Genomic DNA, 55149 nt, shown 5'->3' with positions numbered 1-55149 from the left:
AAAAAATTATTTCAATTTCAACATTTTTCCAAATATTTGAATTCTAGAGGAATGTAGAATAAATTTTTACTTTGAAGTTCGAAGACAAAATTAATTAATTAAAGTTAATCAAAGTTTAAGAAAAAACAATTACAGCATTTCAATAGTGATTTTAAATTATCATGCAATTGGTGACTAACTTTCCGAATGCATCCGTTTTTGAGATGTTTCAAAAATAGGTTTGGAAAATTTGAGATTTTTATGGCAATTCACCTTTTTTGTAGGTCATTTCATTTGTTGTTCTCTAACGACATTCCGTAACAGTAAAAAGATTGTCATTTGTCATGAAAACGCTCCTTTCTAAAAATAGGTGATTGTTTCTTGTTTACTTTCTGTTTCTCCAAAACTGCTTCATAGCTCTTTTAACCACAGCTAAACATGATTGTTTCTTTTTTAGACTGCTTTAGAAGCGTTTCAAAAGCAATTTTAGGACTAGCTTAGGATCAGAATGCTTGCGCTTCTCTGATGATAAGCAGCGATTTTGGGCTTGATTTATGTGTTAACTGCTTGCAGCGTCGCTCGGTAATAGGGTGTTTCAATTTGAAAAAATACCCGCTTTTCCTTATACTAAACGATGACCTTTCAGAAGGCATCACGTAATTTCTATTGGGTCTTTACGATTTTTCTTTGATTTTCAAGAAAGAAATAGATTTTTTTAAATTTTCATTCGCTGGCAAGTAGTGCATAACTCCAAAATGAGTAAGACTTGACGCATTTTCCTAAAAAGTAGGATAACTCTAAAACAAAATAATGTCTTAAAAACTGAGTGATCATTACTTATTTTGAGGGTACAGATTAACCACGGTTAACTCAGTTCTGTGTTGAATAATGACTGATTTTTGAATTTTAAATTACTACTTCATCAAATTTATAATTTTGGAAAAAGTTTCGAGGATGGAATTAAGCATAGCTTGGTTTGTTGCATATCATGTATTGATTGATATTGTAAGATTGTTTGATATGTCAACAACAGATTGTGTTGATGTATTCAGTTCCAATCTTAAAATTTATAAAGCACACCAAATCAAATACAACTGGAGCGTCGTTGTATGTGACGTTACTCGAAATTAAATTATTCGGGGAAAACCCAAACAGAAAGAAAAAGTTGCTTAGAATCATAAAGGACCTTCACTAATTTTTTGACAATCACGAATACTGTTCCAAACCGAGTCGAAGTTGCTTAGCTCAAGAGTTACTACTTACGAGCGTGTGCACAAAATGACATTTCTGCTCCTGACCTGTGGGAAATATAACCACGAACAAACAGACAAAATTGCAAAATTCTAAAAAAATGTGGTTCTGATTAGTCTGTGCGATACCTACTTGACATATTCTGCAAAAGAAAAACCATCAGCGTTTCTAGTATCTATACTCTTATCTGCTTTTTTTTCTGGCAGCGCAGCGCGCGACGACTGTCAACTGAGTTCAAAGGGAAAAAGCACATCAGCGCCACTTTCGCTGCGGTGGGAATATTCCGCGTAAATGAAACTCATTTGAATTGACTGTTACGTTAACGTTAAAAAATAAAAAAAAATTATGAATTGAAAAAAAGTCAATGAAATAGGTATTAAAAGAAATACCTAATTCATTGACTTTTTTTTAATTCATAACACATCCTATCGAATAAAAATATAATATTTATACCTTTAAAATACCCTATTGTCAAGGTTCTGGCCCCAGAAGCGTTTTTAACTGACTTCGACATCAACCTGAGGCTGTTTTCAGAGTTAATTTGGAGCTAATACAAGGAGTCTAGTCTTGCCATGCTTAAGTTATTACTGCTTTAATTTTCAAAAGCTGAAAAACTAAAGCGCTTTTTGTATGTGTTTCCAGTAGTTATAGACTTGTAGTAATGGTTTCCTATTTCTTTTAATCTTTAGAAACGTTTTTCAGGAAATAGAATAATTTTCTGACTTCCAAAAACTGCCGCGGTTTGGAATCATTACCAGTGGTGGGCACCATTCCGCTAATTCGCTAATTCGCTAATTAGCGACGCTGAAATTCAGTTAGCGATTTAGCGATTTCGCTAATTTTTGAGCTGGTTAGCGAAACTGTCAGCGTCGCTAAAATTTTGGCCTTCGAAACGCTAATCGCTAATTCGCTAAATTTTGTAGAGAAGCGACAATAGAAATATTTAGAAAAACTGTGAATTGCTGATGGCGTACGTAAATTGCTTCGAAAGATGAACATACTGGAATGGAGTTTCAGTTATCGTACAAACCACAGGAGCATTTTGAAGAACAAGCACAAGGTCTAGATTGAATTTTCGGCACACTAAGAACTTTGGTAAATTGCAATGCGCTTGAAATTATGACAACTTTGGTTCTACTTTTTCGATTCAGATAATAATTGAATTTTTATGAAAACTTTTTTTAAGAGTATCTATTTTCAATGCAAGCTAAATAACTTTTGTTATTCTTGTTCAAACAAAATCAAATAAGAATACCGTATCGTAAACCTCTTACTGTAAATAGCTTTAAAAAGTAATTGTTTTCGTTTGTTTAACCAAAACAGATCAAAAATAGTCCAAATCTTACAAAACACGAGCAATAAATATAGCGATATGACTATTTACATATTAAAAAGTTAGCGACTAGCGACAGTTCCGCTAATGTGGGTTTAGCGTTTAGCGTTTAGCGATTATCGAGCTAAATTTTCCGGTTAGCGACTTAGCGATTAGCGTCGCTAAATTTTCGGTTAGCGGTGCCCACCACTGATCATTTCTAATCTTTACGGGTTCTTGAAAGCGTTTTTCGTCAGTTTTGAACTTGATATGAATTCATTTCCGTTGTTGGCCTTTCCATGTTTTTAGAAATATTTTTGAGCTGATTGAAACTTATAGCGAATTTCTTTATTCCACCAGCTCACCTTGTTTTGACATGGAAGCGTACTTACTCCTGTCAAAACCCTTCTTTATTCGCTCGATTTTGACCTAGTTTTGACCTGCCGTGCTGCCCGAAGCGCACTGTAAAATTTGTCAGCTTCAACCCACCACCGCACGTGCTAAGTTCGTAAACAATTATCTGGCATCTCATTCTTACTTACGTCTTAAATAACGATGACGTTTTATTATTCCTCGGCAGTTTTGCCCGCACACAGTGGAATAAAGATATTCGCTATAAGGATCTTTCTTTCGTTCTTCAGAAGCATTTTGCAACTTCTCTAAGAATAATTTGAGATAATTTAAGGTTTCAACCTCTAAGAATGTTTCACAAGAATTGTGAGTTCGCAAGCGTTTCTGATATTGATTGAGAAAAACTTTTGTAATTAATTTTTGTGGTTGGCAGGATCATCTTGAATCTCCGTTTGTCAATATATCTCTGTTTCAAAGACGTTTTTCGAAATCCTGCAATTTGTTTGATATCTAAATTTAGCAGAAAAGGTATATTTATTTTAAGCATAGTTGATTATCGTTATCATTTAAGTGATTCTTGGCATAATTTAATATCAGATGACCAACTGTGAAGTTGAAAAAATATTTTATTTTCGACTATACATAATGGAAGGGAAATTTTACTAATAATTGATTTATTTTTCATCTTTTGTAAAGAATGCGGTTGCGTAATTTTACTTTAGGTGTTTTCAGGTTAAAGAAACCTTCGAGATGCTTTAGGTTTGATTTTTCGTGAACTTTGATGTACCAATGTGCGAAGTTTTTAAAAGCGGTTTGTCAATTTTCGTATTTTTTATCTTACAATTCAATTGTCAATCTATCCTCTAGACGTTTTCTACCTTTTACAGGCGATTTTTAATTATTTCTAGTTCGTTTCACGACCATCATTCTCTTTTTGCCAATTTTGCTTTGTCGATTTTATGCCAATTTTAGAATATTTGCAGATTTGAGAGTTTTGTTTTGGTGATTTTAGATTTGGTTTCTGGCATTTCATAGCTATCCGAAGTATTTTCTAACATATTTCTGACTGATTTAAGTCAAGTTTTTGTATCAACATTAAACTATATGTATTATTTTCAATAAATTTTCCAATACAAACTATTTCTCTAGGTCCAGCTATCTACAAATAGACAAACATTCAGAATAATGCGTGAAATTTGAACATCCGTAGGATTAAAAATCGAGTAGTAAAAGTTTCCCTTACAAGAAGCGAATACAAGCGGGTAAGAGCTTTTCCCTTTCGATCAGTTTAAAACTTTCGTGAGGTTTGTGTCTTGACTATATCAAGAAGCCGAACGGTTTTCGAGCTAACTCAGTAAAAGCGTTTAAAAAATATTTCCCACGTGTTTTGTTGTTCAATAACAATATTATATTAGTTTACAGTAATTTTCTGGTGGTGATCTGGCATGACAGTTTCTACAACGTCTCATACTTAAAGTACTGCTTCGGATCTTGCACCGGATCGGTGCAGTTGGCCTGCGGGATGGGGAACATGTAGTTAAGATCGATGTCATACCGCGGTAGCTTTTCGCGCAGAAAGTTAATCACGTTGGTCGTGAGGGTTGGCTCGCGGGATAGCATCAGCGCCGACAGGTACTTCTGGGTTTTAGTCTTTTCGGCGCAGTGCATAATCAGTCCCCAGGAGCGGTAATCGGTGTCGATCACGTAGGTGTTGTACACTTCCTCATCTGATTGATTAACGAGTGTCTAAATAAACAGGGTGAAAAGGAATTAAAATTACTTACAAGTCCATTCGGCATGAATCCAATGGGCCGGAGCGGAATAGTTCGGAATAACCCAGGTGATGTTGCCTCGCTGGAAGTTCCGCAGCGGATCGTCGGAAAAATAGTAGGTAAAGTTCATGGTGACGAGTCCATCCGAGGTGGCAAACAAACTTTGCATGCAGGAGTACTCGGGCAGTGTTTCCGACGAGGCGAAGTACTGAATAACGTACCAGTAACCCATCATGGCCGGTAGGTCAAAGTTTCGCATCGCACGTACCTGAAAAGTTGCCGGGTTGCAGCTGAAAGTGGATGCTGTGTATAAGACGACGATACTTACCCTGGGACATTTTTCACTTCGGTTACGTCTTCGGTTACCCTGCGATTGGACACTGCACTGATGCACCAGTATAAGTAGGATCAGCAGATAGTGGCGACATCTGATCCTCATTATGGCTGAAGGAAAAGCAAATAAAGCAGGGTGAACACAAAACGACCGTGAAGAACATGCGCTTCAGAAGGGAAATTGCCCTTCCCGCAAACCGTCGTTGTTGTTTAGTATTATTTATAATGTGATGTGTCAAAACTTTCACCGTCAAGGATGATACACGGAGGGAGCGAGAGAGAGGAATCGTGGTTGAGTAGCAAAGCAGGAATTGAGGGATTTTACGCAAATTCGTACATGGAGTTGGCCACTACAAACTTTACACCTTCAGGATAGGAGGCAACCTGTTTACGATGCCATTTTCGCCGTCTGCAAGCAATTAACTTAATCGATTTCTCGTCAAGACTTGCTTGCGAAACATCAAAAACGGTGCCCAAATAAATGCAGAATACACTGATCTGAAAGCGGCGATCGATCGAGTAGAACACAGAAAAAATGTGTGCAGAACGAGGATTCAATTTTCTACACCCAGACGATCTTGGAGCGGTACACGATGTCGATGATTGCTTTTGAAATTTTACTTCAAAATGTTAGCTAAACATTGATGGTTATCTGATCTTGAAGAAATAGGAAAAAAATAAAAGAAAGGTTTTTTAGAGCCAGAAAGGATTGTTTGATATTGAAGATAGCTTTTTCGTACTTCCTAGAGGAACAAAAACTAAAAAGTTGAAAATCTAAAAAAAAATGTTTAATTTTTTTCACATTACGTGACGCGAGGCAAACAACAGTTATTGTTCTTACAATGTAAAAAATGCATTCAAACAATGCATTAAAAAACTTGTGTGTTTCAATTTGAAACTTTTCTTCAGTGTTATTTTTTCGCGAGCGCCAATTGATATCTATAATGTCGTTTTCGTTTTTGCGGGGTAGCTACCCCGCGGACTACACTTTGTCCTATCACTGTTTTTTTTTACATTTTCCGGACTATCCCGGACTACCCTTTTTCTGTCCCGGACAGTCCGCGCAAGAAACAGAGTGCAGTTTTGAAGACACCAACACATTCACACGTATGTGGTAGGGTTTGCAATATTCCCGAGAATAGATTTCCCGGGAAACGGGAATGAAAAATCTCATTTCCCGGGAATTCCCGGGAACCGGGAAAGGAAAAAAATCCTTAGCAAAAATGAGATTTCAAATAAAGTTTATTTATAAAAAGTTTCAAACAATCGTTTACAATTTAATTATCAATTGAAGAACAAAATTTATTCAAGTTCACTCCAGAAATTCATGAACAATCGTCTATCAATCGCCTCAGTTCCGCTGACAATTTTTCGTTGGGCCCAAATAATGTAGTTCCCTTCTGTAGAACTTTGCTTAAGATCGCTGAATCACCGCTGGTGTCTGATTTCTAAAATACTTCCAAATCACCGATTCCAGCTCTTCTTACATTTCATTAGAAACTGAAGAGTCCAGTACTTTTAGTTTGTTAAAGATAAAGCTGAGTGTTTGGCAGCCAGATATTAGAGCATTTGGATGCCTTCGTAATTAATGTGAAATCGCGGCCACGACCTAAGTTACACTGACTGAGTTTTATTAATTTATTTATTTCTGGTCGCATTGATTTACGGGTTTCAATTTTTTGAAGTAGAATACTTCTCTCAGGAAGTTCGGCTACATAGGGATGTGAAATGAGAATCTAAAACCGAAAAAAGTAAAAAAAATGTCCAATTTCAAATGCTTATAAATTGGTTAGTATTCGATGGATTTCCTCCGTCCTTGTAGCAATAGATTGGAAAATCTTCTAAGATTCTTCCTAAAAGAAAATAATTGTAATTTTATTATTCAAACTATTGTACTATTGAAAATAATCAAGCCTTGTCAAAACGAAAAATTCGACCTCTGATTGGTCGTTATATGATTGCTTCCCAAGCACGGTCGACTGAATCATATACCTTGCAATTGAAAATATGATATTTGGCCTAAATAAGAGCCTGTTCAGCCGAAGCTGCTCATAATAGTTCTAGAAAGCGACAACAGCAGTCATCCCTTAGCAGCAGCAGTAGCAGTGCAGTGGATACCAGCGATAGCGGATAGCGGCCACAGTTGTGGTGTAGCAATAGATAGCGCACTAGTTGCAGCGGAACTCAGCATCAATAGCAGCTGGGCCCAGAGCTGCCAATGTTCCAGTTTAAACTGGATTCCTCCAGTTTTTTTCAAGTGATCCAGTCAAGCAGTTTATTCCCAAAATCGTCCAGTTTTTCCAGGTATTTGCCAGTTTTATTCAGTTTTTCATTCACTCAAGCTCCGATTGGTTTTCGGAAATATTTTTAAAACGTAAATTTTGTAGATTGATATATTATTATGACAATTCTTAACAGAATTTTCAATATACTATCTTCTCGCACGAAACACGGTCGATTAAAAGACTGCATGACATGGTTGAGATAAACTTAAACAAATAGATTTTAATAGACCATAAAAAAAAATCTATTTATTTTATGTTGCGTAGTAGTTAAGAAAATGTTGGAGGAATTAGATACCAAAAGATGGCGAAGTCAGAAATAATTGAAATTTAAACTTCACTGATGTAACGGAAGGAAATGTTGAAATGTTAATACTTTTGTTAAAGATAAAAGTAAATGAAAAAGCTCTATTTCCTTAATTTAGATAGATTGATTGCGTAATTTTAAATTTTGCCGCTGTTAGAGGAAATTTTTTAGTCCGTAATTTTAACAAAATGTAAGCCCAAAACAGAACAGTTCTGATTAAAATGAGTAATTTTTTGCGAGGAGTTATCTCTTTAGATGCTGTACCCAAAACTGACACTGGATTCAATCCCCGTAACAGAATAGCTCCCTCACAATCATTTTTTTCCTTTTTTTAAATTTATTCGGGATCCAGTTTTCCCCAGTTTTTTCTTCAGCCTTTTTCCAGTTAAATCGAAAATTTTATCGGCAACTCTGGCTGGGCCAGCTGATGCAGGGACAGCGGATACCAATGGCAGCGTATAGCGGCCACAACTGTGGCATGGCTACGAATAGCGTAGCAGTTGCAGCGGGTATATCTGACCATGAAGCATTTATGCAATAATTAAATGAAAATTGCAATTGCAGCAATCGGCCTTTTTCAAGGCTACTAAATGTATTTGGAAGAGCATAATGAATGGTTATCAATAAACTGCAACTGAGGTTTGATGCTGCTGCAAATGCATAGCAGTGTGATGTTGATACTGTGCTTAACAAGCGGTATATACGAAAAAAATCCGATTTCAAAATGACTGACACGCAAGCAGCCGGGTTACCTTTCTTGTAAAAGTATTCTACTTCAACCTTGCGGTCGTGGCTTTGCACACAACCCTCCTGTGATTTTTTTATCAATTTACAGGTTTCAAAATTTTTTGTCCATAAACAAAAAAAAATCAAGCAGCTATCCGCTTAGCAGTAAACTCACTAGTAAAAAAGACATGAGACGAAGAAAATATTTCTTAATTTATCGTTCACTGAATGAGACAGCATATATTTTTGACAAATAAATTAGGCAAATAAATTGATATTACACGGCAAGCAAATATTGATCGTCGTTTCAAGCAAATATTTGCTTCGTATGAAGCTGCTCTACACTTCTACGACGTAAGTTTCGTGTTTTGATACGATATTTAGTTTTATTACAATATTGTATGGAAAATTTTCCGAGAAGCTCGGGAATCCCGGAATCCCGGGAATCAATATTCCTATTCCCGGGATCCGGGAATCCCGGGCAAAGGCAATTCCCGGGGAATCGTTCCCGGGATTACAAACCCTAGTATGTGTCAAAATCAAAAAAAAAATGTGTCAAAATCGGTTTGCTTTGATTATCGTTCTTTGCGTGTCAAACATCAGGTTGAATTTTATTCATTTTATTTTGTTATTTTGTCATTTTTCAGTAAATTGGCAAATTTTTCGTACTGTAGCACAAATGCGATAAAATACAATGGCGATAATGACCAAAACAAAAGTATTACGCACACCATTGCAACTGCTCGGAAAGTGTTTTTTTTTCAGCTGCAAAGCGTAGTCCGAGACGGGATAGTCCTGCCGTAAAAACGAATTCGATATAAGAGTTCACCTTGGATTATCTTGAAATACACAGAGGGATGCCAGGTCATTTTTTCGAATGCCGGCAAACCGAAAACTGGCGACCAAAAAAAAAGGTCACCACCTCTGCAAAATGCGGGTCATAATCACATATTTACTAATGACTTCACATAGTTTCCGATGTCTTCCATTTGTCTTCACAAACAAGGATGTCTTCACCGCAGGGTCTTCACAGGGTAAATGTCTTTGATTTGAAGACATGTCTTCCAATCTGGCATCGCTGAATCCGGCTCTGTATGTAACTAACCTGTATAAGTGCAATGTAAAACTTATTTTTAAGAATGGGTAACGGGCTGGTTGGGAGTTGACTGGATTCATACAACGCTTACAAAAAGAGAAATCACTTCTGAGTTGGGAGGTTCATCTATCACGATAAGGGCAACGAAAGGATGTCCGCAAGGAGGAGTTCTTTCGCCACTTATGTGGTCTTTAGTGGTGGACGATCTTCTCAAAAGCTTAGAAGCAAAAGGTTTCGAAGTTGTGGGCTTTGCAGATGACATAGTCATCTTGGTAAGAGGAAAGTTTGACAACATAGTTTCGGAAAGAATGCAGGAGGCTCTGAAGTATACCCAGTCTTGTTGTATAAAGGAGGGTCTCAGCATTAATCCGTCAAAAGCTGTAATCGTACCTCTCACTAGAAAGAGGAAATTCAATCTTAAAACTCTCAAGCTGGAAGAAGTAGAAATTCCATTCAGTGAACAGGTTAAATACTTAGGAGTTATCCTTGATGCCAAGCTAAACTGGAATGCACATCTTGACTATGCAATCAACGGCGGTCAGTGCATTATGGTTGTGCTCCAAAACCGTTAGAAGAAAGTGGGGCTTGAGACCAAAAATGGTCCCTGGAATTATTATTTCAGTGGCAATGAGACACTGGCCAACAGTGTTTCAAGCAGAGATTTTTGGAATCCTTGAAGTGCGTAGGTTTGTCTGACTAGAAAATACAAACATGCAAATATTTGTATTTTCTCTGACAGTCAAGTAGCGCTGAAAGCACTTGATGCTTATAAATGTACATCCAAGATTGTCTGGGAATGTATTCTCACATTGCGACAGCTGTGTCAAACAAACTCAGTAAATTTGTATTGTGTTCCAGGACATTGCGACATTGGTGGGAATGAAAGGGCAGACGAACTTGCAAAACAAGGATCTAACTCACAGTTTATCACAGTTTATCAAACTGTGCAGTGAAAATGGAGCTTAAACACTGGGAGAATCAAAAAGTGATAACCAATAATTGGTTATCACTTTTTGATTCTCCCAACCAATTATTGGTTGGATGTCAAAAAGTGTTCCCAATCTAAAAGATTTATAACACCAAACGAAAACCATTCAAAAAAGCTCCTAGAGCTCAACAGAAGAGCTCTTTGTACATATATCGGCCTAGTAACGGGGCACTGTCCGAGTAGATAAAGAGTAGTAGTAGATAAAGAACATTGGATGGGTTCAGGATGATATCTGTCGCTTTGGTAATACGGAACGCGAGACATCGGAACATTTGCTTTGCAGTTGTGGTGCATTATTTAAACGCAGATCAAGGCTTCTTGGCAGTGGCTTCTTACAGCCCAAAGAGATGTGGTCTTTGAATCCTGGAAAGGTGAGTGGCTTCATAAACCATATTTTACCTGACTGGGAGCGTGTCGGTGCAGGTACCTGACCACGCACAACAATAGTGGTCATTGTATTTTGCAAAGGGACACGTATTGCAATTGACTGGGATATATTACAAAAGTTCACATCAATGGACAACGTAATTCTAATTCCCTAACAAAAAAAGGCTTGTGTGCATTATTTCGATTACGGAAATATCCATATTGGGTGCAATTCGACAATTTTGGACCTATTTTCCAGAGAGCAGAAGTCGCCATCTTGGATTTCACAATAGCATGCGGAGTTAATTTTTGGCCTCTGGTTATTATTCTAGTTCTGGAAATAGCCATATTGAGTGTCATTCGGCAGATTTGGTCTGTTTTCCAGAAACCGTAAGTCGCCATTCCGAATTTCAAAATAACGTCTCGCATTCCATTTTCGAAAGTATTGGAATTATTGGCAAATACTTGAGGCTATTTTTCTGAAACCAGAATCGCCATCTTGGAATTCTAAATCGCTCCAGCAAATGATTTCTGACTTTTGGGCATCATCCTGATTCTAAAAGATTGGAAGGTATTTGACCACCAGTAATCGGGAATTGCCATCCAGAATTAAAAATAGCGGCTGGAGTTGATTGCCGCTCCCTAAAAATCATCACGATTCCGTAGATAATCATTTATGGCTGTTTCCAGAGTTGTTGTTGGAGGTAAATTGAGCATAAAAAGTCATGATTTTTGAATTTTTTTTCTATAGTTTTTACAGTGTCATTATAGCCAGAGGGGTAATATCCACCAAAAATAATTTTTTCGACATTTTTGACGTGCATTATGGTGGTTTCTTCACTATACTAAGATACCTTCTGGGAAAACTGGATTGAACATGTAACGTTTTTGGTTGGCGGAATGGAAGATTTTAGATGCTAATAGCGCTCTAACAACTGTTCCGATTTCAATAGTTAATATACCGTTGGAAAGCTAAAACACACAAGACTAGTATAACATGATAATTTCAGTTACAATTTTCTTATTACTCCGTGAAAATTGCAGGAAAGTTTGAAGGTCGAATATCCACATACATTTTTCATACGATTGGTATATTTCCCTAACGCAGACTTCAAAAACATAGACGAAATGATTTCACGCATTCAGTCATTGGCTAGCAATGCCAGCCAATTGGCATCGCATTCATCACCCAACGTAAACAACGAAGAAAGAAAGCAGAGATGCTTCCACGTGATTGGTTCTTCCCAGAGTTGCCAATAAAATTTTCGATTTAACTGGAATAAGGCTGAAGAAAAAACTGGATCCCAAATAAATTTAGAGAAAAGGAAAAAAAGATTGTGAAGGAGCTTTTCTGTTACGGGGATTGAACCCAGTCAGTATTAGTTTTGGATCTTAAGAGATAACTCTTCGCAAAAAATTACTCATTTTAATCAGAACTGTCTTGTTTTGTTACATTTTGTTGAAATTATGGACTGAAAAATTTCCTCTAACAGCAACAAAATTTGAAATTACGCAATCAATCTATCTCAAAATTAAGATATAGAGCTTTTCCATTTACTTTTATATTTAAGAAAAGTATTAACGCAACATTTCCTTCCGTTACATCAGTGAAGTTTAAATTTCAATTATTTCTGACTTCGCTATATTTTGGTATTTAAGTCCTCTAACATTTTTTTCACTGCTACGCAACAGAAAATAAATAGAAGATTTTTTTTATGGTCTGGTAAAATCTATTTGTTTGGTTTTATCTCAACCATGTCATGCCGGCTTTTATTTGACCGTGTTCCGTGCGAGAAGATGGTATACTAAAAATGCTGTTACAGGTTGTCGAAAACCTGGAAAACCTGAAAAAATCATAGAATGTTACGGAATTCATTTTTTGATCAGGGAAATCAGAGAACTGACAAATATTCAGGGAAAATTTTGCAAACCAAGACGCAATTTTTTTGAGCGGCTTTTAGTGCAAAAACTGATTTTTTTCACCGCAAAAGATTAATTCGGGACATCTACTGTTGGGTTTCATATACTATTATACTTTATTCACTGTGATTTCGGATTTGCGTTGATCTACGTTGTACTTTTTTGTGCCGAATGCTGAAAAATATCAGGGAAATTGATGTTAAATTTCATGAAAAATCAGGGAACTTTATTTTGAAAATTTATTCGCCACCCTGTGTTAAGAATTGTCATAATAATTTATTAATCTACAAAATTTCCGTTTTAAAAATATTTCCGAAAACAAATCGGAGCTTGATAAAAAACTGGATAAAACTGGCAAATATCTGAAAAAACTGGAAGATTTTAGGAATAAACTGTTTGACTGGATCACTTGAAAAAAACTGGAGGAATCCAGTTTAAACTGGAACATTGGCAACCCTGGTTCTTCCCCCAATCACCCAAGTTCCCCACCCCACACTGAGTGACACTATAAAAGGACATTTCGTGTTGAGAGACGCTCATTCCCTGGTCGACCGTCAAAGCGAACGGTTCGGCTTTCCTTCGATCTGAGTTGGACCCCACCAGTGGTAATATTTCTTCAGTGGTAATTCAGTGGTAATATCTAATTCAGGTATCTTTGTTGGAATACAGCCCGTAACTGGAAGTGATCGGCACTGGGGACCAGTGTTGCCACATATTCATCTGTACTGGGAGCTACAAAAATCTTTTTCATCTGTACTATTTCCGGGAAAAATCTGTACCAAAATCTGTACCACTGGCCCAGTTTTTATTTTCTATATTTTTATAAAAACAGCTTTAACGCGAATTGTTTAGAGAAAACTGTGACTGCGGTGACTCAGTTTTAAATCCAAATTGTCAACAAAACTCTTGCACACTTGAAGTAGGGCTCAGTAATGCATATTACCGATCCATTGCGGTTCAATCTCCTGAAAATTCAGCCAAACAATGAAACCCATATTTCAGCAACACTACCGATATTTCGGATATTTTGTGCCAACATTTCAGTTTGGTTAAATCGAGATTTACTTGTGTGAACAAAAAAAAATCGAGATTTACGAAAAAATGTAACAGCTGCCTCGGCAGCGAATTTCCGAGATTTGGCAGTAAATTCTAAGTGCGTGTATTGCAAGATCGCATTCATTGTATTGTTGCAGAGTCGGTAAAAAAGTTTTGTCTAATCATTTCTAACCATTTAAAAAATCTGTACTTATCTGTACTTTTTCTCGAAATCTGTAATCTGTACGGTACAGAATCTGTACCGGAAAAACCGAGAAAATCTGTACATTTCCAGATAAATCTGTACAGTTGACAACAGTGCTGGGGACCTTTGGAAGCCGTTGGAAGAAACCATTGGAAGACTTGGAAGCCGTTTGGATGCTACCGATAGTAATTTTTATAGGTATAGTGTGTCGTATACCAAGTGTGTGTATCTGAGTAGCGTTGGTGAGTGTATGTGTGTGTGTGTGTGTGTGTGTGTGTGTGTAAGAAGCGTTAGCGTGTGTATGTGTGAGTAGCGTTAGCGCGTGTGTGTGTGTGTGTGTGAATGTGTGTGTGTGTGTCAATGTTTGTGTGTGTGTGTGAATGTGTGTTGTGAGTGACGTGTGTGTGAATGCGTGTGTGTGTGTTTGAATGTGTGTGTCAATGTGTGTGAGTGACGTGTGTGTGTATGTGTGAGCGGCTTGTGTGCGTGTATGTGTGTAAGTGGCGTGTGTGTATGTGTGTGTTTAAGTAGCGTGGGTGTGTCTGAGGAGCGTGTGCTTGTGAGTAGTGTGTGTATATAGCGCGTGTGTGTATAACGTGTATGTGTGTGCAAAAATGCATTCATCCGAGGTAAATTTTTTCATGACAGAATACTTTTATAGGCAACAAGTTAATTATTTTTCCTATTAGTTTGTATGCTATGGTTTATAAAAGGTGTATGTGTTTTTTTGTGAAGTGTTCATGGATTGTTGTGTTTGGTATTTGTGCGTTTGGTGTGTGTTATATACTATGGCTATGGCAGAATTAAATCTTCACACTCACAATAGTCCCACGTCAAACCTACGTTTGTGCACTCAAGCACATACCCTTTAACTTTTTTTTATTGGCCGAAATCATGCTAAAACTATCCTAGAATCAAAATCTACATCGCCCAAGCACAGATCTAAACTCAAAGTTCGTTTAAATCAATTTTTACCGAACAACTTTTATGCTCCAAAATAACATTTCTCGTTTATTTTTGCGATGCTCGTTTTAATTTCTATTTCTAGGTTTTATAAACTAGCAGAAGTTACCTATGATCGATATCGTGTTTCAAATTTGCAGTATAGAGGTCGCTACATCAAGTGAGTTTACTCACGATTTCCCTTGGTTTAGTCGATCAGCCGTTCTCATAATGTACGTTCTCTGTTTGAGTTTTTCTATACTGTTGAACTGTGATTATATTCAAAAGTACTTAAATATGAGAGACAAGGTGTACAGTGGCCTCAAAGGCAGTAAAAGAAGAAGTACCAGAGCAACCCGGAGTAAAATTAGTAATCGACACCATCGTAACCGCCATGCGTTCAAAGTCGATTCACAGTATGTTAGTATCTTGGCGAAAAAATTTAAACCTTCTGATTTAAACCGTGATAGCGATGTTGATAGGGATTTCGGCTACTGATTAATACATTTTCCGCTGTATTTACTGCCCTTTCTGTATTAGGAATGTGTAAAAAAAATTTAATACACTGAATTCTATTTTTACGCGACTTTTTTTTACGTGATTTTATTTTACACGATTTCTTTTACGCGATTTTCTCGTAATTACGCGATATGTGACATGGGAAATATTGTTTATGAGCCAAGATGTAACACACACACACAAACATACATACACATGCACATACATACACACATACACACACACTTTCCACATAGCGAAAGATTTTGTAACTACGCGATCTTTTTTTTATGCGATTTGCTCCAAATTACGCGATTTTTTTTACGCGATTCTTTTTTTGCGCACACGCATCAATCGCGTAAAAAGAGAATCCAGTGTAGTGATGTGCGGATTTTACAGTCGAGCAAGCGTGGACTGGGCTTTAGATTCTTGTGTCTTGTTTGAAATGCGGTGATGCAGATATTTTCAACTGTCCTCTAATACATAATCATGGTTTTGGGTTAACCGTTGGACCGAACATGTGCGAGTTTTGTGTGGGATAGGACGCAAACTTCGTCAAAGTCTGATATCGCGAAAGAGGGTAGGCGCAGCCCTACATCAGACAAAACAAGGGAAGAAGAGGAAAACAAGGAAGGACAACTTTACGGCGCAGGAATAGCTGACTGAGGGTTAAAAAATTATTATCCAGTGAAGTACACACGATTTTAGCGATTGATTAACACCAACTGAAGTTATTAACAATCAAAGTCGATTTTTGGTCGAAACGGAACTTTTTTTCCAAACCGTTGCCATTTTGCGAAGAAAAATTCTAAAATTATAATCATGTGTACTTCACTAGCGACACGTATGCAGATAAAGAAAAAAAATTGTTTTGGTGGGGCACGACTTCTACTGCTCGCCGCGGGACAACTTTAAAAAAAGCAGTTCACGGCAATCCCTGCACAGCCGCCATTTTGTAACAAAAATATCAATAAAAATATTTTTTTGTTCTGCAAGAGTTGCTCAATCCAATGATATATTATTTATATACCTTACATCTCAACTGTCCTTTAAAAACCTAAATTAATCCACCTAGCGGTCAGACCGAGCCTTTCTCATTCAATTTTTTATTTGTAAAAATAGATTTACATGAACGCTTCAATCCAATAAATGTATATTCATTCTTTAGGTTCTAAAATATTGATGTTGTAATCTTTACATATAAAACTGCAGTCAAGTCTGTCTGTCTGTCTGATTCATATAGGCCCAAAAAATACCGAGCCGATCGACGTGAAAATTTGTATGTAGGGGTTTTTGGTGCCGATGAAGGTTCCTATGATAGTTTGAGAGCCCTCCCCTCCCCCTTTTCCCATACAAATGAAACATAAATTTCTGCCCAACTCAAGAACAAACCAAGCAAATGAAACCGAATTTGGAATGTGGATGTTTCAAGGGGTAACAAATATGTCCATAATAGTCGGATGAAACACAAATTTGAGCACATCTCGAGAACTAATCAACCAAATGGAACAAAATTTGGCAGGTAAATGTTTTTAGTGGTAACAAATATGTACATAATGGTTTGAAACCCGACTCCCGCTTCTATAAGGGAGGGATCCCATGAAAATAAAATACAAATTTCGCACAGCTCAAGAACCAATCAAGAAAATACAACCAAATTTGGTACGTGAATGTTTTTAGCGGTAACAAATATGTCCATAATGGTTTGACGCCCCTCCCTCTTCTGGAAGTACATGTTTCTTCACAAATTTTTGCACATCTCGCGAACTAATCAACTAAATGGCACCATATTGGCAGGTGAATGTTTTTAGTGGTAACAAATATGTTCTATAATCGACCTCAGACAACATTTTGGATTGTAAGATGGCAACTTCCGGTTTTCGGAAAACAGCCGAAAATGGCCGATTTCCACCCAATATAATAATATCCGGATCTAGGATAATACACAGGAGCTAAAATCGACCACAGATAGCATTTTAAATTCTAATATGGCGACTTGCGGTTTCTGAAAACAGCAGAAAATAACCAAATACCACCCAATATGAGTTTTTCTTTAACCAGTATGCTGTTCAAAGTCCAGAAATTGTCTCCAAATGCCATTATGAAATCCAAAATGGCGACTTCCGGTGTCGGAAAAACAGCGGCAAATGACCAAATACCACCCAATATGGGTATTTCCGGAACCGTAATGATGCACTGGAGCCACAAATCGACTTCAGACAATACTTTGAATTGTAAGATGGCGACTTCCGGTTTCTGGAAAACAGCCTGAAATGGACGATTCCCATTAAATATTAGTATTTCTGGAACCAGAAAGATGCACAGAAGCTAAAAATTGATCACAGACACAATCTTGAATTTTAAGATGGTGACTTCCGGTGTCTGGCAAACAGCCGGAAATGACCAAATACCATTCAATATGAATGTTTTCGGAACCAGAATTACGCCCAGATGACAGAAATTGATTTCACAGGCAATTTCAAAGTCCAAAATGACGACTTTCGGCTTCTGAAAAACAGTCCAAAGTGACCAAATATCACCCAATATGAGTTTTTCTTTAACCAGTATTCTAAATACCATTTTGAAATCCAAGATGGCAACTACAAGTTTGTGAAAAACAGTCTAAAATAAACAAATACTATCCAATATGAGTATCTCTGGAATCAGAATGATGCAAGGAGCTAACAATTGACCTCAGGCACCATTTTGAATTGCTAAATGGCAACTTATTGGCAACAGTCGAAAATGACCGAATAATACTCAATATGGATATTTCCGTAAACGTGATAATGCATAGAAACCAAACATTGACTCTGGACACTATTTTGAATTTGAAGACGACCACTTTTAATTTCTGGAAAACAACCAAAAATACCTCCCAATATGGGTATTTCCGGTGTCAGATTGATGCCAGAAAGTTTGCTGATAATGACAGAATACCACCCAATATGAATATATTCAGAATTAAGGCGATGTACAGAAGCCAAAAGACGAGGATGTTGTCATTTCGATAAAACCAATCATTCCAAACGATTTGTTATTTGACTTTGATCATATCCTATGGCTGATTCGTCGTGCATTTGCAGACTTCAAACAAACCGCAAGGAATCAATGAACTTGGAACGTTCAAAATAGTACGACACCACATTTAAATTATGTTGAGGCCACATATGTCGATGAAATATGAAATAATGAAGTTTCGTGATTTTCACAAGTCGGCACATTACAAATGAAGTTACAGTTCGATTAGTAAAATTCAATAGGGTCTTCTGAGGCAGCTAGACCATTCATTTGACACTAATTTAGTGGAAATCGGGTCGGCCATGTCTGAGAAAAGTGAGTGAGTCCATGTAGACTTCGGAATATGTTCCTTTGCATAGCTGGATTTCACATTTTTAAACATAACAGGCAAAGTAATAGTCCGACTGCAAAACAAATCAATAGGGTCTTATGCGGCAATTAGACCTTCCATTTGACAATGATTTTATGAAAATCAGTACAGCCATCTCTGAGAAACATGAGTGAGATTGAATAGTCTTCAGAACACGTTTCTTTTCATAACTTTTGAACCACAAGTTCACTCTTTATGAAATTCAAAACTTAAGGGTTTTCTAGGTAGCCCGTTCTTTTGAGACCAATTTTGTTCAAATCGGTTGTGTAGTTTTTGAGATATTGATGTTTCATGATTTTCACATTTTTAAACATAACCTCTAAACTAAAATCCGATTACAATGAAATTCAATAGGGTCTTATGGGGCAACGAGACCTTTCATTTGCAATTAATTTCATGAAAATCGGTCCAGCCATCTCTGAGAAAAGTGAGTGAGAATAAAAATCTGCACATACACACACACACACACACACACACACACACACACACACACACACACACATACAGAAAATGCTCAGCTCGTCGAGCTGAGTCGAGTGATATATGCCATTCGGCCCTTTGGAGCACTTTTATACTTTCGGTTTTGCAAGCGATTGCTATACCTTTCTAGGAGAAGGGCAAAAATCATGAAAAAAGCCTTGTTTTTTGAGCATTTGGTGGATATTACCCCTTAATCACACTTTATCCGAATTTCTTCAAAAAATACTGGTCTGATGATCTATCATGTGCGTAACCTCTCTTTTTTCTAAAATTTTTGCATCATAGCCTTCTGTGAGAGAATAAAAAGATGCAATAGCACAAAAAATTAGAGGTAACGTAATGGTCGTCACATTGATTAGTAGAAATTCTAGACGAAACTCTAACCAAACAATTGTTTATCTTGAATTACAAGTATGCAAAACTCCGATATAATCAAACTCACGAAAATGCACCGAAATGTAAGTAAGTGAATCGGCGTAAAATCCCTCGCAAGCAAAAGCCACGGCCACGGCGGTGGCAGTGACTGGATTTTGTTGAATGATATTTTTTCGGCGAAGGCCAGCCTTATTCCTTTTGCCTACCCCCCCATACTGGAGACGGGGGGAGGCAGGTTTCTCTTTTATTTCGGCTGCTGGATGGGAACCCCTTCGCTTCGGGCGATCGGCACTTTGTTCGATTCCGTACGTAGGGAAAATTTCTCGAATTTCTCGAAACGTGCGGATTCTTTTGTCATGCTTGTTTTTTCGCCATATGGCTTAGCTGTTATTTTTTTCCCTACTTCTTATCTCTCGCGGGTGCTTTCGTTAATGACGGAACGGTCCGTCTTTTTCCGAGCTTGTCAGTTAACGTTAAAAGTAACATTTTCACTTCCATAATTGTACTTACCAGAAAAATTTAAACGATCAATTCCTTTTTAACAATTTACCGAAGAAATGACTAATTATTTGACTACCGGAACAGTTAACGCGTCTTTAGCACGATCAGAAGTACTGCTTACTGGGCGATATTTAAGTCAGAAAATGATCGCTAACGTTCGATAAGAACTGTGTAGCAATTCTTAGCTAGGAGAAAACTAACACAGAAACAAAAAGAGTGTGGGCGTAGAGAAGCGCAGTTATGTTGTTTGTGTATTTCGCACACTGATTTTAATGGAACAAGGAGAGAAAAAAATGTTGATTTTGTTTTGTGCCGAACCAGCTAAACCAAACCTAAGCAATCAATTAGGAATGGTCGTAAAAAAAGTATTATTATCCGGCGCCAGATGTAATTTGGCTTTGCTTCGCCCGTCTGTATTATGATACTTTTCCTTTTTCTATTTTCAGGTCAAGTATCCATGATAGAAACAAGTGCACGAAGTCTCCGCTTAGTCAGAGCGGCTTAACCGTCTCAGTTCAAGGCAATCGGATACCTTGCGAGACTGGGAGCCGCTACACCAAAACGACCTTGATCAAATCGCTGACGCCGACGCCGTCGTCGTTCCTCCCGCTGTGAGGTATGTCAAATCCATTAATTCGCGGCAACATGCCAGTCCTGTTCTTGCAGCAGCTGCTGCTGCTGGTCGCTCGATGCATAATTTGCGAAAGTGACCACCGAGATCAGCCGCCTTAACCGCGAGGCTAAGTACCCTCTGGACCCCCGGAACAGCCACCCCGCGGTTGGTAAGTGAGGAATTGAAAAGTGGTCAACGCTCGATTCCGCCTGAGTTTGCGTGTTCCGCAATCCATCCGAGACGCCACCCCGGTCCTCCGGGGTGCGGTGTGCAATTGATGAATGACATTGCACTCTCCTACCGCGGAGTCGCGCGAGCACATGTGTAAGCAAATCAAGTTTCCTGGCTTTAACATATCGGCAGCAGCAGCAGCCAGCAGCCAGCAGCGTAAAACAGCAACATTAGTGAAGAAGCTAAGTAAGTAGCTGAGCTGCCGGCTGTTGGCTGTAGAGAAGATGATGGCAACGTCGTTCGTGGGTCGTGTCGAGACACTATCGGATGATGCTTGACGACGGCGGCGGTGGTACGAGAGATAAGCAATTTGTCTGGTTTGACTTATTTGCATGTCGTTATTTGCCAAATGCGTGAGACGTCAGCTAAAATTGGTTCCGTCGTCGGGACGGGACGGGACGGAACGAGACGGCGGAGGGGTGAGATGAGCAGGTGTTTTTTATTTTATTGTGAGAAAATTGCAAATAATTCGCAGAGAAATTCATCACACTTTCCTTTTCCGTGGAATGAGTCGACCTTTGCTGATTGGCTTCTGCCGTGTCGGGAGAAATCGACCAGGTGACAGACAGGTTGGTGATGGCGTTAAGACAAAAACAAAAGCTACTGGCAGCTTTTCTAAGTATGGTATTTAGGTAACAGGTTGGTACTAGGCTTAACACAAAATTCAATCAAAACCCAATACGTCAACTAAAGCGAATTCAACCCTATCCAATGTACCTACAATAAAATTATAATGTGAGTTAAATAATCTCAAAGAATATGTAAACTGCCTGGAGTGGATTGTGATTGGGCTGTACATTGAGCTTATCGGCCATTCCATGGGGTATCCAAGCAACATGGGTCTCCTCTGGGTGTTCTACAAGAACGTAAGAGACTATGTAAGAAGAAACTTTCTAGAAGACATAAAGAATTATGCGTATCGCCATAAATATCGATGTCTCACTATTTCTGATTTCGTCCCAATGTGCGCCGTGCTATTTTTTTTTGAACAATTAATTCATCTAATCAAACCGTCTTTTATAAGGAGTTTTGGGAAATTTGTGTTAGGGTAGAAGCACCGGTTTTGGCCATAGCACCAGTTTTGGCCATGATAGAATAAAATTGATAATTATGAAAAAGTATCTCAGATTCCTCCTAATTCGAAGTCTCCTATTGAATCTGCTGATACTATTCAATAAAACTATTACAAACTTAAGCAAATAAATATGCGTATTTTAGTTTCAATAAAGGAACTAACTATGCTTTCTCCAGTTCACTATACAGCCTAACGTTTAGGTAGTTTGCAAGCTATTTTTCATAGAGCATAACTTTGTTTAAATTTGCCCATTTCTATAACAAATCTTGTTACCAGCATCAGGCACAACTTACTACAGCACATGGATAAAAAAGGAGACATTTTGGTGTGATTTTTCTCTGCAATATCAAAATTACCTACAGCTTCCAAAAACGATCATTGATCCATTCTTGGCCACATTTTATTGCAATTCCATGATTCATAGTCCTTATATTGGCCATATGTAAACAAAACCATGGTAACGTATTGATGTTTATGCAAAACATGAAATGTATAGAGTTTTTCGGGCTGATATTTTAATCGCATGAGATATGTGAAACTACAAAACTGGTTTGGAAATAGAAAGTCTCCGATTGTTCAGATTATTTACAAATCTATAACTTCATTTGTATTTACCAAAACTAACGCTTCGGATTCTCAACCTTAACCTGACTATAATGAATGGCACTTGAGTTACCGAAGTTGATGTTAGCAAAAAACACGAAAAAGTTTCAATGTGAAAAAGGAAAGAGCGGAAGCTTTTTAATGTAGATCAATGACAGACGAAAAATTATTATAGGTCGATGATGTAATGTCAGTGTTATTAAACATCCCACTAAGTTTAAACAAACTCTAACTTGAAGTACTTTGCCCTGCTAGCTATGTGTCAATATAATATCATTATTTAGTTTGATTATTATATATACTGGCCCTTTGGTTAGTTCAAAAACGAGGATTTTCTGCTGTTAAAATATATCCATATGATAAAGTCAAAATATAAGATAAACTCGTGTCACTTCAACTTTTTCGCGAATTGACCACAATAGGAGACCCAAGTGGCCAATTTAGAAATGCTATGGCCAAAACAGGAGCCCAGAGAAGTTTTTTGATTGGAAAATAAGTAAACAGTACAACATGATTTGATTATTTAAACTCATTGTTAGTGCAGAATATAGCAATTTCATCCGATTCCCCCGTTGAAATTATTGAATTACATATTTTTCGAAGGAAGAAGGACAAATATCTCTCATACATAACATACTTTGGCCAAAACCGGTGCTCTTACCCTATTTTCATTGAATGATAAAGCCTTTTTCGTGAATTTGCGATTACTTTGATCGCTTTCTTTTGATGTTTTCTTATCTCAAGAATTTCTGCCAAATTTGACATTTTTTCAGAATTGTCGGTGATTTTCAGTTGATTTTTGTGATCGTTTTTCAACCGTTGGAAACATTTTTAGAGGTTCAATGCTTTTTTAAAATTTTGTTTCGCATTTTGTGGGCTTCTGAAGCGTTTTTGGCTCTTCTTAATTGAATTTTGCATTTTCTGCCAAAAAATATCGACCATTTTATCTACGTTTTTAGTTTTTTTATTTGATTAAAATCTTTTTTCGTTATTTGCATTTGACATAGTAATTTTAAGGTCGATTACAACTTTTACAGGGTTTTTGAGTTTACCTGTCATTCGCTTTTCTAGCTCTTCACGATTGCTTTTTCTCGGAGATTTCAGATATATTTTATGATATTCAGATATATTTTATGAAATCCCAAATGAAAGCGTTCGAGGTGATTTTCTGTTCATTTTGTGGATTTGTCTGTGCATTTCGTGGATTTTTAAACTTTTTCAACTTTTCTGTGCATTTTGTGGATTTTTAAAGTGATTGGATTTGAGGGCTTTTTTTGTGATCATTATTCTTTTTTATGCTCTTTAGCAGCACTGTTATTCTGGGCATATTATAACCATCAGACGAGATTTGGGACGGTATTTTCGCGATTATAACTTGCAAAATCATTTTTCAAACACTTTGAATCCTTTTCAGTCTTTCACCCCTGATACGGACCAAAATTGGTCAACTTCAATTTGCCTTATCATTTTTATCGTGTTTCCAAAAAAAACCTGAACACCCCTCATGCCATATGTTTGTTTTCGACATTTGCTCTTTAGTTGTCGAAATGGAGTCGAAGCAAGAGTAGCAATACATCAAAATTTGGCTAGCCTGCAGCTCGAAGTAACCTTCGATCGCTTCTGCTGCAATGGTCCTCGGCGGGGCGATGTTTTTTCTGCTCCTTGGCACTTAGCCGAAACAATCTTCGCTGGTCTTACACGTATCCGCGGAACAACCTTCGCAAGACACACAGGACATAAACTGCAAAAAACAGCAGTTAAACCGCGCACAAAAATAAACACAAAACGCGACGTGTGTCCTGTACCGAGATCGAGGCTAAACTAAAATGATTCCCGTGATGGCTGCCTCTGTTGCCGACAAAAAAAACGGTTCACGAAATTTTGCCCTTTTTACCAAACGGAATTTTGACAGCTGAGAATGCTGCACAGTAACGATATCTGACGTTAGTGAACGCATGATTTTTGCTCTTTTCTACACTCAAAATATTTTTCACATTATTGTTACGTGAAATTTCCTGTACTTATTCATTTTCTGTCATTTTTCATGGTTTATGTGACAAACATAACATCTACGTGAAAATCAGATGCATACTTTGTTTTATCACGTGGTATCTACGTGAACTTGGCAACGTCAAACAGAATGTCATAGAAGAAGTATCGCGTGAACTCTCTATGTGAAAATACACAGAAATCAAAATGGCGAAGCTGTTGTCTAATTCAGTCTCTGACGATAAAATAGAATTTCTCGACGGCTTGCCAATAGTGAGCTTTCGAAAAACCGTACGAATTTGACATCGAGTCTTGAGCTTACAGGTTTCACACAGATTTAGTTCAAAGGTCGAGGAATTTCCTATACATAAACAGTTGCAGCTTACACTAGTTATTGCCGGCAAATGTCGTAATATTTGTCCGTTTTTATGTCGTTTGATTCATTTACGAATCGCCGATTTTGCATGGCCGTGCGATTTATCAAGCAACATATTTCTATAATTTCCAAAAACTATTTGCCGTCTCTTAAGAATTGGGGAAACAAAATTTGGAAATTTTACGTTGTATCAATCGTAGTAGCTACCAGATAATCGAATGCTTTCCATTTTACCGGTAGTTGAATTCTACGTGAAATTCACATAAAATGCATATGTCTGCTGTATAAGATTCATAGGATAAATCATCTCACCAGATCATGATGAACTCCAATGACAATCACGTAAAATCTACGTGAAAATGACAGTGGAAAATATTCACATAACTTTTCCGATAATTATGACGTGAAAATTATTCTGAGTGTAGAATACTTGAACGCACTTGTTTACCGCGATCTGGTGTGAGATAAGGGATGCCAGGTATTTTTTTTTCATGGTTCGCGAAAAAATGTCTTCCTACCGGAAGCCCGAAGGCTGAAAAAACTTTCCGGCAAATCGAAAACTGTCGAGCAAAAGGTCTGTCAAACTGTCAAAAACAAGGTCACCACTAATGCACTAATGCAAAATTCGGGTCGTTCACAGATTTTTCAATGTCTTCACATGTTTTCTCCAATGTCTTCACGCTGTCGTCACAAAAATGGATGTCTTCAAAATATTTTTCACGTTATTGTTACGTGAAAGTTCCTATACTTGTTCATTTTCTGTCATTTTGCATGATTTATGTGACAAACATAACATCTACGTGAAAATCTCATGCATACCATGGTTAATCACATACCATCTACATGAACTTGACAACATCAAACAGGATGTATCGCGTGAATTCTCTGTGCGGAAATAACCAGAAATCAAAATGGCGAAGCTGTTGTCTGATTCTGAACATAAAACAGAATTTCTGAATGGCTTGCAATTAAAAGAATTTTCGAAAAATCCTAATAAACTCGAGACTTGAGCTTACAAGTTTTTACACAGCTTCAGTTCAAAGGTGGAAGTTACCTGAAAAACAGCTGCAGCGGACAATAACAATCCCCGGGAATGTCGTAATATTTATCAGTTTTTATGTTGTTTTATTCATTTACGAATTGACGAATTTGCATACCTGTATATCTGATAGCAATCACATTTTACGAAATGTACAATTCTCATTCATTTCTCTAATTTTTGTGAGCTAGGAAACGGGTTTTAGAAATTATCAAAATATGTTGCGTAATAAATCACTCAGGTATGCATATTCGTCGTTTACAAGTAGATGAATTCTACGTGAAACTCACATGAAATGCATGCATCTACTGAATAAGTTTCAAAGATAATTCATCTCACCAGGCCATGATGAACTCAAATGACAATCACGTAGAATCTACTAGAAAACGATAGTGGAAAATATTCATGTAACTTCTCCGGTAACTATGACGTGAAAAATATTTCGAATGTAGGCTAATGTCTTCCAATCTGGCCTCGCTGGGTGTGAGACGACCAACCAACTGCCTGACACTTTCAGTACCTGAATAATGCCAGTGTTCATTATTCCGTATAAGAACAAGTGACATTTTGCTTCACAGCAGTGTTCACAGCAAGTGAACTTTCTTTTCCCTTTCAGTTTATGATTTCTTTCTAGCTGCGTACTAGCTACCAGAAGAAATTTCATTGCCTGAATCAGTGCCTGAATTTTACATGGGATTGAGATAGGAAAATTAATTCCTTTTTGAACTGCATACTGCGCTTATGACAGAAAAATTACTACACCTATCTATCGCGATTAGGGTAGATCTGCTTAACAACAAATACACATTATAAATATAAATATACTAAGTATAAATATACTTATTTTGATTTATGCTTTGACAACTTCAATAATGTTCTTCATTAGAAATGTTGCAACGGACGTTTACTTATTCTTCATTAAAGCTGCAAAAAATGTCTTTCAATAACAGCTACCTGGTTTGCCATGATTTGTTACCGTTTTCATAGGAAATGGCTCTACCAAAAACTGAACTGACATCAGACTTTCCGCGCGAAAATAATCAGATTTTCGATGACCGGGTAAGATAAGAGTGTCTTTAAAAGATAAGCAATAAATTTTACTAGACAAACACTTAAAATATTGAAAAAAATAGTGGCCCAATTAAGGGTGGAAATAATACTGTTTTCCTTATGCCTTATCGAAATAACGCCGCGAATCATAGTTACCATAGTTACCCTAAGTTTGTTATGATTGAGTCATTGTATAAAATTGCTGCTAAAATGGGAAAAACGCCGGAAATTGGTAAAAAATATACTGAAGCAGCTGTTACTGAGTGTCTTCAAGCAATAAAAAGTGGTGTTTCGACTAGAGAAGCTTGCAGGCGCTCCAATGTTTCACGATCCACCGTAATGTTCCGTGCGAGCAGCAAGTGGTCAGGAAAACCACGAAAAGGTAAACAAACTGCATTGACTGCCGCGGAAGAGGATTCAATTGTTGGCTGGATAACTTGGATGGCACGTAAAGGATTTCCTATTACGAAAGAACGGGTGCAGTCTACAGTTGATCCAGATCCAGAACTCTCAGTGCGTAAGCCTGAGTTAGTTTCATAAGCGGCGGCTACGGTTGAAGAGATGTATTAATTTAGACCTGGCCCAAATTAGGAAATTGTTGTGGTCCAAATAAGGAAACGGTGGCCCATTAAAAGAAACTGAAGCGATGATTCATTTCTTTTATTATGAGAAAATAAGGGTATTATCTAGTTGTTTTTCATGCAGAAAAGATAATAAACATGTTACTTCATGTTTATACATAATGAAATACTTAATTCAGTTTAGATATTTACACTTTTTCTTGCAAAATTTGCAGCTACGCTACTAAGTGGTCTATTAAAGGCAGTTATACCCTATATTGTTCACTTCACAAACGGAAAAACAAATAAAAATAAACAAATTCAAGTGAACGCGTTGGAGAGATTTTGAGCGGCGAGTTCGGCACTGACGGAATCCAAGATTGCATTCCAATCGACCTGAGAGGAAAACTCGGATATACTGTGATGTTCGGCATTTTGAAAATCGTAGAACATGAAAGTGTCTATGGTAACCCTGGTAACCAGTAAAGGTGGGTGGTGAGCAATGGAATTTAGAAAGGTACGGAGATGGTTTTAGTCTCAGGTTTTTATGTTAACTCGAATCAACCTAGTGTGACGTAGCCACATGGTATCAATTGACAAATTGACTTGATTGATTCGACTTAAAATGAAATTCAATGACATTTCCATCATATGGCAATACTTTTCTGACCCCCAATAGATGCCGCTTGACAGAAAAAATCACATCAAGCTAGTTTTGTTTTGTACGTGAACGCAAAAGCTATCCAAAGTTGAAAAAAGTCAAATATTCACGGGGAATTCTGGGCTGATTCGGGTTCACAATGATGACGTAGAACTCCGAAAACATTGTGGAAAAAAAAACACTAGCTTTGAAAGTTCCGACCTGTATATACTATATAGGGTGGTGGGGAACCAGTTTCATTAAAGGACCAGGGGCCTGTCACAGAAATGGAGCTGTGTCCAGGGTGGTCACAACAGGTCTACAGTGCGGCCATGGTTGGTAACATGATTATGTGTTGCTGAGCTGTATCTATTCAGGAGTAAGGTAGCGTTAGGATGGAAACTAGAATGATACATGTCCGGGTAGAGATGGCCGTCCCAACCATAACTTCGTCTGTTGGTTTAGCAATTTTAAGGACTGACAAGACCGATTGGCAATGAGTACAAGTCACGCTCACGTACTCGATCCGAAGGTATGCACAAAACACTAAGGGTGTGCGAAACTGGCTTTTCTGGTGTCGAAACGAAACGAAACAAAATTAACCCTTAATTTCGGAAACGAAATTGGTCTCCAAATTTCGCGAAATTTCGCGAAATTTCGAAAAGTTTAAAAAATGTTTCTGAAACATAGCATTACAATAATTTGAATCACAAGGTGCTTACCTGGTTGACGAAGAGTAACGTAGGTATCAGATATCGAAAAACCGACAATGACGAGAATATCAAAAATGGAAAACTATAATCTTGAAGGATATACCTATCCATTTATATAAATTATATTGCAGGTAATAAAAGCGCGATAGATACAAATGATTTAAAGTTCACACTTTAAATATCTTTATAAATAAAAATTTAATAAACTTCTGAACTGATTTTTTTGGTTTGAATGAAACTATGTTTAAAATAGTAATCCTTCTTTCATAGCACTTTCATTATTCAAAAGCCAAGTTTTGTCCTAGAGCTCTAACTGGAAAACATGAGAGATGGTAGGTAGGTTTTCAACCATTCCTGTGAGTTTTGGTGTCCCTAGCAAAGATAACTCTTCCAAAGACTTGACTGAGTTTTTCCCTAAGCAAACGTAGAAGCGACGAATCCGATAAGCAATTACTCGGCGGCCTTTTAATGCATTTCTGTACATATTCTCTAAAGGCAGCAAAATTCACAGGAATTGTTAAAAAGCTGTAAGACCTTTTAAGGGCAACCATTTTGGGCTTTAGGGAAACTTTTTTTCGCTTTTGTCGACCAGTGTTATTGAATTTTTTTTTAAAACCGTTTAGTCGGATTAGACCAAGTGACATCTTCATCAATTCGAGAAAAACAAACTTCAAGTTAACTATTCGGTAAACTTTGAAGTTGTCAATATTTTTGGGCATTTTTTAATATAAGTTAAAGGTACTTTTTAACTGAGCAGTTCGGCAAAAAATGTCCAGTTTCTATATTTTTTGTCATATTTGATTTGGCCCAAACTTTGCATAGACGTTTCTATAGGCTGAGAAGCTATCTAAAATGCTATTTTGGGAGGATTATTGTTATTACAAATATTGTCAGAGCCAAAAGTGTTTTGATCAGTATGACGTCTTCGGCAAAGTTTTAGATAGTAATTTTATCTTTCCGATAAAAAAACACTAAAAAAATTCATTTATTTTAAATGTAAGAGAAAGAATAAAACTAATATGAAAAAGCTTATTCTCCAAAAATCTTATTACTTTTGTATAAAAATTACAAGAAAAATTCCGGAACGATGAAGATATCAAGAAGAAAAGTTTTATTATTTATAAAAAATTTTTTTTCACAGCGTGTTTATTTTTGGAAGGACAATATTTTTCTCTATACAACTTTGCCAGAGACACTATGCCAATCAAACAAACTGTATCGGTTATAAAAATATTTTAAATATACACAGAGTGCTCTATTGGAGATTCAAAATATTTTTTCAGCTAAATCGATTTGTTTGACTGGCATAACTAGTGTCTCTGGTAAAGTTGTAGAAAAAAAATTTGTCCTAAAAAAATATGCCCTGTGAGTTTCAGCGATACCAAAAATAATAAAATGCATTTGGGGCCATTCCTAAACTACGTGGTCATATTTTGATCCCTTTCATTCCTACTACCCCCCCCCCCCCCCCCCGTGGTCGTTTGGTAAGCCCCCTCCCCCAGTCCCCCTCCAACTTTAACAAGGTGGTCTTTTTATTTGCCAAGTGCCCTAACGAAAAATACTCTGAACATACATGTGTGGTAAAAATTTTGAAAAAGCAGTTCTAATCAGTCTGTTCCTGTTCGCAATACCGATAAAAATTGAATAATTGATTAAGTGAAGACGACAATATTTATGTGACAAACTCGATGCGAGTGAAACTTTGGTTGTATGTTAGCTGATTCTACACTAACAATGATTTTTGCCTTGGGATTGAATTAATAATTTTTTGCCTAAAATGTATGACGAACGGGCCTTTCAAAAATGTACTATTTCATTACCGTAACTGAATAATTAAATATTCCCAAATCTCGTTGTTTTTATTTTTATTGTATTTTAATACTAATTGTGGATAGGCCCGTTATCCTGAATTTTCCAGAACAAATAAAAATAAATAAAGTAAAAGAAAACGCCACATCTAAGTAAAAACAATCAGAAACTTTGAAGAGCAAAATATTACTCATTTTGATTTTCATAAAAGAATTGATTTATGATCTTATTCTGCAAATATATGTACAATAAACTATTAAAAATTTATTAAAAAAATGAAGGTTAAAGAAAACTGATTATTAGTCATTGCGCAAATTGTTAATAGAATTTTCGGTAATATAATTTTCTCAAAAACAAAAATAACAAATAGATAATGGTTGTTTAATCTTTAATAATATTTCATTATCTTTAACAAAAAGAATATCGAACGTTTCGTCAGTGGTTTTCTTCGGCCCCATTTTGCATAGGATTGCTGCAGAAAAACTGCCGAAGAAAACCACTGACGAAGACGTTCGATACCCTATAATGATTTCCTTACCTGAAAGTAATTAAAATACGCTGTTCTGTTGAGTATATTCAGAATGATTTTCAATACAATTTGTTGTTGAGTATAAAAATAAATAAAATTTATTTAAACAGTTTGATCATCTACGATAAATTTTACAATGTTTTTGAATGTTGAACAAAATATAAACATCTTTCTTTCTCCCTTCTGTTCACGAGCATCCAGGTCTTATATATTGTTTTCGAGACCAAGGCGTTGATTTTTTTTTCACCGGTCGTTGAGTATTGAAATATACTTCCAGGAAAAATGTCACAAATCCCGACGCATTGCAAAATAGAATTATTATTCTGTAGAAGTAAATGCCATATAAGGCAAAGCCTGTTTAAAACCGAACAACTATTTTCTTTTTTTGAAATATGCTTCAAAAATTTGATCACAGCTAATTGCTGACAAATCGCAAACTTTCCGTGACACTTATGAATTATCAAGTCGTGTCAAGTAAATTTATTATTCAAAAAAAAAAAAAAAAATGCGAAAGCTATATTCTTGGTAGCAATTATAAATTCTAAGTCAGAAAAAAGACCACGTGGTCTTTTCGTCTTCTATGTCTGACTTTTATTAGTAAACCAAATATCTGTTGAGATTTATTCAATTAAATTTATAGTCGCAACGAGCACAAACCAGAAAATAATGTAATAATGTGCATCGGAAATTTGGTCCGAAATTTCGTAATCGTCGAAATTGGCAGTATAATTTCGCGAAATTTTAGGCGGAGTTTAGCGAAATTCAACGAAACTTTCGACGGGAAATTTCGAGTATTGCGAAGTTATACGAAATCATTCGAAATCTCGCACAGCCTTACAAAACACAGATACAGGTTAGTATTCAGGGTGTTCAATAAATTCGAAAACACTTCAAAATGTGTTAAAAAATGAAAATACAGAATATTCTTTCCTGAATCAATTTTTATTGAAGCAGTATTTATTGAGAACAGGCTTCTGAATGATTGTATATCCATGACAGTAAGTTTTCAACTGATTCGGCTCTCATTGTATGTGCTTCCCGTACTTCAGCACGTACGACAGCACACACACATGCAATGCCAAACAAGCTGTTATTTTTCATCTTCTTATGTCCGTTGGTTCTTCCAATCTTTCGGCACGCGGGATGTCAGGTGATTATGATTCACGAAAGTAAGACCGATGCAAAGTGGTCCAATAAGGCAAAAAGTGGAACTTAATTCTATAGCACCTTTTACCTTCATCCTAGCTTAAAAGTGTCTTCGGAACAATTGTTTGTATGAATGACCCGCATATTTGAAAATTGTCAAAAATTATGAAAAGTTTACTATACTAAAAATAAACAATATAACTTTTTTGTGTTAAGAGATAGAAGAATAATTTATTAAGCAAAGTTGTAGAAAATTCAAAAATATGAAACTTTGTTGAACAAATAAAAATCCTATCTTCTATCGGTTCAAAGTTATAAAGTATATTACATGGAACTTACTCAAAAGTTAGTTTTTTGTACTTAACTTTTGTTAGTTGCATTTTACACGAAAGTATTGTTCGGAGGAATTGTTAGGGCACACAAAACACACATTTTTGCTAAAGGTCATATATCTTCAGGACTTTTTCTTACAAAGTTATATCATATTTTAGCTTATTTTTTGATAACTTCAAGAACGTATAGGTTAAAAAGAGGCAAGTGGAATCATGATGTCAATACTTTTCCTTGAAGCTAAGCTGAAGTACTATAAACTCTTTTAGGTTCAATTTGTCCCAATCCACCCATATTAAAGAACGGTGAGCATATGTTACAGTAGGTTTTCATATATCCAATATACTAACTTTTTTGTGTTAAGAGATAGAGGAATGATTAGTTCAGCAAAGTTTTAAAACGTGCAAAAATATGAATTTTTGCTGAACAAACAAAATTCCTATCTTTATTGGGTACAGAGTTGCAGAGTATTTTCTGTAAAAGTTACTTAAAAGTTAATTTTTTGCACTTAACTTTTGTTAGCTACATTTTACAAGTAAACGTTGTTCTAAAGAAGCATTTGGGCATATACAACACACGTTTTTGTTGAAGACCACACATCTCCAGGACTTTTCCTTACAAAGTTATAGCACATTTCAGCATATTTTTTCGATAGCTCAAACAACGTATAGAATAAAGATTAGGTGGATTGGCACAGATGGAACTTATAACAGTTCTGAGCACTCGAGATAAACTTCGAGAAAAAGTATTAACATCAAGATCCTACGTGCCCCTTTTTAATTTATACGTTCTTGAAGTTATCGAGAAAATAAGCCAAAACATGCTATAACTTTGTAAGGAAAAGTCCTGAAGATGTGTGGTCTTCAACAAAAACGTATGTTTTGTATGCCCAAATGCTTCTTTAGAACAACGGTTTCTTCTAAAATGTAGCTAATAAAAGTTAAGTGCAAAAAATTACCTTTTAAGTCACTTTTACAGAAAATACTCTATAACTCTGTACCCAATGAAGTTAAAAATTTTGTTTGTTCAGCAAAGATTCATATTTTTGCACGTTCTAAAACTTTGCCGAATAAACCATTCCTCTATCTCTTAACACAAAAAAGTTAGTATATTGGATATATGAAAACCTACTGTAACATATGCTCGCCGTACTCTAATATGGGTGGATTGGAACAAATGGAACCTAAATGAGTTTATAGTACTTCAGCTTAACTTCAAGGAAAAGTATTGACATCATGATTCCACTCGCCCCTTTTTAACCTATACGTTCTTGAAATTATCGAAAAAATAAGCTAAAATATGATATAACTTTGTAAGGAAAAGGCCTGGAGATATATGTGTGCCCTAACAATTCATCCGAACAATAATTTCGTGTAAAATGCAACTAACAAAAGTTAAGTACAAAAAACTAACTTTTAAGTAAGTTCCATGTAATATACTTTATAACTTTGTACCGAAAGAAGATAGGATTTTCATTTGTTCAACAAAGTTTCATATTTTTGAATCTTCTACAACTTTGCTGAACAAACTATTCTCCTATCTCTTAACACAAAAAAGTTATTTTTTTTTATATTTAGTATAGTAAACTTTTCATACTTTTTAACAATTTGCGATTATGCGGGTCATTCAGAAAAACAATTGTTCCGAAGACACTTTTAAGCTAGGATGAAGGTAAAAGGTGCCATGGAATTAAGTTCCCCTTTTTGTCTTTTCGGACCACTGTGCGGCGGCCTTGTGCAGGTGAACCAATGTTTTACTCGTTTACTAGAACTATTAGCGTGAGTAAGAAAGTTTTCTAGCGTATCGTTGCAAAGGATGAAACAGACACACTGAAACACTAGTTATGTATTTGCTTAATTTAATTAAAAAAGTTTGTAATATACCCTTAGAAAAAGTAGTCAAAGTATGGAAAAACTGTTTTTTTTCCATTATAGCTCAGTGTTAAAAATTACGAATATTTATTATGATTTTAGTAACGTTTGCTATTACTCTGAGAGGTATCAAAAAATCCCACCCGCATCGCCTTGTTAACCGATGAAATTTGAAACAACTACTATATTATACTTCATCGTGCCCTCCTTGAATCTTTCATATTTTAATTCTGCCTTCATTACTTTGCCTTTCGTGATTCCGCCCTTTATAAAAACCCAAAGGAATTTTTCTACTTTTCTAAATTTAAATCAACAACTGCATTCCAAAGAATTCCACTTGCAACAAATTTTCTCACGGGCTGTCCTTTTTGTTGAATGCTGACCCCACAAACAACAAATGTGTGACAACCGAAGCCTGCAGAGTTCAGCAACGTACTGTCTCTCTCTCTCTCTCTCCTTCTTTTTCACTCAATTTAAACCAGTCGCACAGATTTAAGAAAAAAAATTTGCATTTAAATTTCATTTGAATTTTTAATGACTCGCACCCGGCACTCGCTCTAGAAGCTACGACTGTGTGTTTCAGGCCGACCGACCGACCGACATGATCAATCGCTTTCGATGATAATCCAATTCGGCACTCCGCGGTCAGTTTGACAGCTATTTGTTTATGTCCCCCCGCCGGAGGCGAGATCGAGTTTGACTCTCTCTCCAGCAGCAGAGCAGCAGCCTATCAGCGAAAGTTGTTTTGGCACATGCCACAGCAGCAGCACTGCTGCAACGCAGTTCGGAAGGGAATTTTCCCTTTCCATTGTTTCCGCAAGCGGCGGCGGCGGCGCAGTGAACCGCGTCGCGCGGAACCTGTCGAATTAGTTTTTCGGGTAATTCTTCTGTGTTTCAGCGAAGCGTTTGATTGCATCGCGCACAAGCGAGCTATAGATTAATTGGAGGAAAATTGCTTTTCCAATTTTCTGTTTTCTTCAGCCGTCATCCCAGACCCAGCCAGTACCAATTTTACGTTTAATTAATTACCAAATATAGTTTTTTTTATGCAATTTCTCACAACTCACATTGTTTAGTGGAGTTTTATTGAACCGCCGCCGCTCCAAACGCTCGAATTATCGAACTATAATTCAATCGTGATTTTTTTTCTAATTGTTTATCATGGGGTATCAATTTGGCTTGCTGTTGCATGGTGGGCTTCCTAATAATCGGAGAAATTATTTTAAACACAATTTAATTCAAGCTCTAATAAGACACAATTGCTCTGTGGTTGCGAAACACGGGAAACTGCCGGCTCACGCATCCGAACGGCAGTCGTGAGATTTTATTGTTATTTTCGACACTTGCTTGGAATAGTACATTGACCGTATTATTCGACGGAGAATTCCAACTGTCGCATTTTTTCCAGCTGTAAGAAAGGAAAAAAAAAACATCCAAAATTGCACACGTATTTGACCGAATCTGATAACGACTTCCTAACTGCACACATTAGACATCAATTTCAAACCAGTTTATTTATCTATTTCGGTTTCTCCGTTCCCATTTCTGGCCGGACACACACGAAAACAGCAAAACCTTCCACGACACCCGAATGGCATCCACTTTCATTGATTGATTAGCTGGACCGCCGCCTTGGCCAATTGGTAGCCCAGCGCAGCTGCGGCTGTGGTCCAACAGGGCGGAAGCCCCGAACCTACCTGCGGATCATAAAAGCGACGCACATACCAGCAGTCAAATCGCATCACAACCAGCAGAGGACCGAGGCTACCAACGACGACGACGACGACAATAACGACAGCAAAAAAAAAAATGTCAATGTCACCGCAGTGAAATTTCAAGGATTTATTGACTTGTTTTTGGCAGCTTTCTTCTATCACGGGGCCGGGCTCCGTTGGCAGAAAATTTGCATACTGCCCAGAAATGCTGTCCGCTAGAGCAATGCGAAATTGTCCGAAAAACGCAGTGCAATAAAACGGTCGGAACGTGTTCCGCGATCTAGTAGGCCCGATACTGGCGTACGGCGCGTGTGTGAGATTGTGGTGTGGCTACTGGCACAGTTAACCGGAAGATCCGTATTTTTTCGCACCCATGCCGATTTTTGCATATCGAGGTGACGGGGGCTATAAATCATAACGAATATTATAGCTATCGCAGCATATCAGGGCGAATGACGAACTTACCAATGCATTCAATTTACTAAATCTCTATATTGGGTAAAAGTTTTTTATGGGAAAAAGTTTCTATTCGAGGCTGCGATAGTTATAACTATAAAAAGTTTTTAATAACTATTGAATATTCGATGAGAAAATATTTCAAATTTATTTAAAAACTGTTGGAACATGCTTCAGGCCGGAAAAAATTCAAATCACAGTTAAAAACATATTTAACAGCAAATATATCTGATCAAAAACACCCAAAAATAGTTTGTGATGGTCAGAATATGCGTTAAAAAGGAAATCGTAATAAAAAAACTTTCGAAGGTCAGAAACACTGGAAAAATAATCGCAAACTATGCTTGAAATATTCAAACCCTGAAAGTAATTCACCAAAAAAAGTTGTTAGATAGAAAAGCACCCAAAATAACCAAGAGAAAAAAAAAAACAATAAGAATGAACCCGTAGTCATAAAAACGTTCTCGGTTCAAGTCTAAAACCATTGAAATACATTTCTGTAATATCCCTATTACGTAATTTAAATCTACCATTCAGGGTTGATTAAGAGAATATAAAAACATGAGTATTGTTTACTAATTATCACGTAGACTGAATAAGCGTGCACTTTCTGAAGTGTCACTCTAATAAATACACGCTCGTGAAAGTAACACGGCGAATGAATTAGTTTTAATTCAATTTCATAAGTTTGCATGGAAACGTCAAAAAATGAATACCGCATTTGGTGATTCTGTGTAATTTTAACACTGATTTTAGATTAATCTATAATAACTCATTTTTGAATATACCACTATAACTCAATTTTGAGTACTAAGCATGAAAAAACGACGCCATTATTTGACACGAGTGAAAAGGCGGCACTATGATTCAACATTTGTGCGCCATTATTAAGCCTTTGCGGCCGTGTTATCTGTTCTTGTGGCTGTTTGAGTGATTCCAAAAAATGAGAAAATCGCTGAGAAAGTGGTCACGGACATTTTAAAAAGCTTTAAGGTACACATACAAACTTTTTTCATTATTCATTCTAAAGAACCAAAAGTTTTCAGGTTGTTCGTGTCATCAGGAAATTTGTGGGAGAGTAAAATATCAAGGGGTTATGCATCACAAAAAAAGAGCAAAATATACTTAAAAAATAAATATAATTAGACACCGTTCAGATAGAATGTAACCTTAGTTTTGTTTTGTTCTGACTGTTACTGGCACAAACCTCCCTTTCTACGCTAACATCACATTTAAAACTGAGTGGTTTTCCATTCTTAAACTGAGTACTTTTAAATTCTGAAAATGGTTAGTCTTAAATTCAAAAATGAATATTTTTCTATTCAAAAACTTGATAGTTTCATAATCTAAATCTGTGTGGTTTCAAATTCAATAAAAGGATAATTTTGTACACATAAACTGATATTTTTTAAGAACTAAATGAGTTTCATTAAAAACAAAAAATGATTTCAATTGTATCCATCATTCTGAATAATAAATACACAGTATTTGCCCATACTATGGTTACACAATTTTGAATAACAACAGAGTTACTCAGTTTTCGTGTTGTTCCACTTTTTATGGAAATGAATTGTTTTCTAATCGTTTTTGAATTCATTTTAGGGAGCGTGTAGGCTGTCGATCTGATAGAGTTTGTCAGTGTTGATACGCCAAGTGAACGAGTAACATCTTTATATTTATCCATTGAAGACATCCCGTTTGGTTCTACCTTTACCTCGTCCGCTGCCAGTTTCTCCGGTCTGGAAGTTTCAAAGGTCAGAAACGTAGAAAAAACTTTAAAGATGCAGCAGCTCACCAAAAACGCTAGTGAAGAGGATAACAAATGAGACAAACAAATTTAAAAGCATTTTTTCCAGACCATGGAACACCAAACAAAACTTATTTAAATCGAAAACTGCTGTAACACTTTTTCGAAAATCAGGAAACACAAAGTTTATGAAGGCTAGATATAAATAAAAAAATTCCTACAAAATCTGAGAAAAAACGCGTCTAGAGACAGAAGAGAAGCAGCACAGTTTAATAACGTTCTTACGCCAGGTAAGACTAAACACTAACCCGAATTGAGCACAAGTTTGCAGTGAACATTGCTTAAGACTCGGGATAAAAAGTAAACGAAAACACAAAACGCTAAAAAAATACGTTTGAGGGGTCTTGCATTCTTTCCTCTTATCAAAATGACAATGTCATCTGTGGAACCTTTATCTTTTAGGTTTCTCGGAGAGTGGCGGAAGGCATCCACAACTAAAGACTACAACCATGGTGAAGATGCACCCCCTCAAGGGCATCCTTTCGTAGCTCTTATGGTTATGAATGAGCCCTCCCAGCTTCGAAGAGATTTCTCTTTGTTCAAGTATAGTATGAATCCAGTTGACTATGCATGAGTTCAACATTCTCTTCTTCATCGCATTCGCCATGGAGGAATAGCTCGTGTTATCGAAAGCACCTTCAATATCCAAAAAAGAGCATAGTGCGATTTCTTTTACTGGAACAGATCTTTCAAATTTTTTTACCAGCGTATGAAGCGCTGTATTTGTCAAAACTTTCATACGTTTGAATCTAAGTTCTCCTTGTTATATTATTGTACTCAGTAAGTGCTTTGTTGTCAGCGTTTAAGATCATTTCGTTCAGTGTTTGAGAGCAAGTTTCAACTTGCTCGATTGAAATAATTTCACTTTTATTTGTAGGAGCAGCAGAGCCTCAGGATCATCACAGGGGAAGTAGGCTGAGGCCAAAACGATCTCAGTCTTTTCCCTAGTGGTTGGTACCTTGACTATAACCGCTACGATATTGAGTTTGATGAATGCTGTGAAAGGGTAACATTTTAGTGCATTGGTAGCGAGAATTGCAGTTCTATACGAGCTCTGTTTCTCATCATGAAATAACTTATATGTTTTTTTTTTTTTGGCGAAGCAGAGCAGGCAGAATTCCATTACCGAGGGATTGTGACCTTTCTCCCGTTGCGCGCGCGTCTATCCTCAAGACCACTAATTTGACACCACTAGGTCCTGCTCTCAAGTTGCTGAACGGGAAGCTGGTTAATTTCCAATCCAGATTCGCTGTTGTCGTTTGTTTGCCGGGAAACTCTCCGAGAACTACCCCAACTTCATTGAAGAAGCGATCATCCAAGTAGGAGATGGCCGCTGAACTTGTAGGTCGTCTTTGGACGCCTCATTCTTGTTGTTGCGGTCTGATTACTCTACTTCCTTTCACTTTATTAGGGATGTCCAGCTTCTTCTGTCTTGGGCAACCGTTCTCCAATCACCTCGTGTACCAGCACACCGCGCATCTTCTTCCACCGCACTCATCCACCGAGTGCGAGGCCTACCACAGAGTCGACGGCCCCGTTCCTGGATCTTTGTTGAAGATAGTTTTGGCGGCTCTCTAGTCAGGCATTCTAGCTACATGTCCAGCCACGCTGTATCCATGCTTCATGTCCGTAGAGGGCCACCATAAGGATCAGCGTCCTATACAGCTTAAAAAATCGAAAACCGTTTTGAAAGGTGAAAAACTCCAACAAATTAATCATAAATTATACTTATATTTGTCGAAAACCGTTCCCAAGAGCAAGACCAAAAAAAAATGCGAAAGAAACCAAAAATTGAAAAAAAAATTGACAGCAGAAAACACCGAAGATAATAAATTAGGCAAGAAAACACAAAAAATATTCAAATGAAAGGAAAAATCTGCCCTGAAACATTTTCACCCAATAACAAAAAAATTCGAAAAATCGTGAGTTCCAGACCCTAAAACGAAAGTCCCGGACACAAGATGTTCGATTTTGAATCCTTAATCCGGAGTCCCAAATCCACAGTTCTAAAGTCTGTGTCCGCGATCATAAGTTCTAAGTCCTGAATTACAAGGTCTAATTTCTAAACATCAAAACTTAAACCCAAACCTTGACTATAAAAATCTGAATCCACAATCCTGAGTCCCAAAATCCAATCTTTAATTATTTAGTCTTATTAACAAATTCCATATTAGAAAAAAATGTCTTCTGTATATGGAGGCGAAACGTATATGAATAATCCCGAATTGTTAATTTGAAGTTTCTGGTATCATTACACTAAGGATTGTAATTCTAAATCATATATCATTTAAATTCAGTTGGTCAACAATCACTTGCTGTGCATTGTGTACAACTATAAAACCTTCAGGAAATGTCATTAGGTCCATCAAATCGCTCTACGGGACAGGTCGCTAAGAGAATGAGGCAGATGGGTTTATCTTCACACGCACTGACGAATGCAGCATCAATCATATGTCGTTTTCGTTTTTGCGGTGTGGCTACCCCGCGGACCACACTTTGTCCTATCACTGTTTTTTTTTACATTTTCCGGACTATCCCGGACTACCCTTTTTTGTCCCGGACAGTCCGCGAAAGAAACAGAGTGCAGTTTTGAAAACACCAACACATTCACACGTATGTGTCAAAATCAAAAAAAAAAAAAAAAATGTGTCAAAATCGGTTTGCTTTGATGATCGTTCTTCGCGTGTCAAACATCTATTTGAATTTTATTTTTTTTATTTTGCCATTTTTTAGTAAATTGGCAAATTTTTCGTACAGTAGCACAAACGCGATAAAAGACAGTGGCTATAATGACCAAAACAAAAGTGACAGCTACCTCTGATATTACGCACACCATTGCAACTGCTCGGAAAGTGTTTTTTTTTTCAGCTGCAAAGCGTAGTCCGGGACCGGATAGTCCTGCCGTAAAAACGAATTCGACAATAGTAACTCATGAGTCAATAGAATGAAATTGACAGCACTATCAGTCGAACTCTAACCGTGATGACGAAAACAGTGTTCGAAGTACGGTACCCCGCCGCATCTCAAACGGATATCGTGCGCAATTTTGTAGACGTTGGATACGCCCGCTCCATCGTGACGTGGCGGTGGTGATGGACGACAAGACCTGTCTCACCCTGGATGGCAACGACTGGCAGGGCACTTCGTGTTTTACTTTTCCAACGAATGAAGTGAGCCCCTAGGTCATTTCACACACCAAGTTCCCCAAGGAGGTGCTGCTGTCGGTGACAATCAGCGACAAGGGATTGTCGAAGTCGTTCTGCGCTCACTCCGGATTGGCCGTCAACGTAGAAATGCCTGCCGGAAGTTGCGTCGTTCATTAAGAAATACCATAAGGACGAAGACGCGGTGTTCTGACTGGATCTGGCGTCGGCTCACTAGGGTGGCCATAAAGGCAGTTAGCCTTTATGGACCACTTAGTAGCGTAGCTGCAATTTTTGCAAGAAAAAGTCTAAATATCTAAACTGAATTAAGTATTTCATTATGTATAAACATGAAGTAACATGTTTATCATCTTTTCTGCATGAAAAAAAAACTAGATAATACCTCTATTTTCTTAAAATAAAAGAAATAAATCATCGTTTAAGTTTCCTTTAATGGGCCACCGTTTCCTTATTTGGACCACAACAAATTCCTAAGTTGGGCCAGGTCTAAATAATACATTTCTTTAACCGTAGCCGCCGCTTATGAAACTAACTCAGGCTTACGCACTGAGATTTCTGGATCTGGATCAACTGTAGACTGCACCCGTTCTTTCGTAATAGAAAATCCTTTACGTGCCATCCGAGTTATCCAGCCAACAATTGAATCCTCTTCCGCGGCAGTCAATGCAGTTTGTTTACTTTTTCATGGTTTTCTTGACCACTTGCTGCTTGCACGGAACATAACGGTGGATCGTGAAACATTGGAGCGCTTGCAAGCTTCTCTAGTCGAAACACCACTTTTTATTGCTTGAAGACACTCAGTAACAGCTGCTTCAGTATATTTTTTACCAATTTCCGGCGTTTTTTCCATTTTAGCAGCAATTTTATACAATAACACGATCATAACAAATTTATGGTAACTATGATTCGCGGCGTTATTTCGATGATAGCTCTTGTTCGAAATGAAGCATACCGGAATAAGGAAAATAGTATTATTTCCACCCTCAATTGGGCCACAATTTTTTTCAATATTTTAAGTGTTTTTCTAGTAAAATTTATTGCTTATCTTTTAAAGACACAATTATCCTACCCGTTCATCGAAAATCTGATTATTTTCGCTCAGAAAGTGTGATGTCAGTACAGGTTTTGGTAAAGCCAGTTCCTATGAAAACGTTAACGAACCATGGCAAAAAAGACATTAAAAGACATTTTTTGCAGCTTTAATGAAGAATATTATAGTAAACGTCTGTTGCAACATTTCTAATGAAAAACATTATTGAAGTTGTCAAAGCACATACAGGTCGGACTCGATTATCCGGAACATCAAAAAAAGTTTCATTCCGGATAATCGAGTTTTCCGGATAATCGAATCACACAAAAAATACCAAAATTTTGCGATTGACGAACATAAAATAAATATTTCTTTTCTTTATTTTACTTGTATGATGCAGTGGCGTAACCAGAAGTCATTTCTGAGGCGAAAAGAGAAGAAATCTTGAGAGGCAAATAAAATAAATTGGACATTGAATATTTTCACTTAATTCGAACATGCCCCAAACATGCCGGAAGTGACTTAAATGGTAACAAATATGCCAGAAGGGATGGTAAAGGCAAAATTTCGGAATAAAAATTGAAAACGGACACCAAAAAAATAAAATTCCGGATAATCGAGTTTCCGGATAATCGAGTCTCCGGATAATCGAGTCCGACCTGTATCAAAATAAGTATATTTATAACGTGTCATTTGGTGTAAGAAATTCAGGTGGTCCACTAAAGGAAGTGGTCTATATTAAGCAGACCTACCCTACTCGAAGCGATCGTTAGAGGATATGGAGCGGTTGAATATCGATGTGATACCCCAGTCGGCGAATCCGACCAACGTCCCCTAGCTTCTCATCGAGAATCTCTGGGCAAACCTGAAGCGTAAGACAATTTCAGAATCGTGAATTCCAAATCCTAGAACAAACGTCCAAAACACAGGATGTTAGATTTTGAATTTTCAAATTCTGGGTCTCAAATCCACAGTTCCTAATTCCGTATCCCTCATTAATCAGAAATCATATGTTCTACATCCAGAATCACAAAGTCTAATTTTCAAGCTTAAAAGCCAAAACCAAAACCCTGATCCAAAATTGTGAATGCACATTTCTAAGGCCTGCGCCCTTAAATCTAAATTTCGATTCCTGAGTCTTGAATCATAAATCCGAAACTGAAAAAAACTATGTTCCAAATCCATGGGTTGTTATTCAGAAACTATATTTTAAAAATTCAGTTGGTCAACAATCACTTGCTATGCATTGTTTACAACAATAAAACCTTCAGGAGTGCGTCTTGAACTGTCCTACAGATCAGACGTTTTCGGTTGCTTGTGGACTGGTCTTTGACTGCCTATAGCTTCAAAGTTTGTGTTTTGTCAGTGTGTTTTTTAAAGACTACCTGAAAGTTATTTCCCATCAGTCTTTCTCAAGACTACCTACTTTTGAATTTAACATTTGTTTTAACTTTTTTCGTATCACCTGAAATGGCTGGACGGAAAAAGAAACCTCGCATCGCTGCGGGGAGGAAAAGAGAGGCATCTCTTTCTGACACATCGAGTGTCTGTAGTGACAATCCTTTTGATATTTTGCTTGAACATGAAGCAGGTGAAATGGAAGCTGCCAATAATGAAACTATACAAAATATAAAATCTTTAAAAAAGGAGAAAGTTCCACCTATTGTGGTAACTATTTCTTCTGAATTTAATATATTCAAAAAGGAACTTTCAACGTTTGTTTCTGACGTTAAAGTTACCTATCAAATTGGCCGTAGAGGTGAATGTCGCTTATTAGCCGACTCAGTAAAGGGTCGTGATCGTCTTGTTCAGTATTTAACTGACAAGATGTACAATTTTTTTACATATGATACCAAGAACGCCAAGCCGTTCAAGGTTGTCTTGAAAGGTCTCACCAACGTTCAAACCGTTGATGAGATCAAACTTACTTTAACAGAATTACTTGGCATAGCCCCTACCCAAGTAATTCTAATGAAACAAAAATCACGAGGCGAAAACAGTCAGAGAACTGGAATTTCCCTTGTTAATTATTCAATTCATTTTAACCGCAATGAGGTTAGCAACTTAAAATTTTTTGAAAAACCACATGCTTTGTATAATGTGCGTGTAAAGTGGGAAATTTATAGGAAGTATGGCGGAGGTGAAAAGCATATCACCCAATGCCGTACTTGCCAACGTTATGGCCATGGTTCCAAATTCTGTAACATGGACCAAAAATGTCTTAATTGTGGAGACTCTTCTCACAAAAAGGACACATGTCCTGTGGAAGAGAGTAAAAATTTTCGCTGTGCGAATTGTAACGGCAACCATATGTCAAATTTTTATCAATGCCCAGTCCGTTTAGCAATTGTTAAGGCAAGGCAAGGTAAACAAAATTCAATTTCTCAATTAAAACCAACTTCAAAACAAAATTCTCCAAGCGTACCAGTGACGCATAGTTTACCTACTCCTTTGCATACCCGTTTAACTTATGCACAGGTTACAGGTAGTTCGAACATTATACCGCCTAGTGTTGGTAGTTCGAAAATGACCGTTAATATGGGTAAGCAAAACACGCTAGAAAATAATTGTACACCTATTACTCCAGCTAATATTGCTGCCGAAAATATTTTTTCTAATGTCAACTGCCTGGGGCCTATTACGGCAGGTAGACTTTCTTTTTTGCAACAGGCAATGTTCGATCTTATGAACGCCATGTTGCAGGCAAAATCAATGTTTGAAGCCATTCAAATAGGCACAAATTTTACTATTAAAATTGTTTCTAATTTAAAATTTTGCAATGATTTTAAATAAAACAATTAAAATATTGAATTGGAATGCTCGCTCATTGAAGGCCAATGAGAATTAGCTTTTTAATTTTTTAACAGTAAATAATGTGCATATTGCAATTATTACTGAAACATTTTTGAAACCTAACATAAAATTAAAATATGATCCCAATTACGTGGTTCATAGATATGATAGGATTCAAGGTTCCGGCGGTGGAGTTGCAATTGTTATTCATCGCCGAATCAAACATCGTGCTCTTCCCCATCTTGAGGCGAAAGTTATTGAAACTTTGGGAACTGAAGTTCAAACTGAACTTGGGATCTTATTTATTGCCGCAGCATATTTACCATTTCAATGCACACGCGAGCACAAACATTATTTTAAAGGTGATTTACAAAAACTCACCAGAAATCGTTCGAAATTTTTTATAATCGGCGATTTTAACGCTAAACATCGTTCATGGAATAATTCTCAAAGTAATTCCAATGGCAAAATTTTATTCAATGATTGTTCTTCAGGATACTATTCTATTTTGTCTCCGAATAGTCCTACATGCTTTTCTTCTGTAAGAAACCCTTCAACAATTGATTTGGTGCTGACAGATCAAAGTCATGTATGTAGTGATTTGATCACACATGCTGACTTTGATTCTGACCATCTTCCAATAACTTTTTCTTTATCACATGAATCAGTTTTAAACCCTATGAGCTCTGTTTTTAATTATAACAAAGCTAATTGGGAAAGATACAAGAATTATATTGAGAGAAATTTCAATAATGAGCTTGATTTGCAAAACGAAGTGAATATTGATTCCGCTTTGGAAGCATTAAAATGTGCAATTGTTGATGCCAGGAATTATTCTGTTCCAAAGGCTCAAGTGAAATTTGATTCACCAATAATTGACGAAAATCTTCAACTTCTAATTCGTTTGAAAAATGTCCGCAGACGTCAATATCAACGTTCTCGTGACCCTGTTTTTAAAACTATTTATAAAGATTTACAGAAAGAGATTAAACATAGATTTACTCTTCTGAGAAATCGAAATTTTGAGACTAAAGTTGAAAAATTGAAACCATATTCAAAACCATTTTGGAAGCTGTCGAAGATTCTTAAGAAACCTTCAAAGCCTATTCCAGTTTTAAAAGATGGTGAACGTTTTCTTGTATCCAATGAACAAAAGGCTCAAAGACTTGCTCAGCAGTTTGAGAGTGTTCATAACTCAAATTTGAATTTTGTGAGTCCAATTGAAAATGAAGTCACACGTCAATTTGATTTAATTTCTTCCCAGAATTTTTTACCTGCAGAAATAATTGAAACTAACTTGAATGAGATTAAATCAATTATTAAAAATTTCAAAAATATGAAAGCACCTGGTGACGATGGAATCTTTAATATACTAATCAAACATCTCCCTGAGAGCACAATGGAATTTTTAGTGAAAATTTTCAATTGCTGCCTCAAAATTGCATATTTTCCCAAATTATGGAAAAATGCAAAAATTACTCCCATTTTAAAACCGGATAAGAACCCAGCTGAAGTTTCAAGTTATCGACCAATCAGTTTGCTTTCTTCAATAAGTAAACTGTTTGAGAGAATTATTCTTAACAGAATGATGTCACACATCAACGAAAATTCAATTTTTGCAAATGAACAGTTTGGATTTCGCCATGGGCATTCCACAACTCATCAATTGCTCAGAGTTACTAATATGATACGAGCTAACAAATCTGAAGGTTATTCCACTGGAGCTGCTCTTTTAGACATAGAAAAAGCATTCGACAGTGTTTGGCATAAAGGTTTGATTGCGAAATTGCAAACTTTTAATTTTCCAATTTTCCTAATCAAAATTTTAAAAAATCATCTAACTGATCGAACTCTGCAGGTTGTCTATCAGAATTCAAAATCTGATAGATTTCCTGTCAGAGCAGGTGTACCTCAAGGTTCAGTCTTGGGTCCAGTCCTGTACAACATATTCACTTCAGATCTTCCTGATTTGCCTCCAGGATGCACGAAGTCATTGTTCTGCGATGACACAAGCATTTCCGTAAAAGGAAAAAGTCTTCGTGTCATATGCAGTCGATTGCAGAAAAGTTTAGATATTTTTTCTTCCTACTTGCAAAAGTGGAAAATCTCTCCCAATGCTTCTAAAACTCAAATGATAATTTTTCCGCGTAAGCCTAGGGCTTCTTTCCTCAAGCCAAACAATAATCACATTGTCAAGATGAATGGGGTTATTTTAAGTTGGTCCGACAAGGTTAAGTACTTGGGACTAATTTATGATAAAAAACTTATTTTCAAAGAGCACATTGAGAGTATACAAGCCAAGTGCATCAAATATACGAGATGTTTATATCCTCTCATTAACAGGAATTCTAAACTTTGTTTAAAGAACAAACTTTTGATTTACAAACAAATTTTTAGACCAGCAATGCTTTATGCTGTACCGATCTGGTCAAGTTGCTGTTCAACAAGGAAGGAAACGCTCCAAAGGATTCAGAATAAAATTCTGAAAATGATTTTGAAGCGTTCTCCTTGGTTTGCTACACTCGAATTACATAGACTTACTGGTGTTGAACCATCAGAAGCTATGTCAAATAAAATTATTAACAATTTTCGACAAAAATCGTTGCAATCCTCAATTGCTACGATAAGCTCTCTTTATAGCCAATAAGTTAGCAATTAAGTTAGTTGTAAGTTTACTTCCCCTTTTCTGACAAGTAGGTTTAAATCCCTACGAATGATAAGTCCTAGTTGCGAAAGCAAACAAATCCTAACAATTAAAATTACAAATTTCTAACAGTGTTGAGAAATCACCATTTGTGATTGGACACACATACTCATTATTTACTAATATTTATCATAAATACTTAAGCTACTAACAAATCCCCCCTTAAAAAATAAAATAAAACCTTCAGTTAATGTCATTAAGCCCACAAAACTGCTAAAGTACTCCTCCCCTTATGAAGCGAAAGCAAAAAAAAATGAACCATGTTTAGTTAGAAGAAACCTAAGCGACACGGCATTAAAAAGGTAGATGATTTCACTTACCTTCACCTCCTTCAACCCGACCGTTCTTGTGGCACGATCAGCCAGAAATCTGTCTCTGCTCGGTACTTACCGATCGTGTCGAACCAATCATCATCCGGCCGGGTCATGTTTATGATGGAAGCCACATACAGTACCCGCCCGGACCGTCCGTCACCACTACTGCGTTACAACCGCTCTCTTTTCCCATCTCCAGTGCGAAGGTGCGAATGACTCGCAACAATGTTGTGGCCATAATTTTCTCCGCCTGATGAACGAGAAAGAAGAAAAAAATATAATAATACTTATGGCCAGGCTAGTTTTGCCGAGTAAATCAGTCGAAAATGAAACCTTCGGCCGGCTTTGGCGGGCGGGTACTTTTGAGCTGCGACGACGGTTTACGGCGGCCCCGTATGCCGATCGGCCACCCAATTTAGTAATGACTTGCTTCCCCCTTCTTGCAACAAACTACTGAGCACGGAGTTGGCTGGCTCCCACGACAAGAAGTGCGACAAAATAAGAAGAAAAAAAAACACCTCGTACCTACATATGTGATATGTGTGCTCCGCCGGTTGGTCCTCTTCACGGTGGTCTTGGCGGGAAGGGTCTGGTCGGGTATGATTAGCAACTTTGTTGCCCACCTCGCACAGACCGAAGCTGAAAGGTGTAATTAATTGAGCGACCGATAAGGTTCGCAGCGATTTCTCAAAAAATCCTTTTTTAAAAGGTTTTTTTACATTCGTTCCCTGTATATGTACCTACCTAGGTTTGAAATCAGATATTTGCTTATCAAACCTGTAATTCCCAAACTGGTGCGTATAGCCGGCTCTGAGGTCGTGCACTGCATTCGACCGACTCTAAGGTGCTATCAGTTCCATTTGGCCACGGACTGGGTGCGGACCTCTTAACCTATTTATTATGAACCCTACCGAAGCGCTTTCGCCAGCGGCGATGTCAACTCAGGGCACCTAAGCCAAGGTGCAACGAGTAAAATGGCATTCCCTACCGAGCACTGGTCGGTATGAGCACACATCTTGTGTGTCGCTGGTGCATGTCGAGATGAACCAAAAGTCCAAAAGGTTCCCTATTTGCCGACACACTGTTTAAACACGTGATATCGGAAATGTTGTCAACTTAACTCTGGGCTAGTGGCTCGGCTCTCTCAAGAAGCGTATGGAATTTTTACTTTCGGTCACGTTTTGGTGAGCTTACGGCAGCCTCTGGCTAAGTGTGTGAATTGGTCAATGAAAGGGAAAAGTTGCTCGAGTGGTGATATTCAGTTGGGAGATTCTGCTCAAGGGTTTTTCCAGCCAGCAAATTTTGTGAGGTTGCATATTTTTCTTAAATTTTGAGAGTGTAGTACAACACCGTCTGACTCCGAGCGGGTGGCTGTCTCGGCAGCCATCGGATGTGTGGTGAAGTCATAAAAACTTGGGAAGGAAGGAAGGTAAGGGAAGACCCATAAAATACGTAACGCTTCTGAAGGAAGCAGGGGGAGGGTTATCTGATAAAGCTTTGAAACCCATGCGAACAATCTTGAGGATCTATACAACAGGAGGAAGTGTCGAAAATAGTTATTATTGCGCTACGTTAGCGGTTTTCAACCTTTTTTGTCCGTATAACCGATATTTTCCAAATCAGTTGTACCCCTGGCTTGGTTTGTTCTTGCAGCGTGGGAGAGAGTAGTGGTAGATCATGTTATGTTATGATCTAGTTCAGGTTTCAAATAAAACTACGGTTTGTTTGATTGGTACAGTCATGTTACAAGAGCAATATTGTAAATCAAATGACGAATTATAAAGAAAAATTGGTTTGTCCGCCATTACAGATTTGATTTCGGGTACCCCCTGGAGGCTATCGCGTACCCCAGGTTGAGAACCGCTGCGCTACTTGATTAATAAAAAAACTTAAAAAATACATAAAGCAAAGCAAAGCCTTGGTGCTACATTCCGATTCGGAACTTGACCTTCTGTTTTACTATACACAGACTTCGCAGCCAACTGTTGAGTGTACAGGACAATTGCGGGGCTAGCGCTACGATCCAACTGACACTAACAGTCTCTCCCGAGCCGAGACTCGAACCTACGACAACTGGCTTGTTGGGCCAGCATCGTACCTCGAGACCAGCTGGGGAATACATGAACAATTTTAAATTTTTGTAAAAAAAAAACTTGAAAAAGATGTTTAAAAAATTTAAAAAATATAGGAATAAATAAAAATAAATAAAAAAAATTGAAAATAAATAAAATATTAAAAAATTAAAGAATCAGGGTAACCGACGGCTTTGTCAGATGGTTACGGGTAACAACTAAAAATTCTGGATTTTTTTTTCTACTGCTGTCAAAAAAGGTGGATGAACTTGAAGAAAAATTGATTTATTTCTCATGAAGATACATTCATTATGAACTAACAAAAAATATTGAACATTTGAGAAATGTCCGTTGCCGGCCTTCTGACGAAGTTTTCTTATGATACCGGAACAAAAGTGTTGTACGTCGGCTACATCGACGAATACATCTCTCAATTCTACCAATCACGTCAGCGGTTCTCACTCTTTTTTTTGTCTGCATACCCATTGGCGATATTTTTCGAATCAGTTGTACCCCTGGCTTGGGTTGTTCTTGCAGCTTTGGAAGAGAGAGTAGTGATTTGCAGTTCGTTAATCTTCAGTTATTTTTTCACCAAAAAAACTCAAAATCTCAAAGAAATCTACAATTAGATGACACTGAGGTAAATTCGTTGGGCTGCTTTTTGGGGTACAAATGGAGTCGATCGGTTGTTCAAAATAGTGATGGGCGATCCGCTCATGAACTGTTAAAAGAACTAGTTCAGTCAGATGAGTGAGTGAGCTATCGCTCAGTTTGCACAGACGACGATTCATCGATTCACCTACTCACACAACTCACCGCACCTACCGAACGAATATGAGCTATTACAGCTATGTGTTCTGAAACGAACCGGAAAAGAAAAAGGAAAAACACCCTAATATTACACCTCTTTATCCCACAATGCATTATCATTTTTCTTTCTCGCCCACTAGTTCGTTCCATTCACTGACTAGTGATGGGAAACTTATCGATACTTATCGATAATATCGATAAATGCTGGACATCGATATTATCGTTCATTTTTTGACGTTAACGATAATTATCGATATTATAAGGGTGAGCACAAGTCAGTGCGGCTGGTTACTGGAGGAGACCCAAAAGAAGAAGACCTCACCTACCCTACCCCAGGAGTTGCTTCTGCCGCTAGGTATTTGTTGGGTGCTGCTATTCGACAAGATTTATTGTCGATGCAGCACTACTCTGCAATTCGCTGGTGAGTCCAGCGACGCGAAGATTTCTAGCGATGTCATTTTGTATGATTATTTCTCGCTGTACTGTGCGCATGCAGTTTTATTGTTCTTTTATTAAATTGACATAGTTTTGCGACTAGAAAACAATCAAAACCATGGGCGCAACTAAGGAAAATTTCTAGGGGGGGCTAGTTTTCATGTATGTCACCTAAAAAAGAGAAAAAAGAGTTTGAATATGCTCATTTAATAACGCTTAAAATAGTATCGTAAAAGCAGAAAAAAATCACTTCGGGTTAGAATCTCCGAAGATGTACTGGATATCTTGAACACATCGTCAACGCCAAGCTCTTTCAGCAACAATGATTCGATATTGAGGAGAGCTAGATTTGGTAAACGGCTGGGCAGTGCTTTTTAACAGTTCACCCTAGTTAGAAGAAAATAGACCCCAGTGTGGTTCAAGGCATATTGCCCTATTCTTCCTCCACGTGGTACCAACTGGGATACGAGCAACCAAGGAAAAACCGGTAAACCGGTGGGGTAGTTGTTCTCCTAGAGACCCAAGCAACAATTGAAACATAATAAAAAAATAAATTGTGATCATTTGTTGCACTAATGAAATTCCGAGGTTTTAAGAAACATTTTTTGTTACAAGATGCAATTGTAAAGAAACAAGCAACAACTAAAGTTGCATCGCTGCTTCAAAAATCTTCACACCAACAACGTAATTCGCGAGGATAGATTTGTTGTTGAAACGTATAAACGGCATTTGAAAACCTAACCTTCACTGAATAGATCTAGTGGGTGGAGCATATAGGTTGCCAACGTGAAGCTTGCGAGATACAAAAAACAAACACACAAAAATACTTCTTAAAGTTGCTGTCATGTTCAGAAGCCATGTAACAGCAACTTTTGCTCGATCGTTTGCCTTATATTTGTTTTTGAGATGAGTTTATTCACTGCGTTGTAACTTTTGGGTGCTTGGACTAGAAGTCGTCCAAGAAGTGTGGGTCTCTAAACGAAATATGATAAATTGCTTTGAATTTCATTATCACGCTAAGGTACTGATGAATTGAAGCAAAATTAAAAACTGTTAATGACCATTGCATTGGCATGATAAGGGAAGCAATATTTAAAACTGAGCCATGAACTTGCAATGCAGCATTTACCATGTTGTTATCGAATTCCATGCATAAGTTCATACAAATTGCGGTTTCATTCTTGAAACTTGTGTTGAAACAACGAAAATTTTGCAATTGGCTCCATCTCCTGCGCTTTTTTTGTCATTGTATATGAAGCTGAGATGTAACTGCAACTTAATTTCGCATAAGAATTTGTTGCTGTGATGCACAAAGTTCATTATCGAAACAAATTTTGCTACTTGGGGAGCAGCTTGTCTGCGCGTCTACCCCACAGGCTAGGGGCGGCTCAAACAGCGACTGATCCGGACCGGATGGTTGAACTATGAAATGCGGTGTCTCGCCAGCTACATCCATGGCGGCAGCTCCGTCGCGAGACTAGGTATCGCAGCCCTAGTGAGGCAGCATACTAAAATAAACATACTACGGAGTATCAAGAATTAAAAACGAAGCGGAACAATCGGCAATGACCCAGCCGACGAAATAAGGACGACGATTAGAAGCTCAGTACATGTAACAGTAGATCGCTTAACGACCCGGATGTCGACCGAATTCTGCTGGATCAGCTAGAACCCCGCCACTTCGACATCGTCGCGCTCCAGAAGCTTTGCCTGAAAGGAGAGAAGGTACAGTGGATTTGACGCCGCAAGGCACAGTACCACCAAAGCGGCAGACAATCAGCGACAGGTTGTGTTTGTTGAGAATTAAGAGCCGGTTCCACAACTACACTATTCCCGATGTGCACTGCCCTCACGAAGGAAGACCTGATGCAGGGAAAGAAGCGTTCTACGCACAGCTGGAGAAACTCTACGATAGCTGCTCGCGTAGAGATATCAAGATCGTCGTTGGGGACATGAACGGAAGGATAGCCTTATATAAGCCGGTTATCGGCCCGCACAGCCAAAGTCACTTCTTTCCTCGACCAACGTACAGCAAAACAAATTGACCACGTTCTCAACGACGGCCCGTTCTTTTAAGACATTACAAACGTACGCACCAATCACGGTGATGATCGGACATGACCACTTCGATACGAAAAACTACAAAACCCTGATAACCGGTAGTCCCCTATGGAAGTCCTTTTGATATTTTCGAACAGAAGGTGCCTATCGGCGAACAGAAGGTGACTATCTACGGAGGAGCACAAGCGGACGACGGATAATGGCTACAGCGCATGAACCATGAGTTACAATCGCTGCTTGGAGAGAACCCCATTGCACACCTGGCGAAAGACAATAGGTTGCGGTGGGCCGGTCACATCCTAAGAATGCCGGACGACAACCATGTGAAATCACTTCTTTTCAGCAACCCTACCGGCACAAGAAATTAAGGGGCGCAGCGTGCATGATGGCTCGACCAGATCGAAAGAGACTTGCGAGTGATGAGACGTCTGGGGAACTGGTGAAACACAGCCCAAAACCGAGTAAACTGGCGACTTCTTGATACAGCACGAGTTACTACAGCTCTCGTCTGACTGGTAAAGTGAGTAAGAGAGCAAGGGTTGAGAATCGATCCTGGGTGCAGAACTAGTTCTTAGCCAATGAATGACGACATCTCAATTTGTGTTGATTTAGATGCTCTGATAAGTAGTATGGAATGTATATATATATTGAATACAATCATTCTCTAGGAAATTCTAGGGGGGGCCCCCCTAGCCCCCCCGTAGTTGCGCCCATGATCAAAACTATTAGAAAATATTACAGTCGCATATTTCGAGACATTTTATGTTGAATCAAAGACTACATTATATTAAAATACTACAAAATTCGTTGGAAAATCCTTGTCAGGCGAGCGACTCGTCGCTTCCGATTATTCTCTGCATGCACAATAGCATCGTTGGGAGTGGTGTAAAGGTTCTCCCCGGGTGTCACTGAGTTTCTGAGAAATAATGGTAACTAATAAGGTATTTATAGTTTATAGTTTCCTAAGAACAGATGAATTCGACAACTTAGTACTGGAGAACTTTAAAAAAATATCCAAACTTTCTGCATCATCTCATAAAAAGCAATGATACGAAATTGTAATAAAATGCACTTTCTTTGGCTTGCCAACTTTTATAATATGAT

The 55149-nt window shown here is 37.5% G+C and overlaps 1 protein-coding gene across 2 annotated transcripts; it reads right to left on the bottom strand.

Annotated features, from left to right (window-relative positions):
- Positions 1-3501: 3501 nt before the first annotated feature.
- Positions 3502-48872, bottom strand: LOC129720598 (apolipoprotein D). 2 transcript variants are annotated; one of them, XM_055672096.1, is made up of 4 exons: positions 48674-48872; positions 4994-5109; positions 4678-4933; positions 3502-4620 (listed from the first exon to the last, which is right to left on the bottom strand). In XM_055672096.1, exons 2-4 carry the CDS (start codon positions 5102-5104, stop codon positions 4349-4351), a joined length of 639 nt encoding a protein of 212 aa, XP_055528071.1. In that variant the 5' UTR covers positions 5105-5109; positions 48674-48872; the 3' UTR covers positions 3502-4348. The 2 variants fall into 2 exon arrangements, with proteins under 2 accessions (XP_055528071.1, XP_055528064.1); XM_055672089.1 differs by lacking the exon at positions 48674-48872 and adding an exon at positions 20120-20246.
- Between the last annotated feature and the right edge of the window lie 6277 nt (positions 48873-55149).

Source organism: Wyeomyia smithii, chromosome 1 (assembly GCF_029784165.1).
Source record: "Wyeomyia smithii strain HCP4-BCI-WySm-NY-G18 chromosome 1, ASM2978416v1, whole genome shotgun sequence".
NCBI classification, from domain to species: Eukaryota; Metazoa; Arthropoda; class Insecta; order Diptera; family Culicidae; genus Wyeomyia; species Wyeomyia smithii.
This window is presented reverse-complemented; position numbering and strand designations above follow the sequence as displayed.

Bases quoted from the DNA above. Each gene is read 5' to 3' on its own strand.
- LOC129720598 (XM_055672096.1), bottom strand. From the start codon at position 5,104: ATGAGGATCAGATGTCGCCACTATCTGCTGATCCTACTTATACTGGTG. The intron at 4,934-4,993 runs GTAAGTATCGTC...GCAACTTTTCAG, and splicing joins GAAGTGAAAAATGTCCCAGG to GTACGTGCGATGCGAAACTT. The intron at 4,621-4,677 runs GTAAGTAATTTT...TTAATCAATCAG, and splicing joins GATTCATGCCGAATGGACTT to ATGAGGAAGTGTACAACACC.